The sequence below is a fragment of the Semicossyphus pulcher genome, unplaced genomic scaffold (assembly GCF_022749685.1).
Source record: "Semicossyphus pulcher isolate SPU_LCO1_2020_fin unplaced genomic scaffold, fSemPul1.0.p SCAF_24, whole genome shotgun sequence".
Classification (NCBI taxonomy): Eukaryota; Metazoa; Chordata; class Actinopteri; order Labriformes; family Labridae; genus Semicossyphus; species Semicossyphus pulcher.
In genome coordinates this window covers 5,586,151-5,654,981 of record NW_027211698.1, presented here as the reverse complement: position 1 = coordinate 5,654,981, position 68,831 = coordinate 5,586,151, and the positions used below count along the sequence as shown (strand labels likewise).

Genomic DNA, 68,831 nt, shown 5'->3' with positions numbered 1-68,831 from the left:
GACGGTGCTAACGCGACTTTTTTGTTGTTGTTTTTGCTGGATTCATCACAGCATCATGGTGTAACTCTCTGAATGTTTTAGCCATTAAACATGGTGGAAGAATTTTATATTTATGCAGTTGTACATTTTGTTTCTTTGCAGAATATTGTAATGTATAAATGCAAAACCAAAGCTGAAGAGAGCGGTTATCAGAAGCAATGCAGTACTTTGTTTTTAGGATCTCATCATGTTAAGTGCTAAAGTCCGTGTCTTGCCTTGCAACCTCTCGTTGGTTAACTCTTGATTTGTGTCCTGGCCATGAATGTAGTGTAGGTGTAAATGAGCAGGTAACATGCCACCTGATGTTCATGCATTAAAAATAAAAGATGCGAGTTCTTACGGAGCTCGGAGGCTTTAGATGAAATACGATGTTGGCTTTAAAATCCATCAAACCTCATGTTGATGTTCGACCTGAACTCCTCCATCAGTTCACCCACCTTTGTCATTTAATCAATGATAGAAACAAATAAAATCATAATGGACCTTTTCTCTTGTGTGTTCCTTCTGTGTCTTATTAACCAAGGCCATTTCCCAGCATGCACCAGGCTTCCAGGGTAGTTCAGAGATAAGATACCTTTTGTTCAGTGCAATAAAATGTCAACTGGAGTCTGTAAATGTTCAAACCTTTTTACTTATAAAGCACCGTTTTACACAAAAAGTGCTTCACATGGGAACAAACTGACGGAAAATAAGGACAAAAAGTGCTATAAGATCAAATATACACAAGGCATGCAGCTATTTTACAAAATAAAAGCATTACTCCAAAGTAAAAGCCTTGATACAGTGACTGCCACACGCTCACTCGCTGGTACTTTTGTGGGACACGTGAGGAACATTTAAACCAGCAGCTCAAGATTTAAACATGTAAAGTGTCTTTGAGTACCTTTTAAAGCACTATATAAATATAATGTATTATAATTATTATTAAACACTATCACAACGACTTCTGGAGAAGAAAACCCCCGCAGCAGATAGAACGAAAAGCCAATAGTGCAACTGTATCATTAAAGATATAATAAGTCGGATTTTCCTATAAATAAAATAGAATATAGTCTTTTACAAATATAATATAAATCATCACTTATGGTCCTCTATACATGTGTGTTGGTGAGTGTGTATGCAGACCCTTCCCTCTGCATCTGCTTAGCACGGACGTTTTCAGGAGGGGCGCTGTTGTGGTTCCCTGAGCCAACCACAGTGTATAGGTGAGCGTGGGAGCGGTTCAAATTAGCAACTGGGCCCCATTCAGACCGGCGAACATGGCGAAAGAGCGATGCAGAGTTGGCCTTCTTTCTGTTGCACAGGTAGGTGCCTCAAACTGGGTAGGACAAGCTAACCGGCGATTAGCATGCTAGCGTAACGGTAACCGTGATGCTGTCCGTGTTTGCTCGGCGGGGTGGGCGTGTTCTCGCGCGAAAGAGTGAGGGTGAGCTTCCGGTGACGAAAAGCCCAATTTGAATGTGTTGTTGACAAAATGCAAGGAAAAATCCTGTTTATTATACGGGTAAATTTAATCAGGGTAAGAATACAGTGATGGAGAATTACCTGGTATGGCACAATCATTCTTCAGACCCTCGCCCCAATCATGGAAGCATCTGGAACATGTAGAGGATCTTGCAGGTCCAAAACAAAAGTCAAAGTATCGTCTGTATTTGCAGAGACATTAAGCTTCAAAGTAGCCCACTACCAAACACTGAAGAGCATAAGACACAATAACAAGAGTCTTTTAGGTTTACAGAGGGTTACAAAGGTGAATGTACCCTGTCTTTCAAAATAAAATAAGACTAAACAGGAGGGATCTTTTGTGGCATCATTGATTTCAGTATTTTGCTGGAGTAGAGATACAAGGACCAACTTTAAAGCTACTTCAAGATTTACAGATACAATCCAGAGAAACTCCAAAAGTCAATCCAGTCCAATAAACATAAATATCTCCTGTCCTACTTTCCGGTCCGTGCATCAGACCTGTTTGACCTCCCTGTTGGATGAATGAGCCGTTGTTGTCTGAGGACGACTTCTGTTACCTCTCCGTCATTCGGCTCTCAGTTTGCAGACACGTTTCTGTAATTACAGCAGGAGGCCGACGTGTGTGAGCGAACAGATGGGGTGTTGTTCCTCGGGCAGAGAGGAGGTATAAAGTCACCAGAGCGGGAGAAACAGAGACCAACAGAGGCAGCGGCGCAGACGGATCAGCTGCTGCTCTAAAACTGCTTAAACATGCAGCTTTAGGCCACATTTTAATCTGCACATAAAGTTTAAATGAATAAGAATTAGGTGAGTTTCAGGACCCTAATATAAATGACTTTTGTAACCTGCCAAAGGATGAGGGATGAATTTTAACTCCTGAAGTGGCAAATTTAAACTTAAATGTTGATTATTTCTTTAAAAAACTGCACAAAAACAATATTTTTGACAGGTACAGAGAGGAAAAGGGAGGTTATATTTCGTCTGTCTTTATTTTTTTAATCTATTTTATTTGCTAATAACACTTGCTGGTGTTTATTTAGATATTTCAATTTTAAAATCAGCTGTAAATGTCTTTAAAATATGCGTACGGGACAGTTAAAAGTAGAGTTATTTGAGTGAGAAGAAGAAGACTGTAAAGAAGGAGCACAGAGAGAAGAAGAGAGTGTGTTCTCCGGGAGTCAGATAACAGTAATGGAGCGGAGAGATAGCATCACACTGTCAGGACACGGTGACTCTGCTGAACACTGAGGAACAACGTGAAGAGGAACGTCTTCATCACACTGAAGGCTGGGTCTGATACGAGGAAAACCTGCCATGTGCGGTAACCCCAGGGCCCAAAGCACTCTGACCGGATTGGATCAAAGTAGATCGGGTAATCCAGTTTGGTTTCTGTCTGGATCAAAGTCTTTTCATGGTCAGATCAGAGTCTTTTTGGTGCAACACAGCGTCAAGAACTTCCCACACGAGACAATAAAACGTATGAAAAACTCAAGAAGAAGACCAGGAAGTGACGGCATTTAACAACATCTATCATCGCCGCTAAACAGAGCTGGAAAGAAAGAAAGCAAGAAAGAGAAGTTAATAACATATTTCTATTTGTAGAGAGTAAATTTATCAGGAGATTAAACCTGTTCGACCTGACTGAGCTCTCTAACGATGACACCCTCGGGAAAAACATATCATTTGAGCTCCTCCAAGGCTCAAAGAGAATCCTGTTTGCTCTCAGGAACAAAATGAGGACAGAAATACATGTAAAACCTTTAATTCTATCCCAGAATAATCTTGTTTGTGTGCATCTTTACTGTAAAGATCTCTTTACCTCTTCATAAATCTCATCAGAGTCAGAGTCTGAGTGCCGCAGAGGAGGTTGTTCATCTTTGTTTCTGTGCTCCAGCTTGTTTACAGCGCGTTATCTTCTGTTCTTAAGGTCTGCGTCACTGCTGTTTTATATTATCATGTATAAGAGTGGCTCTACTGCCGGTTTAATCCTGACAGCAAGACGGACGCAGGGATAAGAGGGGAGATTGTCACCATCATCAGTAATCGACAAAGGCTCCTATTGTTCCATTTGCACTGTGAAATATTCACAGCACCCATAATAAAGTTACTACAAATGCACCGAACAGATTCTGAACTGTGTGAAACCACTTTACGACGCTTAATCTGTACATACTGCATGGATAAATACCACTTTTATTGTCTACTAAACAGTGCAACTGGAGGTTAAACATAGCTCTAAAGCGCTCTTAAATGTGTCGAAACTTTAGCGTTACTGCCGGAGATAAATCCTCCCCGTTCTTCCTGTTATGATATATCCAATTTAAGAAACTATTTTAAATTTAAAACCAACCATGAATATTTCTTTAATATGCTGCATTGTTACAGAAAGACAAACCGTTCTCTTGTGATTCACTTGTTATTAACAGGTCTTACCATTGCCCAAATTTCAACATCAGGATGCAGATTTGTAAGAAGTAAAAATTCAAGCTTTGTCAGGTCTGTCCTCAAGAGGAGAAGAAAACTTTTAAAATGCTCGTTTTTTGAACGGAGGTCGGATCGATCTGATGCATTCGAGGGAGTCGGGAAATCTGAATGCTGAACGGCTTTCGTGACACAGCGTCAAGGGAATTCATCTCAAGTAAAATTTTTGATTTGGAACAGATTGTTAGCTGTTAGCATGCAGATGTTTATAGAGATTAATAAGAAGATAAATCATCGTCAGATCACGCTGATGGGAGATAACGTTCCGCATGCTTTTGCTCTTCTCACGGACTGTTTTTCCTGCATATGCCACAGCCTGCTGATATGTCATTGGTCAATATTACTCCGACTACAAGCTTAGTTCAAACTGAAACCAGATCACTCGCCTTCCCGGATATCCACATCCCTGCCTAAATAGACATTAGTCCCCACCAAACCTCATGTCAAAAAGCCTGACTTTACAGCAGAAATAAACATGTTTACAGCCTGGTACAAAAAACACTTTGGGTCTCTAGCTCATTTCTTTCTTCATGACAACTGTACTGGAATTGGACTGAATTTTTATAGAACTCACCAGTTTACATTATATTAAGGCTTAAAGTGATGCAGCATTAGGGGCGTGGCCTCTTTGAGTGACAGCTGGGAGCTGCTAGCTGTCTGCTAGGTGTCACCTCAGCTAATTCAGTCCATGAACTTAACCTCTGGGCTGTTGGAGCCTTTCGGAGATTTGTTCATGTAATTATCAGACAAATAAGCTGTCACACTGTTTTTTATTTTATTTGTATGTTTCCCACATGAATGTGTTGAAGCTTTTTTATCCATATCAGGATAAAGTCAGCAGTCGCTCTATAATCTATTGAGAAGTCTGACCCTTATCTCTCTCACACTCTGTCGACCATCGCAAGGTCATCTGAATGATTACACCTTATCATGTGACTCACAGACGGGGAGGGCAGGCAGGTGGGGGAGGAGAAACGAGCAGAGCGAATAACTTTGTTCCCGTCCTGCACATGATGAGCTGCAGCCTGCAGGAACAAAACTCCGATGAATCAGTGTCACGCTCTGTTTTAGTGACGGACAGAGACAGTTCAACATTTATTTAAAGGAACAGTGACGTGCACACTGCACAGATCCTTCATATCATCAAGTAAAAGTCACTCAATGCACCTCGTCAGTTTATGAGGCCTTCAGTCATAATGGTCCTATCGTTGGCTTTGTTGGCATGAAAGATTTACAGTTTTGTCAAAGCTTCAAAGCACATCTTTTTATTATTTAATGAGCTAAGTTACTCTGACTTTTAACTTGACATTATGTAGGATTTAGTGATATCTAGTGGTGAGACTGCAGACTGCAACCAGCCAGTGGTAGACATACTGTATAGATCTTTGAATGGAGCTGGATCTTATGGCTCTGGTCCCTTCTAAGTGCCTTTATGCTTTTCCTTTTATTGTTTAGGTCTGCACCAGTTTGTTGGTATGAGTCAGTGTTTGGTATGTCCCTTCTGGGCTGCTGTAGAAACATAGCAGACTCCTTAGAAGAGGACCCACTCCCTCTGTGGATATGAAAGAGCGTATGCTAAGGTACCAAAATAAAACATGCATGAGCTCTCGTCTACATGTGAGTTACTCTACAGGTGAACATAATAGATAACCAGGGGATTGATTGAACTCATGTGAAGCCAGCAGGTCAATCAAATGTAAAACAAAAAATCTAATGTGGCTTCAAATATTACAAAAATAATAAGCATCCCACTTTCTAAATCAATGCCATCAGTGTATCCAAGCTCTCACCCGAGATGCAGGTGATTAAATACATACTGAATATTTGTATGACTTCTAAACACACCTGAACACCAGAGGGCAGCAGTGTTGCATCAGCGTGTAGAAAGGCTGTATCTCTGCAGCTGGGTGAGTTTTTAAACCTATGAATAAGACACATAATCCGTCATTGACATGCTGTCAGGTCTGCTGAGATGTTTCGTTTAAATTTGCAGTCACGACAAATATGTCCTGCTGCGTATTTAGCAAGTATTGGTATAAAATGTACATCAAAAACAGCTAGGAAGATCTCTCGACCACATTAAAAAGATAAAATAGGTGGTAAAAACATCAAATGTCCGAACAAGAACCCATAGGCTACAGCAGATCTACAACCGCCATATTGTTTCCTGTTATTGTAAATAACCTTTTTATATTCAGTTTCTTCTCCTGAAAGAATTAATAAAACTGTTTTTGAAAATAAATAAAACATGAAAAAGTCTGACAGAGTCGAAAGGTTTTCTGTACCGTTTTGCTGTTCATTTTAATGTCAGTACAAGTTTGACACTTAAATTAACAGACATTAGATGTTTATAGATAACAATCTCGTGCGTATAGGGTGCTTAACAACCGTGAATAAAGCTCACTTCACGATAAAAGAAAAATGGCAGGATTCCTTTTAATTGTTCTTACTTTTTATGTCTAACATTTCAAAGCAAATACGAAGCATACAGGGCAATCTAAAACAGAGGTAGCCTAACTGAAGGAAGCGGAAGTGCCGCCTGACAACTTTCGTAACCTAGCAACAGTGACGCCGATGAGAAGCGCTCTGAAATTGAGGTTGTGGATGGGCGCGAACACTTCCATGTAAGGTATACGAACACATCCTACACAGATAGCCTACTCGGTATCAATATTTACGTTGTTACGTTGTTACGTTGCAGCTTGGTGTAGAAATTGAAGCTCTTGCGGGCTCTGTCCGTGGAGGCGTTCGTCTTCACCATATTGAGTGGTGAACGCAACGCTGCGTTCATATTTATCAAACCGATGTGCAGTCAGATAAATTGTTACAAGAACGGTGAAAATATAAACTAAGAACGATTATGGCAAAAAAACAAAAAAAAGTCAAAAATTGTCATTGTTGTTTTTTAAAAGCACAATGACGTCACAGTCTTTTAAAAAAACGCACAATGACGTCACAGTCCTTTGATCTGTGTGTTCTATATGTCTGGGCGAGAAGGCTATAATAGTTATTTGGAAACTGCTCTTCCACATTTGTGCCGTTCACAAAACTTCTCAACCGTCATTGGATTTCACTTGAAATTCTTTTGAACCGACATGTCATTCTTCACGTCCATCCGAACAGCTGTTAGTGGCCTCATCGGGTCTGGTCTGGGACTTAATCGCCCCAGTTCACCTCAGCTTAACACAGCAGAAGTCAGGCCCCCTGAATTTGTCAGTACTAAAGTACCTACCCATCCAAAGATAGACTTGACAGCAGTCAGGACTGTGGGTCTTGGGTTGCTGCAACAGGATGCTCTCCACCGCAGAGGCTTGGACTGTCTCAGCAGGCAGAGACAAAGTAGCTGGAGGCATGAGCTTCATCCTCTCACTCCCTGGTTGTCTGACCAGCGTCCTTCTATACCTGTGAATGAGCCAGACACATCGCAGGCTGCTGGCAGCAGATATGGGGGGCTCGCAACATTTCTTTCTACAGCCAGGGACAGAGCGTGCATGACCAGAGCAGGAACTCTGACACGGAACATCAGACTCAGCGATAGTGACCTCTTAGTTTTTTCCAATGCCCTAACAAGGATAGCAGCTTTTTTTTACATGGGCCGAGCAACAATTGCAACATATTTTTCTGTGGCCATAGCAAGAATTCTTTATATTGTATCCCGAAGAGGACTCACAGGACATATATTAATAGCCAGAGCACTAATTACAATCTATTCACTTTTAGCCCCGCCAGAAAATGTGGAACATTTTGTCAGAACTTCAAACATTTTAGCAACTTTTTATGACTTCTTTGCGACCTTGTTTGCGTAACAGGCAGTCAGAAGAGGCGGAACAAGAGTTTGCAAGAGGAGGAGGAGGAATATCATCTCCCTGTAGAGAAAGGGCAGATGAATTCTCCACAGCCAAACAAACTCTTAAGAGTAGTGGTTATTGGGTTTACTGGGTTTACTCCGGGTGCTCCGGTTTCCTCCCACATTTTTAATACAACAAGGAAAGTTGAAATAAATTTGAAGAAAAAAAACTAAATAAAAGGCCTGAAAAAAGTAATTATTTGCATGTGATCTTGTAGGTTGACTCAGTGCAGTTAGGATCATTGATTCACTTTGTTTCCGTTGTTTTCACAAAACAGGACATTGTCAGGTTTTTGTTGCCAACATAGTCTCAACACTTGTCCTCTTTTATTCATTTTGATCGACTCTATCTTGTTGCTTTCATGGCGTTAAGCTGTTGGTAACCAAACTAAAATCATGAGGCTATTGTTACTAATGTTTAAAAGTGTCTTGCCCTCCCTGCCTCTCTTTTCTCCTCAGATCTTTCAGTCAGTGACTTCCCCTCTGTTGCGGCCATCTCTGCCCCCGCTTCTGCTCAGCAGTTCTACACACTCAAGCTGTGTACCAATTCAGGGGCTGCGTCCTTCAAAGGACGTAACTGAAGGCCAATAGCGTCACAGCGGCGCGTCGAAGGCTTTCCAATTTCCGAGGCTCCTTCAGATGCAGCTGATAAATGCGTCCTCCTTTTCCCAGGCCACGAAGGATCCATCAGGTGCGTCCTTCGCTGCTCAACGTATCCCGAGAATCATTGCACCCCAATTCAAAGAACATGGCGGACCGAGGAATACAAATCTCCCTTTGTCCTGTGCCAGTTCGAACTTGTCTCATGTCAGTCGACCCAGCATTTGCCTTATCCATGTTCCATGTTCCAGTTCCTGTTCCAAGCAAGGTCTGTGAGAGTTCTGGCCAAGATAGACTATTTTAGTTCTTTATTTGAAATATGTATTTGGTTTAATAGTAGTCAGGGTAAGTTCAGGTTTTCATTATATTTTCTTTGTCTTTTGTTTCTGTGATTTAATTATAAATAAATATTTTATATTTACCTCGATTTTCTAGTCTGGTGTTGTGCATTTGGGTTCTTATCTGTCTAGGCAGATCGTTACATCGTCCTTCATAGCCTGTGTCCTTCGAAGGATGCAGCCCCTGATTTGAGTATATTGAGGATATTGTTAGAATACGTTTAGACTTCCTGAAGGCATAAACAGCCGCCTTGAAACAGAAAGTATCAGTGCACGGGCAAGTTGGCAGCCAATCAGGACGTCTCTCGGGTCTTGTGAGGATTGTGTCCTCAAACAGGGTCGACTGGACCCGATGACGAAAGCACTGTCAGTACGCTTCAGCCCCCTGTGAAAGTGTCTAAAAGTGTCTTTGTGTCTTCAATTTACATTGAAATGTTCAATAATAGAACTGTAAAATATCTCTATATAATAATGAAATGAATAAGATTAAGACAGGGAAAATAAAACATTGGCCTGGCAGTGACCGGCTCTGGACTTCCTGTGTCTTTGGTACCGGTATGACCCAGGCCACAGCACCCGTCGGAGGAGGAGGAGGAGGACTTGCGTGGCGCAGGAGGAGTCGCCATGACACAGAGCTCCTGTGGGGAGCTGCAGATCACCGCTGAGGCTGTAATGAATTTAATTGGCCGAGTTCAGGCTGTCAGCAGCTTGTTAGCACGTCAGCAGCTCTGGGAATCATCTCACACTGATGGCACAGTTTGATCCAACTGACATGAAGCTCCTTTAATCCTCCACCAAAGAAAACATGATGATTTCAGTCAGAGGCATGTGTGTCAGGGTGAAAGCTTCCTGATTCACTGAGCTGTGAGTCATGGAGAGCTGCTCAGTGATTATAAATGCACAGGGGGACAGAGATTATTTACAGGAGACGTCCAGCGTCATGACATGAGTGATGTGATGCTAGGGAGAAAACAGGTTGATCTGTACTTTTCAGCGCAGTTTAAAAAGGAACTAAACATTTGTATTTCGTAAATTGATCACTTTCTTTCACTTCCTAATGATCCTGGTGTCGCTTTTAAGTTTTTAAAGTTATTTTAATCTTAAATCCACTTATTCTTTTCTCTAGATGCCCAAAAACAACCTATAACACAAAAAAGATCAAAGCTCAGATGTTCTTAAGATACCAAAAGTAGCACTTAAGGTATTACTGAAATGAAATGAATATCTCTATTGATTAGAAATAAATGTTAAGTTTATTAACTTTGCACCTTTCAGTCATTAACAAATATTTTCATTTATTTACAAGACATCCACAAACACATGAAACCAAGCGAACAGTTCAAGTTTGAGCATAAGTTAGATTATAATAAAAAGGCTCTAAGCTCAAAATAAGTATGTTGTTTATTATTATTATTTATTTGAGTTATCTATCACTTCTTGAACCGTCACATTTAGTCTTAAACTCAGGCTGTAAGTCCTGGAAGTGGCATCACCCACTGGTTACTGGCCTTACTGACAATATTTGGATGAGAGAGTGGAGCTGTTGAAAGCGAGGTCTAACCAACATTATCTGCTAACACTAGCTCTTCCTTTGCTAGCACAATGCACCCATAATCAGTGTTGGGGGTAACGCGTTACAAAGTAATCCGTTTAAATACTCGGATTGCTTTTTTGTTGTAACAAGTAACGTGATGCGTAGTTCTGAAATTCAACCTGTGTCAGTGCGCATGTGTAGCTAGCTAACTCAGCTAGCCAGATACCAGAGAGGACAGTGTTTACTTTGTGGAAACATTCACATTATTCTGAATGTTTGGGTGAAAGGGACGAGAACAACATGACGGTGAAATGTAAGCTGTGTCTGGAGGATAAGTGCTCGTCAGCTGTGAAGAGCCCGACTTCAAACGTGAAGAAGCATCTGCAGCTAAACACAGCTCCACAACACTGGTGGGACTAAGAGCCCGTGTTGTGTTGTTGTCATCTCTACACCTACACGGGCATTTTTCAAAACATAGCTTTTTCTCTGTGTTTTGACCTTTCGTCCACACAAACACCGTTTTAGGTCTCTGAAAACGAATATTTTGTAAAACTCCGGCCAGGGTGAAGACTTTTAGCAACTGTGTTTCCACGGAGACGTGTAGGCTGTGCGTCGTTATCTCCATGGTGACACGTCACATATGATGCATAACAGGACTTTTTACATGTTTACACATATGTACAGTTACTCGTCGACCGGGTTATATCGCCGCCTGTTGGTGTGGCGTTCTCGTGACAGCGTTTCTGTTGTGTTTTTGCGTCTTCGTTTTGACGGGGAGTTTTTTATAACCGTGCTCGTGTTGAAAGGATTTTTTTTTTAAACGAAGGAGGGAAAAACTCAGTTTTCAATAATACCTGTGTACGTGTAGACATGGACTAATACTGTCTGCCTCTGCCCTGTTCACTGTAAGACTGTTAGCATAATAAAGAGCTGTAAAGGTTATACTGCGTCTGTCATTCCTGTTGCTGCAGAGTTACAGATTAAGTGAGTGCCGTAAACGAGTCTCTGCAATGACGTTTGAGTCGATACATTCAAAGGTAGACGTACAGCAGGCTACACGCCGTCCTTTAACGAGTCACAAAGAGGGTTTAATTTTTGGTAACGCAAAAGTAATCTAACGCTTTATTTTTCTCAGGAGGTAATGCAGCAACGTTACCTTAATTTAAGCTAACAAAACTAGCTTTAAGCAAAATGGACCTACTGAAAAAATAAACATTCAACTCTTCTAAGTGTCTTTTTATACAATCAATAGGCCGCTTTCTGGTCTGTGTGACTCTAAATGGGAGCATCACTGACTAAATGAACATCATGCTGCGTTGAAGAAGACTTGAAACTAGAGATTGAGACCATAAACTCATAGGAACATGTTTACTGAGGGAATAAATCAGGAGAGGAGGAGGACCATTTTAGTGTCTCTGAAATGATATTTTCTCTGACCGGACTGTTATCAGCGTGAACTGTGATCTACACCTTCTCTGTCTGCTCAACAAGAAGCAGCTTAACTGTAATCTCATTTTCAGCAGCTAATCTGACTCTGCAGTTTAACCTGCACACACTCAACGTGGAGACACACACACACACACGCACACAGGTTTTGACTACTCCGGGTTCAGGAGGTGTCTCTTTATTTTCAGGCTCTGCGTTTATTTTGGGGACACATTACATCTTGGCTCAAACAGACAAACAGTGTCCAAACCAACCACACTGGCTTTAAAAGGCTTTTCTCACCTGCACAGGTGTTTCCAGTCCTGCTGATTGATCGGGTATCAGCTGTGTGGGGAACTGATAACAGCTGCCACTTAATTAACAGGACAGGACCCTTCTTTGTGCAATAGCAGGGGTGTGCAGGTTTTTAAATTGAACACAAGTTAGCGAAGAGACGAGAAATATTCCAGGTTTAATTTTTATAAATAAAAACAGCGATAAACATGTTTGTTTAAGGAGGGTACCAACATAAAGGAACAACCTAGATAACGTTTGCATGGAGAGCTGCGTTATAAAGACCTTTAAAATAATTAAAAATATATTTATTTGCTAAACTTCTAGATTTGATTTTTGATTTTTAAACGTAAAATTTAGATTTGTTTTCAGCTCTATTATAACATTTTGACATAAATCTCACATGCAAATGAATAAATGTCCTTTTGTTCTCTTACATGTACAGAAACATCTGCTCTACAGGCCCCTAAAAAAGTGCAGATCCACTTTAAATGTCTCCAGAACTAACAGAAGCACAGCTGCAGATCTGTTAACAGATTGCACCTGTTTGCACCTGCTGAGCTGCTCTCACTTTCACAGAGGTGAGGTTTTTCCCAGCTGTCTCTCACCGAGGAGGAGGAGGACAGATCGGAGATTATCTGAGGCTGCTGCTCTCTGAGGGAGGAGTCTGATGTCTCCCTTTAGCTTCACCGCACTAAGAGGATTATTCAGGGTGGAAGGGATATAAATAAAGAGGCTCCTGTTTACCTGCACAGATACTTAAATAACAAGAGAAGAGGTATATTTATCAATGCAGGAACTTCATCATTAAATCACATTTAATTTAGCTGTTGAGGATTCAAAATGTAATCTTTAAAGCTTTATGAAGTGCATCATGACACCCTGCGTCTTCTGTCGCCTTTGCATTGGAAGAATTCCCAGAAGAACCTGCTTAAAGGGAAATTTTGCCAATTTTCGGCCTAATCTCTATCCTTTAATTATAAGGCATACAGTGTAAAACACCTGGAGGTGTAGGCGATGTCGTCTCTGTCAAAATCTTTTGTTCTTCTTGCACAAGCACCATCATTTGACGTAGTTGCTAACCTGAAAAAGCTACAGACGTTAGCTGTGTCTCATTTCAGGGGCTGCATCCTTCAAAGGACGCGGTCTACTGAGGATGCATCACTCGTAGCCTGCGTAGACGCTAAGGCCGAGCTGAAATGAGACGCTCTGGTCAACAGAGGATTTCCTGTTTGCGTCACCAGCTGTTCCTGCCCTTACCCTTTCATCCCCAAACGCTGCTCGGGTCACCTAGCAACACGTAGCTAGCGGGATAAGTAGCAAACATAACTTCACGTAACTTAACCGATTATTTTAATGTTTCAAGGCCCACTTCGTTTTTTAACATTTTTATCTCTAGATATTCGAGTGATTTGAGAATATACTTTTACATATAAAGTATTCCTCGGCCGTTTAAGAGTCCGCCTTCTCGTTTGAAGTAGCACGCAATGTATCTCGGGATACGTTGGGCCACGAAGGACGCACCTGATGGATCCCCAGGACAGCCTTCGACGTGCTGCTGTGACACAATCGTTCTTCAAAGACGTCCTTTGAAGGATGCAGGCCCTGAAATCGACACAGCTTATTTCAGCTTCTGGTCTCCATCTTTAATCACAAGCTAGCAACCAAGCTACAAACAGAGAAAATGTCATCTGAAAATATGTAAGCAGAAGGTGTAAAAGGTTTGCCGAGTGAGGCTGATTTTTTACCAAACTACCTGTACATTACCAGCAAAATAATGATCAATAAAACGCCTCTTGATAGTTGAAAAACTTTAGCTTCAGGTACTCGTACCTGTAACAAGCCTCTCTTTGATCCTATCAAGCATTGCTCCATTCCTTACAAGAAGAATCTCCCTGACATTAAAAACAGGTCTTAGATTTAGATGTTCTGTCCTTATAGCCATCTTGTTCTATGCATTTCAAGAATATCAACTTGCATACAATCGAAACCTGTGCATAACTGCATGGATACTATGCATCGTTTCTTGTAACAGAGACAGAAAGGGCAGCAGAAATAGCGAGGTTTGGTCTGTTCAAATATGTTAGATATTGAGGTGTTGCTAGCTTTCTATGCCGTGTAAAAAAAAGTGTTTTTAGCTCTAAAATAAGCTCAGAAATCATAAAGCAACATTTATATTTAAAACATCTCAACTATGTCATGGTTTCATATCTAAAATGGGGGATAAGAATCTTGTTGTGTGTCATCTGTAAGATCGGTTTCCCGGAGTCTGCTCGGCTGGCTGATTCTAGAAACTCTCCTCCTCCCCCTGCTCCCCCTCCTCCTCCTCCCTTCGTCCTCTGCTGGGAGGTACTGCAGGCTGGTGAACACACAGAGAAAGATCTTGTCTTTAGAAAAGCATGTTTGCTTTTTGAAGACATTAAACTCTCCTCAGCAGGATCTATACGTCTGATGTTTCTCCTCTCAGTGGTCTCATGTTTGACGAGAAGGGTGAAGAACAACCAAAGGAGTAAAAATGGGATTAATTCAGACTGACTGAACTCCTCTTCATCATCACTTACACAGCAGGTAAACTTACACAGCAGATAGTGATTGTTGTTTGTAAAGCTGCAGAGTGAATTTTATTCTGAATTTCTTGAGTTTTAAAGTCACGGCGAGCAGAAAATCTAAATTTAGCCGGTGTAATCTGGAGAGGATTTGAGTTAACGGTGCTAAAGCAGAAACATGCTGAGCTAATAGGACTAAGAAGCTGTTTGACTGCCTGTCACTGCATCACAGTCTGCTGTATGCTGAATAATAAACCTCAGGCCTTTTTAAACTCTGTCAAATGGGCATTCATGTGAGTATTGAGATGTAATTTACACAGGCCACATCAAGAAGCGTTTGAATGTAGTTTCAGACAGGACAGAAGGTGTGTGTTGTTGGAAAAACCATAAACTGTATATATATACAGTCATTGTTCAGAACTGGTATGTGTTCACTGAAGAATGTACAGAAGGACAAATAAATTTGATCTAAATGCTTTTCTTTCCTCTGTTTATGATTTTAGATAATTAAAAATAGATGTTTGAGTTTTATTTTTATATGCGTCTTGCTTTGATTGTCACCTGTGTGCCAGCACCTGGCTCAATAATGACAAAAAAACATATTGTAGGAATTATTACTGATGTTTTACAGTTTTTAATTTCCTAATTTCCATAAAGCAAAGTCGACGACTCATCCTGGACTAATTTTAAGTCCAATGAAAAGCTTTCTCGAGCATTAAACGACCCGAGCGCAGGACATAAGAGCTAGCTAGTGAGTTAGCATCCACAAGTTATCTTGTGCGCATAAGTTAATTATCTTGTGGGAACAAGTTAATATCTTGTGTGCACAAGTTATTATCTTGTGGGAACAAGTTAATATCTTGTGCACAGGAGGAGCCAGAAGAGCCGGCAGAGGAGGTGGACGATGAATCTGAAGATAAAGAGGAAGTAGTAGATCTTGTGGGAACAACTTATTATCTTGTGGGAACAAGTTATCTTGTGCACACAAGTTAATATCTTGTGGGAACAAGTTAATTATCTTGTGGGAACAACTTATTATCTTGTGAGAACAAGTTATCTTGTGCACACAAGTTAATATCTTGTGAGAACAACTTATTATCTTGTGGGAACAACTTATCTTGTGCACACAAGTTAATATCTTGTAGGAACAAGTTAATATCTCGTGGGAACAAGTTTATATCTTGTGAGCACAAGTTAATTATCTTGTGGGAACAACTTATTATCTTGTGAGAACAAGTTATCTTGTGCACACAAGTTAATATCTTGTGGGAACAAGTTAATTATCTTGTGGGAACAACTTATCTTGTGGGAACAACTTATCTTGTGCGCACAAGTTAATATCTTGTGGGAACAAGTTAATTATCTTGTGGGAACAACTTATTATCTTGTGAGAACAAGTTATCTTGTGCACACAAGTTAATATCTTGTGGGAACAACTTATTATCTTGTGGGAACAACTTATCTTGTGCACACAAGTTAATATCTTGTGGGAACAAGTTAATATCTTGTGCGTACAAGTTAATATCTTGTGGGAACAAGTTAATTATCTTGTGGGAACAACTTATTATCTTGTGGGAATAAGTTATCTTGTGCACACAAGTTAATATCTTGTGGGAACAAGTTAATATTTTGTGCACACAAGTTAATTATCTTGTTCCCACAAGATAATTTTTTTTTCACCCTTTGAGACTTCAAAATCAGTTCAAAATCATCCCATGCACTATACTTATGAGAAACAATATTGCCCTGTCTGTGACTGATTGTGTTTTGAAATAACCTCCATGTATTTGTGTTGCTGTGTCTGGAGAAAGTGGGAGACAGACAGCTCGATTAGAGGAAAGGACAGTGTAATCACTTGTTGGGTGGGACATTTCTTTGCGATTCAGTGAGCAGTAGGGGAGGTCAGGGGGGTGTTAATGCCACTAATATCTCAGGCAGTTCCTCCCTATCGTTCTGTTTTCACAGGAAACGCAGAAATATGCAGAATCAAACTTCTTTACTCGTGATTTCACAGAGGATGTGAAGCCAGATCTCGAACACGTTCTGGGTGTTTCCACAGAAAAAGAGTCCAGACTAGACACGTTCAAAACCATGAGCTGCTGATGTGACCCTCTGGGGGCAGGATGATTGTGACTGACCAGAATGTTGAGACCACCATTTTTAAAACCCAGAGCTTTTTAGACTACAATCAGAAGAGTTGCGTTTGTATGCTAATGTAGGGCTGCAGGCCAGAGAGGAGTGATGATGTAGCCTGCCATTGTTGTTGCTATGAAACTGGGTTTCATAACCAGCACTGGCTGGGAATCAGAGCAAGGACTGAGCTGGTTAGAAGGGAATATTAGAAGACTGGGAGGACTTGTCATAAACAGGTGTCATTAAAATCATTATGAATCACTGCATTGTATTCCGTTCATTGCAGGAATCATTCATCATTAGAAATCCATAATTTAAAACACTTGTTCGTCTAAAGAAAAGGATAATCACTATGAACATTTGTAATAAATACACCTGGGAAAATCCTTCTGAGAAAGGTGGAATTCTGCATCATTTCTGTAAACGAAGTAGACATTGTTTCCTCTAAATAAAAACCAGAAACACACACCTGATCATCACTAGACCAACACTTAACTCTCTTAATCGCTCCATGTCTGCAGGCAAATGGACACCCAGGATCAGATATCATCTGTGGGGACAGGACTGCTGTCCAGGTGAGTCTGGCTGGAGTCTGCAGAAACTGTACACAGTGCTGGAACCTATCGAGTCCATCTTTTCCTACATGTATCTGCTGTTAAAGGTCACTGTGATTGTTTTCTCAGGCTGTCAAACATGAGGCAGTTTGGAAGAAGCAGTGTCGACCCTGCAGTGTCCAGCAGCCAGGCAAGGTGAGGTCTACACCTGCAGCCACATCAGCTCATCTCGGAGGACCTTCAGTCCAATCTTAGACACAAAACCCTCCTAATAATAACCAAAATGGTTACAACTGCAAATATAGAAAAGTTGTGACGCTTACAACCCCCCATCTGACATCAGAAATATGAAATATTTTACTCATTTAATCTTCAATCTTCCAGGGATGTTCGGTGGTCGAACGCTGCACACAACATGAACAACAGCAACAACAAAGACGGGTAAGATTTGCATTAAATTATATATCGCCTTTTCTTTTGATTCTAAACTACAGCAGTGATGATGCAGTGCTCTGAGCTCTTAGTCTCTCAATTTAACACCTGCTGTACACAGAGGCACGACTGTACTGTGTCACAGCGCCCCCCTCAGGCTCCCTGACACTCCTGCATGATAACAAGGTAACACAGGCTTCTGTTTTTGGATGTTTATAGAAAGAAAGATGAGAAGAAAGATGAAAAGAAGGACGACAAAAAAGACGACAAGAAAGATGCCAAGAAAGATGACAAGAAGGACGATAAGAAGGAAGAGCCGTGAGTACCGCCACCTTTTCCTTTAAATGGGAATATTCTACCTTATTACACACTTTGGTATCTATTCCAATTATAAATAAAGCTCTGATGGTTTGAACAAAGTTTGTCTATACATGGATTTTCCCAATGGGAAGCAGAGATAAAGAGAGGAAATGAAGCTTGTTCAAAAAACATTGTGCAAAATTAGAGATCCCATGTTCACACTGAAACGCATCCGAAAACCTAGGCTAGGTTTTAGGCTACAATATCATGTTTATTGGCATTAATGTAGATTTTTAAAAGCTTTATCATTTTGTTACTTAGCTGTGACAAAACAGTGACTGTAAAGAATAGAAAAGTTTTCAATATGGCCATAGAAACTTGGCTTATAAGTATATTCAAACATAAATATCCACCAAACTGCACCTGTCAGAGATGGCAGATCCATCCATCCATTTTCTTCCGCTTATCCGGGGTTGGGTTCTGGTGGCAGCAGGCTAAGTTTGCCCAGACGTCCGTCTCTCTAGCAACATTTTCCAGCTCCCCCTGGGGGATCCCAAGGCGTTCCCAGGCCAGACGGGATACACAATCCCTCCAGCGAGCTCTGGGTCTACCCAGGGGTCTCCTCCCAGTTGGACTGGCGCCTAGGAGGCATCCTATTCAGATGCCCGAACCACCTCAACTGGCTCTAACCTGGGCCTAATTGTAATGTTTTAGTATTAACTAACGTTATAATATTAACACAGAAGTAGAGTGGTATTTCCCAGTTTTAGAACATTTACGATCAGATGTTGAGGGATTCTTTTGGCAGTTGTATCCAGTCTTGTTGCGAATCATTGATCCGAACTGGCCTTTAAAGAGATATTCCATCTCGCAACTGCCTGAATGCACTTGAATCTTAGTGCTGATACCCTTAACCTTTGATTCCCTTTCAGAAAGGAGGTTTGGATCATGGACCCCTCCACAGATATGTACTACTACTGGCTGTGCACCATTTCCATCCCGGTGTTCTACAACATGATGTTCCTGGTAGCCAGGTCTGTTCTTATATCAGCTTATTTCCTCTGTATTATATTGTAGTTTCAGAGGTATTTGACTGTTTCTCTTCCATGCAGGGCTTGTTTTAACGAACTTCAATATAAAAATACAAGAACTTGGATTATTTTAGACTACTCGTCAGATTTCCTCTACCTCGTTGACACCTTCGTGAGAGCCAGGACAGGTCAGTGTAATAAAGTTTGTGATTATATATATCAGTATATGATGATGCTATATGCTGATGATGTTCTCATGTTTTACAGGTTTTCTGGAGCAAGGACTGCTTATAAAGGATGAGAAGATCCTAAAAGAAAAGTACATGAAGACACGTCAGTTCAAATTAGACATCATGTCAGTTTTTCCCACTGATATCATCTTCCTCCAAATTGGAATCGATAACCCAGAGTGGAGGTTCAACCGTCTCTTTAGGTCAGCCCGACTCTTTGAGTTCTTTGACCGGACTGAAACGCGAACCAATTTCCCCAACATCTTCCGAATTGGAAATCTTGTCCTTTACATTATCATTATTATCCACTGGAATGCTTGCCTCTTCTTTGCAATCTCCAAGGTGCTCGGCTTTGGCTCGGACACCTGGGTATACCCAAGCATGAAGAATCCAGAGTTTGCCCAACTGGCCAGGCAGTACATCTACTGCTTTTATTGGTCCACGCTTACCCTGACCACAATCGGAGAAACACCACCTCCAGTCCGAGACATTGAATACTTCTTTGTGGTGATTGACTTCCTCACTGGGGTTCTGATCTTTGCTACGATTGTCGGTAACGTTGGTGCCATGATTTCCAACATGAATGCGGCACGTGTAGAGTTCCAGGCTAAGATCGACTCTATCAAGCAGTACATGCAGTTTCGCAAGGTCACCAAAGACTTGGAGGTGAGGGTGGTGAAGTGGTTCGACTACCTGTGGACGGAGGAGAAAACCTGTGACGAGAAGATGGTGCTGAAGAATCTTCCGGACAAGCTGAAAGCTGAGATAGCCATCAACGTACATCTGGAGACCCTGAGTAAAGTGCGCATCTTTCAAGACTGTGAAGCTGGTTTGCTTATTGAGTTGGTCCTGAAGCTTCAGCCTCAAGTTTTCAGTCCAGGCGACTACATCTGTAAGAAGGGGGACATTGGCAGGGAGATGTATATCATCAAAGAAGGAAAGCTGGCTGTTGTAGCAGATGATGGAGTTACCCAGTTCGTGGTTCTCAGCGATGGGGCATACTTTGGAGAAATCAGCATCCTCGGGATCAAAGGCAGCAAGGCAGGAAACCGGAGAACAGCAAACATCCGAAGCGTCGGCTACTCTGACCTGTTTGCCCTGTCCAAAGATGATCTCATGGAGGCACTCGTTGAGTATCCAGATGCTAAAACAATACTGGAAGAGAAGGGAAAGGCCATCCTCATGAAAGATAATCTCATAGACATGTCGCTGGCTACTGCTACAGACGCTAAAGACTTGGAGAACAAAGTCAACCAGATCGAAGCAAGTTTGGAGATTATGACGACCAAATTTCGAAAGATGACGGCCCAGTATGATTCCTACCAACGGAAACTCAAACAACGGCTCGTTAACATGTCGAACCAGGTCCGAACCCTCAGGGTAGACGATGAGTAAGAGCTTGGCTTGGCACTACTACAGCCAGGCTTAGAGACTCTTCCACATTCTGAGTCCACAGTAGGAATCTTTGTACACACCAAATGGCAAATGACCAATTGGACAATGGGTGTATGCATAGGTCTGAGTTCCTTGATACTTTTGAGACTTCCAACTGCATATATTGAAGAGCTGTCGGTGCAGCTATAGTGTGACGGACTCTAGAGATTATCAGTCCTGTTTACTCCTCCTTTAACCAGATTGTCTGTTTTACACCATCGTTTCTTTATTTTGTACTGATATTATAGCTGTTTGATTGAATTGAGGTATGCAGCTTATGTTGTAACAACAAAATAAAATGTTTGCACTGGGTAACAAAAAGCGTCAAAAAAAGGGAATCATTTTGGTTTCAGATGCAACTTTTTTGCCATATTTGCAACTTTTGTAAAATGCAGTCTCCCCTATACACCCACCAAAATTTAATAATTATATGTATGTGTTATCAAATAAAAGTATTCTTCTTTTTGATTTTAATTTGTGATATTTGTTGAGTGGTTTTAAAAGCAACACTTAAAAACGGAAGTTATATTTCTTCGGGCAGTTTTCTTTTTCTCAACTTGCATTTAGACTTAAGACTAGCGTGCCCAAAGATATCTTACAACATCGATAAGATCTGGTTGAACTTAATTAAATCTAAGGAACGCTTCCATTTCATACCCATTTTGGCACAGGATACACCGGACAACCCTCCATGAAAGGCAATATGGGAGTGGCGTTCTACAGTTCCTTGTGAAAACAAGATTTGAAGTCAAAATCTGCTCTACCCTGTATGATCTTTGGTATAGTCTCAACACCTCAAATCATGACAACAATCAACAACTAAAAATGGTCCAGAAAGGTTGAAACCTCTTGGCATGACATACCTAAAATGTTCCTGGTGTAAATATTGTTAATTTGGCGTTGACAGTGCCAAAGTAAAATTGACAGCTGAACATGGGTGAGATGTTTGGGAATGAAATCAGGATTATCAGGCAGTACAAGTTGGAAAAAAGCAGTCATCTTTATTGAGCATGTTTTCACAACACTGAATACTTTAGCCTTTCATCAGTTTGTATCTTTTAGAGTGTAACCGCGGAGTCAAACAAATCGATGAAAACTGCTTCCCTTTCCATATCAGGTCGACCGTTTACCTTCACTGGGCTCTAGAGCCCGTTCACATGTCCAGGTGAGCAGCATCTTCAGCATTACAAAACAGAGGTACAGAGAAACAGCTGACACCAAACCTAGGCTCAATAACATTTGCAAGTAGTCCTTTAACTTTTGTTTTAACCTACATAAAAGTTCCCCAACACAGTCCTTTGTTCATCCACATTTCCAGGCACTCTTTGCACTGTCCAAAGTGACTCCAATGAAGGTTAAAACATCGAATGAAAGGGATTCTCCAACATTATGTAGGCCAGGTCTGGTTGAAACCATAAAGATGAAAACGTAAGAGCAATGAAACCGAAAAAAAATGGCTCAGGGTTGTTGTGTATTACCGTAGTCTGAGAACCGTGGTTAACTAAGTGGCATTTTGTGGGTACCAACAGGCTGAGCAGATTATCAAAAAATCAGAAACTCCCCTTCAAGGATTTTTAATTATCTGGGTTCGACGTCCACTTTGTAGTTTTCTGGAGCTCAAAACCACATCTCTTGGTTTTTAACAATGGATTCATTTCAGATGCTATGGAGCTGGCACAGGTATAATCACATTACCAGAGGACATAGCCATAGACTGTATGGAAGAAGTGGGCCCAGCCTTCGGGTCCAAAACAGTGGAGCTAATGCAGAGGTGCTTCTATGCACCTTGCTAACCATGCTAGCTGATGACTCAGCGTTTGCTAACCCCCTCACTACTCTCAAACTGAACCCTCTTTTCTTGCTCCAAAAAAGCAAGATGGCGACAGCCAAACTCAAGGCTTCAAAAGGGGCAGTTTGTAAACCAATGGGTGTGACGTAACTGTGGCGACATCCCTTTCTTATATACAGTGTATGACAATATATGGTAACCACTGTCTCTGTTCAAAGATGTCTCTGATAGCAGATGTCTTCCTTGGCTGTCCCCTGAATCCTTGTCCATGACCTTTGCCCTTTGGACAGAGTTCATTAACAGCTGATGTTAGCTGTGTCCCAATCCAGGGGCTGCAGCCTTCGAAGGAGGCGGTCCACGGAGGATGCGTCATTCTTAGCCTGCGTAGACACTAAGGCCAAACTGAAATGAGACGGTCTGGTCTACCCTTGCGTCACCAAGCGCTGCTCCTGTCGCCTTGCAACAGGCTAACAAACGTCGAGTAAGTTAATCTATCATTTTAAAGATAATTTGTTTCAAGGGCCCTTTCGTTTTTTAAAACATGTGTAACACTAGCTATTCGATTGAGCTGAAACCAAAAACGTTTACATTTAAACGCTTAAAAGTCAGCCATTTCGGGATACGTTGGGCAAGGATCCATCGGGTGTATCCTTCGCGTGCCGGGAAACGGAGGACGCATTTGTCGGCCTTCAAATACGCCCACCGAAGGCTGCAGCCGCTGGATTGGGACACAGCTGTTGTCAGTTTCGGTTAATCGTGAGGTCCTTTAAAAGTCCTTGATATTAATCACAAGACGAAGATCTTCAAATTCAAAGCTGAATACCATCTTTGAACGGAGACAGACCATGTACTAAAGTTCCTTGCATATGACGACGTCTGAGCCAGCTCCATTCTCTGACTGGGACTATTAGATGTGGTAGAAAGCTTAAAAAAAAAGCTGATACTCTGATGACAATTTAGAGAGTAAAGTGTCCTCAGTTTACCCAAATTACCTAAACCACTTCAGAGGTACAATAACTTCAAGTCTGAAGAAACCAATATCTAAACACGGCACATGATTTGCAAAAGAGCTGGCTGTAATATAAGTGTATGCATGATAACTAACTTTCGCAGAGGTCCTTCTATGACACTTCTCAGGTGAGTATAAGTGGTTTAAATCATTTGGTTAGACTGTCACAGGTGGAAGGTGTCTGATCATTTGTGCTGCTCGCCCTCTATTCACGGTGCAGAAAGAATCAAACCGCTGAGAGAGAAAATAAAAACAAATCATGGCCAAAACTGAAAAACATGACCCAGGTTGTTCACAAAAAAAAAAAAATCCTTTAAACCAGTGAATTGAGTCTGTGCAAGAACATCATGCAGGTATCACTCCAGTCCTTTACAATTACAGAAAAAAACAAAACGATTAAAACAATACAAAATCATCTGCCTGTTCTGTGGGGACATGATTTCACAGCTGATCCAATTAATGTTGTTAAAACAGAAAAAGTGCTTTTTAACACGTATGTGAGATTTTTCTATAGACAGTGGTTACATCAGTTTCATTGAATGATTGAATGATATCATGATCAGTTTGTAGGTACAGGATGTGTTAAGTTAACCTCACCTTTTTACATATATTAAAGGTGAATCGTTGTATTTGTAAACCTCAGCTTCATTTTTTAGATATTTTAGGGTCTAAATGACAAAAAGACATAAATGTGTTGGAATTGCTCCAGCAGATTTCTTCATCCTACAGCTGTGAAACAGGCTGTAATGGCTAAACATAATACGTAATGGATCAAAGTGCGTCTACTGACAGGCTCGGAACAGATCCCTACAGAGATAGATCTTTTTGTTTCAAAGGAACATGATTTTTTTTTACCACAAACAGACGTTACGTCGCTCTCTGCAAACACACCAGACTCCATTCACAAAAACACTAATTTTACGTTCATCTACAGCTGCCTCAGTCGGTCGTTTTGATAGTTATTCTTCAACTTTGGTGTTTTAACTCGCTAGTTCAGATCCAACACAATATTTATGCGACACAAAAAAACAAACTCTTCTGTGAAGCGATAGACCGACAACTCCTGTTTTCTGCAAGTTAAAATCACTGTTTTTATGAATGGAGTCTGGTGTGTTTGCAGAGAGCGATGTAACAGCTGTTTGTGGTTAAAATAAATCATCTTCCTCTGTAACAAAAAGGTCTATCTTTGTGGGGATCCTTTCTGTAATGTTGTCACACACTTCGGAGCCTGTCAGAGGAAACAACAAGAACTTACAGACATTACAGCCTGTTTCACTCCTGCAGGATGAACACATCTGCTGGAGACATTCTGAACCTTGTTGTTATTTTTAGTTGTTTACGCCCAAAATATTTCCAGAAAATAGCGCCCAGGTTTAAAAACAGAGGAATTCCCCTTTAACATGACGGGTGCAGCTACAGTTTGTCAGTGACATGAAAAAAAACCGCCTGTGGAAACTTTCTTTCTTCCTTTCTGGACGTTCCACATAAACTGCGCTTATATTGAACAGAGACTCTGCAGACGACACAAAGTGCTTACTGGGGTTTCACCTATCCACTGACTGTATTGGTTGGCACAAGAAGAGCTCTAAGTCTGAGAACATCAGCAGTGACTGGTCTACAAGTGTACATCCTCCGACACGTGCACAACACGGTACCGCAGCTCCAACCGCACTGATTATATAAATACTGTTTTTTATTTATTTAGAATCGTCAACACAGGAAGACATGGAAATAAAATGCTTCAAACAATCATGGCAACCTGTGGCCAAAAAACAAACATTCTGAAAATGTCTAAGTGCACTTACACAGCTCTGACATGATTTGAGTCTAACCTGCGGCGTGTGTGTCCCCCCCCCCCCCCCCTCCCAAAAAAAGGCCTGAAATAAAAGCTTTTTGATAATGTGCCATTTTGGACCGAATGACAGGAACGTTCCGGATGCTTACCATGATTATTAAAGGTGGGAACAATAAGCGATGCGTGTGAGTGGAATGGAGCTCTTTCTTCAGCGGGGACTACTCTACGACTAGATGTTCTCAGTGATAGTCTGAAGAAGCGTTCAGGGCTACTTTAACATGATTTGTTCAATAAACGGGATTATATCGACTTCTTCAATTCGGCTTTATCAAATTTACATAGTTTAATATTAACCCTCCCCCTCTCCCTGAAGCAGGGAAGCTATCACAACAGGCAGGCATGAAAAATAACCCATTTTAACCTTAAAATAAATAATAAGGAAAATGATCCTCTCTATACATAGAAAAAAAAAGAGACGGGGGTTTTGCGGCACATTCACGTAAAAGTGGATGCGTGGGTTTGATCAGGAGGTCTCTGTGCTTACTGACTGATGCATGATGATGCAGGCACAGTAGAAGAACTACTCGAGCGCTCTATTGGAACCATTTCTCCTCTTTCATGATTGACTCTTTCCTGGAAACGTACTCTGGTTTGTCACCTGTTAGATTGTGTCTGATAAAGGAAGGGCGGGGCAGGGTGTCATGGGCTTTCTGAGAAGAAGGAGTCCGTTTGCTGTGTGTTTGGAGCAGGGGCTCAGAGCATGCCAAACCCTTTGGCATAGGTGATGGCTTTCAGCAGTCTCTCCCTCAGCTTCTCCTTGCTGCCGTACTCTGGCAGCAGCAGCACGTTAAAGCAAGTGTGAGACGTCGGTAACCTGCGGGGACCAAAAAACACACAGCTGCTGAGTTTGCCTCGGACACACCAGCGTCAAACAGGAGACATGCGGACAAACAAGTGTTCCATAACTTGTTAAAGCTGGGGTAGGAAACCTGCAACAGGAAGCTACAAGTATCACACTGACAAAAGCCAAAGACACCTCGGCCTCACGTAAGATTTCAAACTCTTTTTTTGTGCGATAAAATGATCACTTTTTTCTAGGGATGCACGATATTATCGGCACGTTATCGGTATCGGCCGATATTGGCTTAAAAATGAACTATTGGATATCGGCCAACACGCCGATATCCGCCGAAATAATTAACCGATTAAATAATGGGCTGCTGCATACTTGATTAAATGCCCGACCTCAGCGCAAAGAAGACCTGCGCGGCGCAGCGTGATGACATCACGTGTGTCTACCTGCAGCATGAGAGAGTTAGAAGCCAAAATGTCCGTGGTGTGGAAGTTTTTCAAAGTGTCCGAAATAGATAGCAAAGCTGCTATTTGCAATGACAGCTCAGCTTCGGTGATGCGAGGAGGAGCCAAGGCAAAGTCTTTCAACACTACAAACTTCATTAACCATCTCAAGACCCGTCTCCCCGACCGTTGTAACAAATGTGATAAGAGTATCACCATTACACTGTACGCTAATTCCAATACAGAAGAGAGCTGATGATCTCTGCAATTAGGTGTGCGGGAAAAAAATATCGGTAATCGGCTAAATCAGTTGTAAAATATCGGCATATCGGATATCGGCAAAAAATCCAATATTGTGCATCCCATCTTTTTTCCAAAGCTCAAGATCAATTGCCTGATTTTTCGCCACAGACCGAAGATTCACTTTAGAGTCAAAGAGGAGGAAAGAAAGCAGAAAATATTCACATTTTATTAAAAAATACTCAAATAGTTAAACAAATCAATAATTCACAACTAGGGATTAGAGATTATAATAGTCAATAAGTCATAAAAAAGTTCTCTCATCTTAAAATTTCTTCCATTGTTACCGGCTTCTGGGTGTAATTTGGCACTACCGCCAGACGGTGGCTGTAGCGCATCTAAAAGCTGTTTGCTAACCACCATTAAATAACAAGAGAAGAAGAAAGCATTAGCTCCAGGTGTCGGTAAAACGTGTGTTGCACTGTGAGATTCAGAACTGGAGAAAAATGCAGAGCCTTCTGCAGCCGTCATAAGCCCCTTTTCCCCTGCCAGTTCAAGGCGGGATTATTACGCCTTTATTAGGCGATGTAAAACGCACAGAGGCTGACGGTGCCGACACACTGCACGCAGCCACTTGGCCCACACTCGCTTCCGCCCAGCCACGCTGGTCACTTATTGGGGTAAATTGAGGAGTTTTTTCAATCAAACGAAACCTCATGAGGTTTATTTACTGAGTAATATACTATTGTTTTCTTAAAATGCATGATAATGACATAATTAGGGATAATGAGGCTTTGCAGCGAATCGGCCGCTTGCAATACACAATAAATGGGGGGACATTTTTTGGCCGTGTGAGTGCACGTTCACACAGTGAATGATGGGGCAAGTCGCTTCCCCTCTGAGTCGGCATCAGAGGTTGTAACAGCGTCTGTGCAAACAGCAGAGCCGGCAGGGCGGGACAGCGGTGTGTGTGTTTGTTAGTTTGCATGGTGCATGCATTTTGATGCCAGAGCGCTGTAAAAACACACACTGGGGCGGCTTTACGCCGGCGTTGCTTAGTCCAATGTTAAATGGCAAAAGCGGCGTGACGTCGGATCTTTGTTACGGCGCTGAGGCGGAACCGCTGTGTAAAAAGGGCCGAAGAGTTTTGTGTGGAACTCCTTCAAAATATAATCTGTCAAGTGCAAACTTTGAAAGGTAAAAGAAAGAGTGAATATCAAAGCTAGGGTTGCATGATGATGTGGGCGTGTCACCGCGATTGGCTGATTAAGCTTGGAAATTAAATGTCTGCCCCAAATGAAAACTCTGCCAAGACGAGGAAATTTAAGAAACTGGAATCAGAGCATTTTGACTTTTTATTACTTAAACTAATCTATGAACAAAAGTGTTGGTAATTAATTGAGTAATTGCTGCAGCTCTGGGCTCTTTCATAGCATGTGGAGTTCACTGTTCAATCAATCACGTCGGGCACAGAGAGCCATGAAATCTTCAGGAAACAACAACACCGTCTCTCTGTTTTAGACGGACTTTTGAAACATCACACGAACACATCGCAGGCAGAGCCGAGGAGCAGCGTTACGGACGGAGGAGACTCACCTGTCCGTGTCAGGGCCGTTCTTGGCAATGATCATCTTCAGCTTGCCCAGCCCCCCCACAGGTGCTCTGTCAGTGCCAGTGGTGAACTGCAGGAAGAGGCGCTTCTGCTCCTCCCCGAACGAGTGCAACGTCTCCCAAAACTCCCTACGATGCAAACACACACACGAAAGTCAGAATGTGTGCAGATGTAAGCCTGTCTTGCACATTCGGTAGCTACAAACACAAACATTTTCTTACTTGATAATTCGAGAATCTCTGTTGTAACCGCCGTCATATTCTGTCGTTTCTTCAAGTGCTAAAAAGTCCAGGTTCTGCAGGATGTGAGGAACACAAATTAAACACTGACGTTGTTCAAATGGCTTCCTAACACGTTCTCATGTGTGGTTAACAGATCTCACCCTGCTGCCACAGATCAGGAGCTCGATCTCCTCCGGTCTGAACAGGTATTTGAGCGGCGACTCGTTGGTGACCATGTGGAAGCCTCTCCTGAACGCTTTGAACTGCTTCTCCACGCTTTTGTTGAGCATGTACTCCGCGTACTGGGCCACAAACTCCTGCACAAACACACGGGGACTATTTAACGTCTACATCTTAATAAATACACTTTTAAAAGCTAGTTCTCTTCTGACTAAACGTCCAGAAACAGGAAGTCTGCTGGAAGTGTACCTCACCTTTCTGTTCTCGTTTGTGACTGGAATCTTGTCCCCGTTTTCCCTTAAATCGTACATGAGTGGATTCCCGAACAGGTCCGTCTGGGAAATCTGGAACGTGATCATCATGTCCTCCTCCACGCTTCCCTCATACTCCAGCAGCTCGTTCAGACTCTGGTACAAAACCTGTCGGGACATATGCGTTAGCTCAGCGAGAGACAGTCACTAGAAACTATTTGCTGCGGCGGTTCTCACCGGGTTAGCATCCGCCAGGTCCCTGAAGGTTCCTTTCTTGCCCATGAGCTTCCTGTACACCACCATGGGGAAGTGGACGTCCAGGATGCAGTTGTTGTAGATGGCAAGGCCGAGCACGATGCCGATCAGAGTGTACTGGCCATCGTTCTCAAACGATGACGCGTTGAACCAAAACAGTTTGGTGCGCTCGTCGTACGTGAACATGCCTGCAGGAGGAAAAGGACATGAAGTCATGATGTTTAACGCAACCCACATAAAACAGGAGCTACTCTAAGGTCTTAAAAGTATGATCCCAGTGTCTTTCAAACTGTGATTAATACAGCTTGTTAAAAAACGCTATATCAGTCGGTTGCCAATGCCCGGGTATCGGTATAAAGTAAGGACAGAACGAGTCGGATGAGTCGAAAAAGGGTTTCACAGGTCAGATGTGACATTAAGGCTTTAAGAAGGAGTTAAAATTATGGAAGCAGCTTTTTGAAAAACAAAAAAACCCTAAAAGTAAGAAAAAAAAAATCAAATAGACAAACTACGGAAGCCCCAAGCGGACATGCATCCATACATTTGATTTACTGTTTTTCCGTGATAACGAGTCATTTCAGTTTGCTTGAGAACTCGACTTATTTATCTCGTTATCTCGACATAATAAAGCCGGGTTTCCCGTTATAACAGATTAATTTATCTCGTTATTGAAATAATAAAGCTGGTTTTCTCGTGATGACGGGATAATTTCCTGTCGATGTATAAAACAGAACAACAGGCGGCTCTCTGTGATGTTACAGAGCAGGACACGCCGTGCTGCCATCGGCCACACTGGTGAGGTACCGTAACATTCAGAATATAAGACGCAGTCTTTTCTTGGGAGAGGTAAAAAGGTTCTCCATAGCTATTCATTAATAAAAATGTGTATACAAGTTATTTCAACAATATTTCAGTTTATTTTCATTTGATTTCATTCAAAAACGCTCAATTTACAGCCCACCATCTGTGTTCTCCATGTCGAGTATGTAACCCTGGTGCGATAGCTGAGCTCAGCCCACGGTAACGTTGATTGTTGTAAGGATGGCGGCCGCACTAGCGATCATGACACAGCATGTCTGTGACGAAGCTTTAGCTGGAGTATAGCGCCATCGTGTGGGTAAAATACCGTAACACAATACAATACCTTTCTCTGCATTTTATACCGGTATATTGGTTGCATCGGTGTGTAGGACGCAGCCAACTTTTGAGATGAATAAATGTATTAAAAGTGCTTTTTATACTCCAAATTTTACAGTAAAGCCATTTTCCCACTGGTCAAAACACTAGCTAACACCCGCTAACACCCCACTGTTTTGCTTAGAGGCAAAGGTTACAATTGCCATTCAGACCCGGGTCACATGACTCTGCAGGAGACCCGGGTAATTATCGCCTCGGCTCCGATCGGCATTGATGGGAACACAAAATGCGCGTCAACACGCTAATCTCCGCCCCCTTTCCGATGCAATGCTCGGCTCCGTCTGTAACTTCTGCGACTCCTCGTCATCTCAGCTACAAATTCCGCCCGTCTCCGTCCGAGCAGCGCTCGAACATCGCTCCAGATTTGTCGAGTTTGATAAACAGACTGAATGAGTAGTAGATACAATAAAGACCTAACCACTGTAACATCTTCACTGACTTTACTTTACTAACCCTGTCTCTGGCACGTTTGTGACGTCAGACGGTGACTCAGCAGAAAAGAGAGGATGATACTTCACTGGCAATGGGAAAAGAGACAATCTGCATCTATACGCGGGTCTAAAAAACCTGCGTATACGCACTAAATTTAGATGGAAAAGGGATATAAGTTCAGCCTATATCTGTGTTTGTTTTGTGCTTTTGAAACTCTCTGGCAAACAGAGTTAATAAAAGGTATGGATGCATGTCCGCTTAGGGCTTCCGTAGGAGACAGTGACAAGGAGGAAATAACAGTATTTGATGATGAGCATAAAACAGACTATTATTAAGACAAAGTAGAATATAAAAAAGCATAACAGAGCTGATAACAGACTGCACTATTCATGCAAGATGCTTTACTCTCCTCTGTTGTCTTACCCGCACATGACTCACCCTGACAGCTACTGGAGGCTCACACGTCTATAGCATTTAAGACAAATATCTTATGTTGATTTGGGATGTTTGTGGTCATGTTTGTTGACACTCAGAAATTCAAGATAACTTTGAGCTTCCATTTAGGATCTTAACAGAACGTTCCTTAAAACCCGCCTGCTTCTACTTCCAGCAATCAACATCGCACACAATCACGTCCCACTTAAAGCGAAAGCAAAAGTACATGTTCAAGGTCTGTCGTTTATTAACTCAAGCTGTGCCCACACACACACACACAGACTTACGGCGCGGTGGAAATAATTATTCAGCTCACTTCGGGGGAAATCAGCTTCGTGTTGGTTCTCGGTAAAGAGGCTTTTGATTAAAGCAGCCTTGCAGTGCCACACAGAATCTGCTGAACAGAAAACAGTGTCCTTGCTGCCCCCACGTCTCGGGAATTAAGCTGGCTGCTGAAACTTTGTCCCACTGATAGGGTGAAAACGAGGAAATAAAACCCACCTGCAGAATCAGTGCAGCTTTCTAAGATACGCCAGCAGTGTGTGCACTACAGCAGCCTTATGTAGGCCGTTCCAAATAACACAAACAAAACTACAATGTGGTGCAAATTTTCTTCCACTTCTTGGCATTTTTGCACACTAAGTGTTTTTTATTACATTAAGATTCAAACCTATTTGCCCTGATGTCTGTTTCCGCTCTTAGACGAAGACTAGCTCTTAGCCAGGCTCTTTTTCTGTACACAGGGACTGACATTAAACATTTCAGGCAAACAAACAGTCCATCAGGACCGCAGAATTATTAGCTTCTTATTTTCAAAATCACCCAGGACTAACATATGGGTGTTAAAATCTTATTTTTAGGGCAGGTCAACTATTTATTTATATTTGTGATAATCCAAGTGAACGCAGCAACATGTGTCCGATGTAATCGCTTTTTATTCTATATAATTCATAACACCCAGCAGTGTTGTGACCAAGTCATCTTTGCTCAAGTCTCAAGTAAGTCTCAAGTCATTTGGTCCAAGTCTCGAGTCATTTTTTCTTGGGTCACAGGTCAAGTCAAGTCAAAGTTTATGTCAAGTCAAGTCCTGAGTCAAGTCACTTTTTTTCCACCCAATATCCAGCACCCTTACCTCTAGTATCCAGTCTTTATAAAGAGAGTTAGCAGCTCGTCTAATAATGATATTATTGGCCAGTTTATATAACCTGTTCAAAAAGTATGACAGTGAATTGTATCTGTATTATCTTGGCACAGACGCAGCCATGATGATGGTCTGCTCCAATGACCGTCTCCATCTGCTCTCATTACGTACGTAATTGATGCCAAAATAGCCCCTGTGACAGGCGCTGCCATCTTGCGATGGTGACGTCATATGGAGCCAGAGACTGCGCAGTAGAGATCGCCGAGTGAAGCGGCCGTAGCCACTTCCGCTAACCCAAACACACACTTAACGTACCGAAACAACAGCAAGGATCCCGCACACCGGCGTGTTTAACAGCAGCGTCTCTGTGTTGGTTAACCGTCTGAGGTTAAAGTTCACAGGTATGGAAAGTTCAATGACTGTAGTGATTGTTTTAGTTACGTTTCCACTCACGGATCGTCCTCCTCTCTGCTCACCCGGAACTGATCGGCTGCGGGAGCCGTATTTGTCAACAGAGCTGTCAATCATCGTTTTGACAGCATCAAATAACTAATTAAAAATAAACTTGACAGAAAAATGAACACTTGGACATAAATCAGCATGATAAGAACTAACTGTAATGACAGAAACCATGTTGGAGAAAAATGTATTGGGCTCGTATTTTGATTTTATAGTTTGACTCATGTCCCATCTGTTAACATGAGGGAGGCGGGCTTTATGACCTATACTGCAGCCAGTCAGCAGGGGGCGCCCGAAATGTTTTGGCTTCACTTTTAGGGAGCTGTCATGTCGTCCATCTTTTTATACAGTCTATGGTCTGCTCTGACACCGTATTGAGTAGTAACGAGTACGACTGATGAGGATTCTCTTTGGGGGCTTTGATGTTGCGTGTTGCCATAGCGAGGAGTTTGACTGACAGCCATCCAATCCAATCATGACAGTCACATACCGGGGAGCTTTTTGAGTTGTCCAATCATGATTCCCAGTTTGCGCTACATACTTGATACATTGACAACAATGAATTATATCACTTTATCACAGCTAACATTCAAACTTGACACGCAGAGTCATCATGCCTCAAGTCCAAGTCGAGTCTCAAGTCATTTATTTTTGTCAAAACACAAGTCGTCAAAACAGTGCCTCGAGTCGAAACCAAAATCGCACCAAAGCAGCACACAGCTGAGAGTTAATACAACACCAGAGAGGAGGGGAAAGGTGGAGACCTCTGTGTATAACCCAGTCCCTGTAGAAACCTTGTGAGTGATGAACACTGATGAACCCTTTCCTTAAGACAAGCCGAGCTGCAGCTCAGCATGCAGCCCTTTCTAACATCTTGTGTACGCCGAAAGACTCAATTTTTATTATCAGGTAAAAACGTGCAACAAACAACTTTAGCGCGCAGCCGACACACACGCACCCCATCGCTGGTCTTAGTGCTTGTCCTCCATTTCCCCACAACCTGCCACATTAGACAGCCAATTACCAGCATGATTAGAACTTGATACAAGCATGCTGCATGTATTCATTCTTATATTTGGCTTTATTAGATTCTGTCGGTCTCATTGGTACCCAAAACCTCATCGTATATCCAAGATGCTGTGTTAACAACTTGTCCCAAATGAGGCCAATGGCACGTGCAGCATTAATGTGACTTGTTTTCTTACCGATATCTGGGTTGAAAATCTCCTCCACCACCAGCTGAAAGAACTCTTTGGAAACGCCTCCTTCATCTACACCTTGTTCTCCTTCAAACTCCACGTACAGCTGCTTCTTCAAGTCTGCAGGATTCTCCATCGCTATCATTTCCAGCTGCAGAGACACGAGAGAAAATGAGTCCCAAACTAACCACAATGTATTTTAAGAAAGGCATAAATCGTATCGTAGATCTGGCACACTCTTACCCTGACCAGAGCGTCGTCTATGATGTGGTCTCGCCGCACTTTGAGCCTCAGGTAAGGGTTGAGCTGCTGACCCTGCACCAGGCTGTAGAGCACAGTAATACGCCGCTCGCTGTACATGCGGATGCGGTTGTCGTAGTACAGACCCAGGTTCTTGGTGACGGCGTTCAGGATAAAGGGGCAGGTCATAAAGGAGAACTTGTTTTCAGTCTCAACCTTAAAGAAAGTGTAGTCCTTGTCCATCTCCAGGACCTCGTTCAGAGGCTCGTTCACAAACTCCTCGAAGAGAATGAGCGGCCGCCGGCAGTCGTTGGTGCGGATCCCTAACTCCGTCTCCAGCGGGTCCACCCGAGGGCCCTTCTTGTTCCGCCGCTCCTCGCCCAGCAGCTCCTGCAGCGTGAGCTCGCTCGACTCTGGAATGGGCTCCTCGTCCTCTTCCTCGTTGTGCTCGACGTCCAGGTCGCCGCCCAGCACGTTTGCATAGTAGACGATCTTCAAGCACTTTGTTGCCGCCACCACTGCGTCGTCGTCGTTGACGAGGTTGCGGCTGTTGAACTCGTTGCTGATAACCTTGTATGTGATGAGCTGCTGGAAGGTCTCCACCATGCGTCGGATCTGCTCGGCGCCGTAATGCGACCACAGGCGCGCTAGCTTGGCCTGAGCCGCCAGCGGGAGTTTGCTCATGGCCTTGCAGAACTGCGGCAGCGCGATCTCCAGGTACTCCGGGCTGTGGAGGTTGTTGTTCTCCATCACTATGACAAACAGGTTCAGGTAGTTCGGGTCTCGTGAATACACGTTGTGGTACGTCAGGTCGCACTCTACGTTTGGCGAGAGGTAGACCAATGCATTCAGGAAGGCTGCTTCTATCTTCTCATTGGACAGGAGGCGCTCGTAGACCCGCCGCACGGCTTCGATGTCCACAGACACCTCATCAGGAGCCAGCTTCTGGACATCGTTGTCCCCCGAGGAGCCCTCACCGAGCCGTGACGATGAAGAGGAGGCAGGGGAGTCCTCCTCCATCGCTGTAGCAGAGCAGGCGGCGGCCTCCTTCTCATCCTCGTCCTTGTCCTCGTCTTTACCTTGAAGGGACTTGAGCTCCTCCTTGGTGTGAGGTTTGGACCTCCTGAAGCTCTGCACGAGGCCCTCAGCGCTGGAGAACACTCGCCCTATTACCCTGATCAGAGGCGAGTAGTCTTCCTTCTCGCCGCAGATGTCCAAAATCTCGTAGACTTTTTCCTCTGTCAGGTAATTTACATCTACAAACACAATCAAACATTGGATGATTAAAAATTAAAGAAAACATTAACGAGAATGAGCAGCCGTTCACACGGCAGAAAGAGCACCTCACCTTTAAAATTGTCCCGTACAGAGTGGACGTCTTTATGGTTCATCTTCCTGTTGCTGCACGCTGAGTTACTGTGCGCGCTGCTGCTCTCCAGGTACGCCGAGGCGGTGCCTTTCTTCGAGGGGTGGGGGTCACATAGCTTAGCGTTCACCTTGTAGAGCTCCAAGGCTTTGACCGCCGCCGCGTTGTTATCCATGCGGTTGAAGCCGACGGACGAGGCACACCATGAGTTGGAGCATGACTCGTTCCCACAGCCCTCCGTTAACTGGTGGTAATAGCGCTCTATTAGATGTTTGGCAGCTGCTCGCTTCCTGTGATCAGAGGTAAGGCACGACAAGTTATAAGTACGTTGGAGCAGAATGGGATTAGTAGTAGTGTTTACAACTTAGGAATTATTGAGTGGTTAATTGATTAGAGGACTGCAGACTGTTGTGTGACTGCATGTGCGTCTTATGAGTGCACGCTCTTAAAAAAGAGACGCTGGACCCTGCTTCAGAGCTTGAGCTTGTACGGGCAGAAACAGAGACGGTTTGAAACCTGTTTGGGTCTTAAGTCGAGACCTCTCCCTCCCTGTTTCATCACGCCCCGATCACATGACCCCTCATATAGTAATACAACCTACATGTGCAGGAGGGAGGCTACTGTTGTTGCTGATGTTATCAGCCCTACAAGGGGTGCTGCAAGAGAACCAGCGCCTTTTTTACAAGCACACGCATGCCTTGTGCACAAATATTATCATATATAGTTTTAGTTTTAAATCGCTGCTTTAAACAAAAATGCAATGTGCAGTAGTCTCAGACCCTTCCATACTGTCAAGATCCAATTCAGATGCATTGGAGCTTTCTAAAGCTCTAAAAACATCGATATGACTCTCTTAAATTTAAGTTTATTCTTGTCCTTGTAAATACTAATTTAACAAGAAATTTTATCTAGAAGTTTTCCGCGTTCAGCCATACCCATCAGTCCTCACTGCTTGTTTCTTTTAACAGAAACTGAACTACCTGTGCCTAAATTATTCAAAGAATACTATGCCCACTTGTGCTACTTAGTTCTCACCACTGCAACGCAACCAACTCGCAACATACCAGCATGTTAGTGTTACTTAAATCCAACAACATATTACACACACAACAGGAGAGGTCTCAGTTACTGTTGTAGAGGAGCAGTATTAAATACATGCACTGATGCTCACACCGGTGCGCAAGTATAAAAAGAATATGACTTACATTCGGCTTGCTTCTGGGTTTTCTATTTCAGGCTCCTCGTATTCTCTGATTGAACAACAAACAATAACAGTAAGAAATGCACCAAAGGTCACACTGTGCTGCATTGACATGACCACTACAACATAAACTGTTAGCTCTCTTTTAGCTGCATTAAGGACTTTCAACAATAATTGCACATACTTTGAAATTGCATGTTCTTTAGGGAGGACAAAAATGTCCTGCTAGCTACAGAGCAACATTAGAGTCATTTCCTAGCTGGAGGCAGATCATCATTGCAGTGACGGGGTCACAGTCAGGTTATGTTAGACTGTTGATTATGTAGCCATGCATCATAAACATAAACTGTTATTAATTATTAAACACAATCATACACCCCAATTTCAGAGGAGCAATAGTGAAGCAGGAGAAATGTCAAAGATCTGCACATTCTGACGCTGACATAGCAAGCTAATGTAGCAAATACTAGCTAGCTAGGTCGCTGGCCTTTTTATTTCTACTATTATTAAAGCAGAACTGACATTAAGGAAGTAATAACATTTAAAATGTTTTAATCGGCCCATCTTTGGTGTTAACTCTGGCGGAATATTCTCATAAAAACAGCAGAGCAATAGCATCCACACAGCTAGCAGCAACGGCTAGCTAGCTAGCTTCCCCGGCATCCCCGGCTCTTTCCTCCGGTCGTCCCCACCTATGTGTTCCTCCTGCGGGGCTGGTCTCGGCCTGTGGTGGCGCACACTCACAGTCCTCCTTCTCGTCGGAATTCATACGAGACTTTATCCTCAGTTGTTTGTTATCCTGTTGCTGTTTGTGAACGTACTAAGTCCTCCACAGGTTGATTATAACTTCGACAGCACGATGGTTTCAGTGTAGACGAGCAGCGATGAAGGATTTTCTACACAAAACTTCATTCACGGCCTTCCTGCTGCAGGCTCTCTCCTCTGCCGGAGTTTCTCTGCCATCTTGACTTCACCATTAGCCCGAATCCCACAATGCACTGCGTGTTAGCTGCAAGACCTGCTGGAATGGATCATTATGCTACAAGGAACTGGATTCATCATATTCAGCAAAAAACATAGATTTAGTGTTTATGTGATTTGCTTCATTATCCCAAAACATAATATTACTATACTGAAGTGTATTCATATTTTATTACATCCACGATGATATAGTATTATTATATTACAGCTCCTGTGAGAAGTTTTTCACTGGTTATAAAACAGACTGAAATTTATTCTGATGACTCTATATGACCTAGAAAAGCAAACCAAACCATCAGCGACAAGATTGATTATTTCTATGTAGTTATTTTTAATGCCTGAAACTGCTGGCAGGGGGGTAGGTGTTAGACGAAGCAATGCACGCTGCCTTTGTTTACATTTTCCAGGGCAAACATTGTAAAGTGAGTGATACATGTGACTGTTAAAGAAAGCAGGATGAGATTTTATGTTAAAAACACCACTTAAGCATGTCATGCAAATCAGCAAAGAGATAAGAGGAACAGCTTTGTCCACAGGGGGTGCCTAAATCAACACAAACTGAAAGTTCCCCAAAGCAGCTTTAAGATAAGATAAGATCATCTTTATTGATCCCCCATTGGGGTAATTAACTTGTTACAACAGCTCAGAAAAGAGTAATAAATAGAATATACAAACAATAATAGTATGATAGTAACAGCAACAACAAGGAATAAGGAAGTAATAATTAAAATAATAATAATATTAAAATAAATATCTACATTATTTACACCCTTTTACTTTTACATGTAGATATGGATGGAATGCACATAAAATTGTACAGGTAATTTCAATATACACATGGTGTGTAACATTTTTACATTGGAATTCAGTACAATAATTGCACCAATTACTATACATATATGCATATATACATACATATGCGTACTTATGAACACATACATATATATATGTAATGAGTGGGGGGGGGGGTAACTGACAGAAAGAGTTGAGATCACATAGTTATTGTGATGCTGGTGTTATAAAGTCTGACTGCAGATGGGAGGAAGGTCCTGCGGTAGCGCTCCTTCTTGTAAGTTGGGTGTCTCAGTCTGCTGCTGAAGGAGCTGCTTAAAGTCAAGGTGAAATAAAAAATGTCATTTTAATCCTTTTAGATCACATACTTGGTAATATTGTGCATCTATTTGATAATATAGGCGAAAAAAAATCAATTTCTTCGTATTCTTATATCAAAATCCGATCATTTTTTCTTCCTGTAAAACAAAATATCACATGTCCTTACTCAAGCTAGTACCAACCAATTTCAACCAATAATATCATGACATCCACCTGTCAATCAATCTGCAACATTTAGCCGCAGCGCACCAAGAACGCTCGGTCAGTTAGCTAGCTACTGCGCTGTAGAGGACGTCTGTCTACGCCCGCTTCTCAACGATCAAATCAAATCCCTCTAATGATATGTCCCGCCTGCACGTCCTGTTTCACTCGGATACGGAAGCTAGATACTCTCCAAATGCCGTTTCAGCTCGACTTTAAGGCCCCCACAGTCTCATACAGGGGGAGAGAGGGGTTGTCCATGATGGATGTCAGCTTGGCTAACATCCTCCTCTTACCCACCTCCTCTATGAAGTCCAGAAGACAGTCCAGGACAGAACCGGCCCTCCTGACCGGTCTCTTCCTGTCCGTCTCTGTGCTCCCTCCTCCCCAGCAGACCACTACATAGAGTGCAGACGCCACCACAGTGTCGTAAAATGTCTGTCTGTCATGTTACTGAGGTGAACACCCAAGTATTTAGGTCTCCACCCTCTTGATTATCCAATCCCTGGATGTTCACCGGTGCAGTCTGGGGTGTCTTCCTGCAGAAGTCAATCACCATCTCCTTCGTCTTGCTGGCGTTGAGCTAAAGATGTTTGAGCTCACACCAGTTGACAAAGTCGGTGATGACCTCCCTGCACTCCTGTTTGTTCCCCTCAGATACACACCCGACGATGGCTGTATTATCGGAGAACTTCTGGAGGTGACAGCTCCCAGAGTTGTAGCTGCGTCCGATGTGTACAGCATACATTACCACCTCAATAAGACACAAAAAGTAGAACTGTCACCAAAAACAAAACTGAATAATATTAAACTTCCTAAAACTCTTAATGCAGTGAGTTGAGTTCAGCTTTTATTGTGTGTGCATTCCCACCTTTAGGGTGAAAATCCAGAAGCAGCACTGAGAACATGCAGGAGTTCTGCTCTCTGAAGGTGTATTCAGACTGAACTCCAAGTCTATTTTTATCGCTTAAAAGATGGTTAAAATGACAGCATATAAGTGGAGGCTTTGTTCCCTACTAGTTAAATTAAATTATGGCTCATTTGGTTGAATTTGGGGCTTTACTTGCTTTTATTTCCCTTTATGAGTCATGCACACGTCACTGTTTCTGGTTGACATGCACACAAACACGAGGCAGGAGAATGTTCAACTTTCCAGCCATTTTTCTGCCACCAGTGAAATACCGCATGGACCGTAAACAAATCTGTGCTGGATCATATTCTTTGCAGCCTTTTATTGTCCACCAGTTTCTCTGTCTCCTTCCATTAGCATCTCTCTGTCCTGCCCTATATTTGGTGTTTAAATCAAGTGTATCCAGCTACAGGCAAAGACAGGTTATAGTAATTCACCACATAGTAAGTACCACTTTTTACACACATTTCAAATACGTTCCTTTTTCCATGCCTCTGTCCAACTGTAGCCTATTACCTGCCTCACAAGTGTAGCACAACTATAGTAGCCTACCCTGTGTCACATCAGACCTCAGAAATGGTTGAGCCAAATTTATGATGTTCTCCATTTATGATGTTCTCCATTTATTATTATCATTATCAATATTGCTAAACTGGCCCTCTGTAACTGTTCCACGTGCATCAATCAGCACGAACATCTACATTTGCTTATTTGCACACCAATTTTATTGCATAAGGTCAAAAGTACATTTGAGGTCATTCATACAAAGTGTTGTTACAGAGTTTTTCCAGCAGAGGGCGCTGCAGTTGAGCAGCTACTTCAGTATTTAATGGGCCTATATCTTGATTCCCTATAGATATATTATAAACATAATAAGGCAGTAAATCAATATTAGTATTAAGGTTAACAGTACTGTTTGGAAAACTTAAGAAAAACACGTCCTTCTTTTAAAGTATTTGAATAAAATAGATCATTAAAAAATAGGAAAAGGAACAGCTTTATAAACTGATAGCATGCAAAGACAGAACATCTGACTACGTCTAAAGGATATATTACTCATTAAAATAAAGCATATAAAAATTTTCGATTGGGAAGGCAGGAGACAAATGCTCAAGGTATTTGCTGTCATTTTGTGAGGAGACCAAATGGCACCAGAGCTGCACGTAAACTTGATTAATTAATAACAGGACTGACATGTCATTTATGACGGCAAATTAATCATATCTGGGTTTGGAATATTGGTTGGTCACAACAAGCAATAAAACTCCATTTGGTCTGTGGGAAACAGTGATAGAGATAGTACTGAACTAAGCGATCAATCGTGACAATGATTTGCAGATTAATCAATGATGAAAATACTCGTTTTTTGCAGCCCTTCAATGGAACAAAAGTCTTTAAAAGCATTCAACCCATCCCAATCACCTGTGTGCAACATTTGAACGATATTTAATAACAATTTAATCACATACAATAGTACAGTTAATTTTTATTCACATTAAACCTAAATTTGCTGTGTTTTTAAAGTAGTCCAAGAGGGCGGGAAAGCAGCGGAACTGGCATCACAGCGAGCTGTTCGGTACGGTATGCAGAATGCGCACGAGCCCTTGACCACGAGCACTGCACTGAGGAGAGCAGCAGCGCCACGAGGGAGAAAACCACCGACTTCTACATATCACAAAGTATGGTTGTGCATTTTAGCGAGTTAGTCTTTACTTTCGGCGACATTTCTTTAACAGTTTAAAAGAATCATAATTTATGTTTTAGTAATATTTCGTGTTTTTCTACTTTAATGATGCCGAATTAAGCTAGGCTGTGCTCGCTAACGTTGGCCTGCTTCTCACATGAACAGGTGTCAAGTTAAGTACCTGGCTTTCACCTTCAAAATCCAGGTTTTATTATTTTATCAAACGCTAATTTTACTTTAAAAAAATGTATCGAATTTACCTGCGTGTTTGTAAGGTAGTGTTGCCAATTGCGGTAGTAGTCTATTGTAACATTTGGCCTAGTAGAATGTGCATTTTAGCCGGAAGTAGCGCAAAGCGGCTAATTTTACACAAGCCGCTAGCAAAGGAGTGGTTACGTTAGCTTAGCAATGATGTTAACAACAAGTACAAGTACTTTGCCTCGATAAAATCAACTTTTCATTCGGTCAAATAAGTAATATAAGTTCACATAGTCATCTGGGTGCGTAATAGTAAGGGTTTGATAATATTTTGTTGCTTCGCGCACATTTTAATTGCGACTTATGACTCAAATTAGCTTAACATTAGCTTAAATTGCAGAAGCACGAGGTCGGTGGTCTAGGTTTTACGCGGTGTGAGGCCACAACGTGCTCTGACTAAATCTTCTTAAAGATTTTCTTATTTTTAATTGGGAATAAAATGAGATTATGTTGCTTTAACAAACACGCAGCTATCTCACTTCAAATTAGATACTATTAATGATAAACGATTTGCCCTGCCCAGATCTTGAAAAATGTATGTAATTTGCTGTAACAAGTCTTCAGCAATTTCGAAAGTGGCGCAGTTCTAGGAATGTAAACTATATTTCTAAATATTCTAGGTTGAACAAAATGGACGACTGGGAAGAACAGGTAAGCTACTTTAAAGTGCCAACAGGATAATTTAGTGCAGCTTTGTTGTACCTGACATAGAGCCAGAGAGTTAACACCTGATGTGAATTCTCTACAGGGACCTACTAGCACTATTTCACCAACAAGCCACGCTCAGAATGAAGGTACGCATATATACGCAAGTATATGCAATACTTTAGAGTTTATTTTATATTAACAGATAGCCACCGGATGTTATACATACAGTTTATGTTGCTTTCAACGTCAATGAAAAGGGGAGCATAACAAGAACTTTAAGGATGATTTTCTAATAATAGTCAGGAAATACACATTCATACCAGGTTAAACCATATAAGCAAATATAGGGGGGAAAGGTGTGCTAAAAGTTTACATGCAGCCCCTGGATTGGGACACAGCTACAGACTCTGATGCACTGAAGGGCTGCACATTATTATATTTTAGGGCTTTTTACTCCTCTACTCAGCTACAGACGCAAAAGAGGTGAAGTCGAACAAGAGAAGCCAATTGCAGATAGCGCCCTCTGATGCTTAAAAAATAGTATTGCGATTCATCTCTTCATGTTATCGATTCAACTCGTCACTTATATGTATCAATTTTAACTGCATTGCAAGGTATCGTTATATCCCTACACACAGGTAAAGTTAAAGGAGAGGAAAGAAGGCAATACAGACACTGTCCATATTCATGCGTGATACTGATTCACATTTTAAGCTTTAACAGCACTTGTCCATCAATGTTTGCCATGTAACATTGATTATCCTGTCCTTATAACAGCCCCAAAAATCATTTATAAGTGTAATAAATGCACTGGCAATTAAAATGGGTTGGTAACAACTCAAGTAAAGATGATTGATTATTTGATTGAACATTTTTATAGGCTCACAAGGAAGCTCCTGGAACACAGATGGAGGTAAATATGGAGTTGATTAGTGAAGAAAGGATGATTAATGAGCGTGTTTGACCTGGGGGATATTGATAAAGTATGTTGTTCTGTTTCTTTCCAGGTTATGGAGGAAGAGGCCGAGGCAGAGGAGGAGGATTTAAAAGCTCATTCTCCTCAGGTGCGCATTCAGCTCATATTATTGAATTGGTAGAAAAATGGTTATAATCTGAGTAGCTGAAGGGTTATCAATGACGAGATTTATTCTTGTTCTGTAACAGTGCAAATTATAGCCTCATGAAGTTGGGTAGAGCTAATCGATTTGTGTGTTTTAAGGGAGCAGGTAAACATTCTTATAAAAGCTTCTGTAATGCTAAAATTTCCTTCTAACTCTAAACTACATATATTCAGTTTATGAACAAAACATTTGAGGACCCGATCTTTTGCTCTGGGGAACACTAAACCATATAGGAACACGACATTATAGAGACTAAAAAGCGAAAGATTAATAAACGCTTGATATACATTTGTAGTAGCTGCAGAAGCAATGTACTTAGGCCACGTATAGATGCATCAGAAGGCACATTAAGTGTTCACAATGTGTGGGAGTGACAGAGACTAGGATTTCTGTCACTCTTTGGCGCGAGGCTGCCCGCGTCTACGCAGTATACCGCACTTGAGGACACTTGCACTGAACTTGCAGTTAATGCCATGGGCGTCATCGACATCCAGGGTAAACCACTCTCCTAGTGGATGGGAACAAGACGTTTAAAATACAAGAGGCCCTCCGGCGACCTCTTACAGAAAAGCTTAAAGCTGCCTTTTTGGTCAAGGTGAGGGTTTCAGGGGGAAAGTAAAGGAGGCAGAGGCCGCTGAGATAGGGGAATCAATTTCTTTTTATATGAATACTTTAATGCCACCCTCAGCAAATGTTTCGTTTTTCATGGTGGCTGTGTATTCATGTTATATTGTTCTTGTGTGGCAAATACATGGGCGAGATGTGGCCCTGTGTCTGTTAATTTGTATGATATTTACATATAAAGTTTTTGTTACTAGTTGTGTTAATAACCTACAATAATTTCATAACTGCTATAATACATTTTTAATTTAATAAAGGAGGCAGAGACCGCTGGGAAAAGAAATGTACAAAAGAATTTAGCCCACATTTTAGTGACTTTATTTTTGTTTTGCAGGCGGTGACGAGAACGGGAATGGTAAGCAGCGACCGTTTACGTTTACTTATGTCAGTTACCGGTTGTTCAGTCTTTGTCCAACAAGCCCAAATTTCTTCTCCATAGATGAGGACACCTGGAACAATGCAGGCGGAGACAGAGGAGGCTTCAGAGGGAGAGGAGGGAGAGGAGGGAGAGGTGAGAAGCTCCCAACTCCACTTTGTGTTCTGCTTCAGATATCAGTCTGTGTTTCAGTTCTGATCGTAAACAGAGATAAGTCTGCAAATTATAAATAGAAAATGCACGTGTAATAGGAAAAGATCAGCCATCAGCTACAACAGACAGACATTTATCAGTTTATTAAAGGCCTTAGACATGAGGCAATACACTGCTTTTGATTAGTTAGGACGCAGTCGCACCTAAAGTCTGTTTGATCCAAATCACAGACCAAATTATTTAAGTTGCATTTTGCCTCTAGTTTGGTTTGTGTTCACACGGCAGCTTTTAGCAGAGGACCAACATTTTTGATGCACAGGGAAACTGCTCTCTGATTGGTCAGAATTTCCACGTGGTAAAACTCCCTGAAGTAAACAAAGGGGGAGAGCACACTGAACAATCATACTCAACACGATTGCAGACTTTAATGTTTTGTTGTCGGAGTTTTTGTACTTTTAACCGACATTGTTCCACAGTTCAATTCTCCTTTTAGTTTTTCTCTGAACAGTTGGAACACCTCTGTGTTCTCGTGCGTTTCCACAAGCATTTGTGAAATAGTTTGGTCGCCCATATTTCAATTTCCTCATCGCTCCCCCACGTCTGTCCTCTACTCATCTCGCTGCGTGTCTCTGCAAATGTCAGCACCCGTTAACAAACTACGATGCACAGTTTTATGGTTTGTTTCCTTTTTAAGTCTTTTTACGTTCTCACCACAATCAAACCGGACCGTGGTTCGTTTGGAAACGGACCGAGACCTGTCTTTTCTAGCGGGCCACGGTCCGGTTGTTTGTTCGGCACCAGAGTTTCATTCCGGCGTTCACACCACCTAAACAAACCTCACTGAGGCGACAAACGCTCCAGGGTTCGGTTCATTCAGACTAAACAAGGCTGGTGTGAACACGCTTGTCAAACAATGAACATCATAGGACTCATCCGGAGACGGGGTTAAATAAAGGCTCATTAAACCCTCTGAATTATGTGAAAAACGCCCTCGTTTTAGCAGATAATGCCGGGTTAGATGGTTTAACGAGGCTTTAAACTCTGTTCTGAAACTGTTTTTGTTTTATCAGGGCGCGGCAGAGGATTCGGCAGAACGGATTGTAACGAGTCCAACGGTAAAAGTTAAATGTTTGATTCAGAGACCTTTTTGAATAAGCTCAATTTGAAGACTTGACTTTGCATGAACTGATTTGTGTTTACAGGAGACGACGACGGAGTGTGTGAAAATGGTAAGCGCTCAGTTTTAATTAGTTTTACAGCCCAGTTTTAAATTAGACTCAGGAACAATTTTAACTGCTGAATGTGACTTTTTAAAAGGGTTTAGAGGAGGAAGCCGAGGAGGAAGAGGCGGCCGAGGAGGGAGAGGAGGCGGATTCAGAGGTAAGGTGTTCTTTTCATCAGACCTGTTGTTCAGAAGCTTTTTGGTGGAAAGCAGTGTTTCTATTTGCCGAGCTGTTGATTGATTAACTTGTGTGTTAAAGGTGGAGAGTCAGGAAGCAGAGGAGGCTTTGGAGGAGGTAAAAGAGAAACCATTTAACATTTTTAACAGTCATTATTGCAGTTGTTTAAATGTTGAGTGTCTTGGCGTTGCAGGCTACCGTGGAAAAGATGAGGAGATCTTTAATAAAAGTGACGACAAAGAGAACAAGGAAACAAATGAAGGTGAAAGTAAGTTAAACTGTTTGAGCCGTCCTGCAGCGTGATGGACCTTTTTCCCTTCTTTCGACCACATAAAGACTTGTTCCGACCCGCAGGACCGAGGGTGACGTATGTTCCCCCGACGCTCCCTGAAGACGAGGACTCTGTTTTTGCCCACTACGAGAAGGGCATTAACTTCGACAAGTACGATGACATCATGGTGGACGTCAGTGGAACAAACCCACCGCAGGCCATCATGGTGAGGAGGCGAAAATGTTTTATTTGAAGGAAATTGCAAGAGATTTGTGGCTTCAAAGGCATGTTAGTTTTCTAGACAGTTCAAAATAAGCAGAGATTAATGGTGATTGGTAAAACATTTCTGCTGTGTTGTGGCTGGAGAAGTCAGCCCACAAGATGCAAGATAACCCCGATGTCTTTACTCGCATTCAGCTCAAACCTCTTTATAGCAGCAGATGTGTCGTGTTAAAGCTGGTGCACGTCTGAGCTTAAACATAAACCTTTCTCCGTCAGACCTTCGAGGAGGCAGCGTTGTGCGAGTCCCTGAGCAAAAATGTCAGCAAGTCCGGCTATGTGAAGCCGACTCCTGTGCAGAAACACGGCATCCCGATCATCTCTGCCGGCAGAGACCTCATGGCCTGTGCACAGACCGGATCTGGGAAAACGGTAAGATAAGAGAAAAATCAATCGCTTCAGTTTGTAGGAGTTTTTTTTTACTTTTATACTCCCTCCTTTAGGCGGCGTTCTTGCTCCCGATTCTGCAGCAGCTGATGGCCGACGGCGTGGCAGCGAGCAAATTCAGTGAGCTGCAGGAGCCCGAGGCCATCATCGTGGCTCCGACCAGGGAGCTCATCAACCAGATTCACCTGGAGGCCAGGAAGTTTGCCTTTGGGTACGTTTAGACTTTTAAAGAATTTTAAATGATCGCTGGAGTTATATTCAAGACATTTGTACTGTAAAACACCAAAAACAAATGGCACTAAAAAGCTGTTTCCTAACCAAACAATTCTCTAAACAACTTTCAGTGTTCAAATTTCTTGAAAATGCAGTTACAAGACTGATACTAAGAAGAAGAAAGTATAAAATGAATGACTGAAAAAACACAAAACAATCGAGCTTCTTTCAATTTTTAAGAAGAATATTTGAACAACATTTTTCCTCGCTTGCTTCCAGCGTCTGACAACAAATAAAGCTGCTTCACTGGAAGCACTGGGTGTTGCAAAAATGTTGCTCATTCTCCTGTCGTTTCCTCTGTGTGTTTTAGGACGTGTGTGCGTCCAGTTGTGGTTTATGGAGGCGTCAGCACCGGACACCAAATCAGAGAGATCTGCAGGGGATGCAACGTGCTGTGTGGGACACCGGGGAGACTTTTGGACATGATCGGCAGAGGAAAGGTCGTCTGATTCTTAGTGAGTCTTTAGTTGAAGGTCTTAAAACATGAAACTAAACCTTTTATGTATTTCAGATTGGGCTGACTAAGCTGAGGTACTTGGTGCTGGATGAGGCCGACCGGATGTTGGATATGGGCTTTGAGCCCGACATGCGCCGCCTGGTGGGCTCCCCTGGAATGCCAGCGAAGGAGGACCGTCAGACTCTGATGTTCAGCGCCACCTACCCCGAGGACATCCAGAGGTCTGCCCCTTAATCAAACACAGCTTTAACTGTCCATGTAGACAAGGCGAGCCTCTCCTGTATGACTATGGAAGCTTGTTTCCACTACAGGATGGCGGCTGACTTCCTGAAGACGGACTATCTGTTCCTGGCTGTTGGAGTGGTGGGCGGAGCCTGCAGCGACGTGGAGCAGTTGTTTGTCCAGGTCACAAAGTTCTCCAAGAGGGAGCAGCTGCTCGACCTCCTGAAGGCTACAGGTATTTTTGCAGCCTGCAGATTACCTACAACACTGGAACTCTTTACTAAAAGAGCCTTTAGGTATAGAAGGAACAGTGATGTATTATTTAGTCCAAACTGAGAAAAAATGTAGGAAACGTTTGTAATGCAGAACTGAAAAATGGCTGCTGTTTGCAGGAACCGAGCGCACCATGGTGTTTGTGGAGACAAAGAGACAGGCTGATTTTATCGCCACTTACTTGTGCCAGGAGAAGGTTCCAACCACCAGCATCCATGGGTGAGTTTTGCCTCCGTGAATCTGTAAAATCCTCTGTTTAATTCAGAAAGCAATAAAATGTTTGTCTGTCAGTGACCGAGAGCAGCGGGAGCGAGAGCAGGCTCTGGCAGATTTCCGCTCCGGCAAATGTCCGGTCCTGGTGGCGACGTCTGTTGCCGCCCGCGGTCTGGATATTCCAGATGTGCAGCATGTGGTGAACTTTGACCTTCCCAACAACATTGACGAGTACGTCCACCGCATTGGGAGAACTGGCCGATGTGGGAACACTGGGAGGGCGATGTCTTTCTTTGACTCGGAAAGAGACGGCCCATTGTCTCGTTCCCTGGTCTCCATCCTGTCCAAGGTAAGAGAGCTACATGGTCAATGTGTGGTATTTTTAATGCTATTAACATGTTCTGGGGTCTAAATTGCTTATTCAAGTTCTTGTTTCCACTGACAGGCTCAGATTGTTATTCTAAGTGTGTGACAACATTACAGAAAGGATCCCTACAGAGATAGACCTTTTTGTTACAGAGGAAGATGATTTTTATAACCACAAACAGACGTTACATCGCTCTCTGCAAACACACCAGACTCCATTGACAAAAACACTAATTTGGTTGCAGCTGCTGTTTTAAGGTTGAAGCAACCTACTGGAGTAATTCTAAAGTTATTTTGTTTCGACATTTTAAACCCCAAAATCTGTAAAATAGGGCCCAGGTTTAACATAACTAGCATTTCCCTTTTAAAGCAGTCAGTTTTCTTTAATGTTAGCATGTCTACATTGATTGACAGGCCCAGCAGGAAGTTCCCTCATGGTTAGAGGAGTCTGCGTTCAGTGGCGGCGGCCCCACAGGCTTCAGCGACCAAAGGAAGACCTTTGCCTCCACAGACTCCAGGAAGGTAACTGCTTTTATTATATATTTTTAATTGTATAATGTGTTTCGGTGTCTTCACTCTGTCCTCACTATGTCCTCAGGGTCAACACGGAGGATCTTTCCAGGACAACAATGTGCAGAGCCAGCCAGCTTCTTCCGCTGCAGCTGATGATGAAGAATGGGAATAATGGGACTCTTGTAGCAGCACACCCCACACCGCACTGTTCTGAGTTACTTTTCTTTTCAGATAGACGTTCAGCTTGTTTAAGATTTATCTGTGTTTTTGTTTGACAGTTTTAACTTTGTCTGATGCTAATCAGGGAATCCAGGTGTTTTGTAGGATGTGACACCCTTATCAGTCTTCTCTGACCAGGCATGTTGTTTTAATTTTGTTTTATTTTATTTATTGATTTAAAAATGTTTAATAGGGAAAACAATGTGTCTGAAAAAATGTCAAAACTTGAGTGTCATATTCCAGCTATAATTTGTTTCCTCAAAGGATAAAGAGAACCAATAAATTACTATTTGTTCAAAGCAGAGCCTACATTGTCTGTTTTATATTAAGATGGTTCCATGTATGGGACTTAAGTGGGACCTCCATTAAAGACTATAAAGATGTTAAACTTGATTAATAATTGAAGGATAAATATAAATACAGAAACTGGCACAAGCTGCTCTAGAGACCTACATATGCAGGTGAATATTGTGAAAAAGTTCAATATTATAGACTCCTGCAAAGGTTTCCTGAGCCTTTAAAAGCTCTGTCTGGTTCAGGAGGCTACACAATCATGGGGAAGACTGCTGACTTGACAGTTATCCAGAAGACAGTCATCGACACTCTCCACAAGGAAGGTAAGCCACAAAAGGTCATTGCTAAAGAAGCTGGCTGTTCACAGAGTGCTCTATCCAAGCATATTCATAGAAAGTGTAAGGGAAAAAGTGTGGTAAGAATAGGTGCACAAGCAACAGGGATGACCGCAGCCTTGAGAGGATTGTCAAGCAAAGCAGATTCAAGAATGTGGGGGAGCTTCACAAGGAGTGGACTGAGGCTGGAGTCAGTGCATCAAGAGCCACCACACACAGACGTATTCAGGACATGGGCTACAACTGTCGCATTCCTCGTGTCAAGCCACTCCTGAACCAGGGACAACATCAGACGCGTCTTACCTGGGCTAAGGAGAAAAAGAACTGGACTGTTGCTTAGTGGTCCCCTTTCAGATGAAAGTAAGTTTTGCATTTGATTTGGAAATCAAGGTCCCAGAGTCTGGAGGAAGAGTGGAGAGGCACAGAATCCAAGTTGCTTGAAGTCCAGTGTGAAGTTTCCACAGTCAGTGATGATTTGGGGAGCAATGTCATCTGCCGGTGTTGGTCCACTGTGTTTTATCAAGACCACATTCAATGCAGCCGTCTACCAGGAAATGTTAGAGCACTTCATGCCTCCTTCTGCTGACAAGCTTTATGGAGATGTTGATTTCATTTTCCAGCAGGACTTGGCACCTGCCCACATTGCCAAAAGTACCAGTACTCCCCTGACCTGAACCCCATAGAGAATCTATGGGGTATTATCAAGAGGAAGATGAGAGACATCAGACCCAACAATGTAGACGAGCTGAAGGCCTCTATTAAAGCAGCCTGGGCTTCCATAACACCTCAGCAGTGCCACAGACTGATCGCCTTCATGCCACGCCGCATTGATGCATTAATTCATGCAAAAGGAGCCTCGACCAAGTATTGAGTTCATACATGAACATACTTTTCAGAAGGCTGACATTTCTGAATTAAAAATCCTTTTTTTAATTGGTTTTATGTAATATTCTAATTTTCTGAGATACTGAATTTTGGGTTTTCATTAGCTCTAAGCCATAATCATCAATATTAAAATAAATAAAGGCTTGAAATATTTTGTGTGTAATTAATCTATATAATATATGAGTTTCACATTTTGAATTGAATTACTGAAATTAATTAACTTTTCCACGATATTCTATTTTTTTGAGATTCCCGCCTTCGAGCTAACTGGCGTTGTCTCTATAGCAACGCTGAAAGAGGCACCATGGTTAATGTAGTAATTTGTAACGTTTGAACAAAGTAAAAGACGTAATGAGTTGATGAAGTTGAACTATTACTAATAAGTCTTAATAAGATGTGTCAAAATAATAAAACTAAACGTATCCTATGTCTTAGCTTAAATCTTAAATGTTTTACCTTTTATATAATTAAAGTTGAAGAAGTTTCCTTCCTTATGCGTAGGCATGACCCGCCCTACTTGCCCTCTGATTGGCTTGTAGTCGTTGCCTGTTTGGGATTGGTGAATTTTAGCTGTTTAGCGTTAAAGTACCAGAGTAAGCCAATTAGAGGCAGAGTAGGGCGGGTCATGCCTTCATTGCCATCTCTGATTGGTCAGCTAAATGTTTCCTGTTTCAAACTTGTGTTCCAACCGTATTATGTAGCCGTACATGGAGAAAACACTAAAAACAAACAACTCAAGCCCCCAAATTCTTCATAACATGTCAGACCTGTGACTTGAGCTGTCTTTAACCATGAAAGGAACAGCTAAAAGCAAGGTAAGACCGACAAAAGTCAAACTTCACACAGTTACTTACTTTAGCTAGCTGTTTTTAGCTACAACATCCACTGTTTTGAGTGTTGTTTGCACTCTGCTGTGAGCTATCAGTGGGTTTACTGAATCAGTCACATGAAGTCTCACATTAAAACTAGGTTATCTTAGATACATTCCAATGATATAACTTCTATATAGCTTTTAGCGACACAATGAATTGCAGGGCTGTACTAACATTTTGTGTTTACCATACAAAATGCATACTTCACTGCGTACTTGCATCAATCCACGTCACCTCTTTTAACCTTACCTGACAGTCTACAACAGGAACAAAGAAAGGCTCTCTGAACTTCATGCACATTATAAACATTATATTTGTTCCAAGAATATAAAGAATTGTTTTATTGCTAGTCCAGGAAGGTCACTAGCAGTGCATACCCTGCACAAGTTTTTATGAAGGTCTTAAAGACATTAAGGGATGTAGTATTCTTAAATAGGAGTGTGTTCATGCCACAGCACCTGTGTACAGGGGAAAGCTTGTGACTATATTGTGTTTCTGATGACTGGCAGGTGGTGACATCAGGGAGGCTGACCGGACGAGTCAAAGTGCAGCCGGCAAAGAGACGGTGAGCACACAGACCTGTATTTCATTGCCTATACTTCTTCTACACAGTCTATGTTTATCCTAGCTCTCCGCTGACTGTCCTCCAACTTTTGTTGACAGAGTTCCTCCAAATCCAGGACCAGCATCCTGCCCTGAGCCGGCCTACTCTCTGTACTCCACAGACTCTGAAGACCAGGTGATGAAGAGAGCTGAGTTAATCAGTTTGAACAGGACAATGAGGGCTTCAAACATTTGGTCTTCATTAAACAGCTGCTCTCTCCTCTCAGGTCACTTCCCTCCATAAAGGTCTGGACCGCTGTGCTGCCTTGCTCGGTGGCATCCTGCAGGCCGAGAGAGCAGGTCAGAGGAGCTCCTGAACATCTTCTCCATCAATAAAGCAGTTTGTCAATTAAACAAAAACACCAAGTAATCACTGGTTTCATCTCCTCTACTCTGACGATTGTCTGTTCCTTTTTTTACTGTACTTTATTTGTAGAAGCTTTGCCGAGCGTTCCCCGAGCACTGAAGGGTGCAGCTGCCAAATCGAGGCCGTCCACCTCACTGGGGAAGAAGACCATCAAGAAACCAGCTCCACAGACCGGTAGGGTTAAGACATTAGCTGTATATTACAAGTGGACGTTGGAGTGGATGATATTGTGATGTTTGTATCTCTATCTTCTCTTCTTCTTCACCTCCAGACCAGAGAAGATGTCCGCCAGTCCAGCATGGAGCCGGCAGCAAAACTCCAAGAAAGACTCATCAGTCTCCTGCAGCTGCACACTCAGGAGTGAAGCTGCATCCACCTCAGAGACCTCCTCACACACACAGCCCATCACTGCAGCGCCTTTTCACCTCCACTCCTCCACCAAAGACTCCGACCATCCCTCCTTCAGACCAGCTTCCTCCTCCTCAGACTGGCTGCTCGTCTACAAACTGTGAGGATGACTTAGTTCCTGTGAGGGACACGGACACACACCCCGCTAACGCACACACCTGCACTTTAAAGATGTCCGACATGCAGCTGGATCCTGCACAGGCTGATGAAGCCCCCCAGCAGGACTCAGCGAGCAATGGGGACAAAGTGAGGACGGCTCAGGATGTGCTGGGAGAACTCAGAGCTCTGATCGCCGGGCAAGGTGAGCCCAGTCTCTGTCCTGTGTCTGTTCTCTCAAGAGCTGCTGCTTTGGGCATGTGCTGTGATTTCTGTGTGTTTGTGTGTGCAGGCAGTGTAGCGGAGAGGCTGCTCACTCATCTGGAGCAGACTGTGTCCTCATCCTCTCTGATGAAGGCCGGCGGTCCAAACATCCAGCCTGAACCAGAGCTTTTATCACTGCAGAGCCAGAACGCACAGCTCAGCAGGTAAAATACACCAAACATTTGGCTACAATATAAAAACAGTGTTTGTTCATTTAATATCTTGTGATTTTGTGGTGTCTCAGGCGTGTGAGGACTCTGCAGCAGCAGCTGAAGCAGAGAGAAGAAGCAGAGAGACATCAGAACACAGAGACGCTCTGCGCCTCAGAAGGTGACACCTGTTTGATTCTGTGAACGATTCAGGTCTAAAACAGTGTGAGCATGTCGACTCTTTGTCTCTCCACAGTGATGATTCTGCAGGACGAGCTCACCGCCGCTCAGTCTCAGCTGCAGGAGCTCCAGTGTGACCTCGCAGAACTACGGAAAGCCCTGCAGGACACACAGAGCCAGCTGAGGGAGAGCGAGGCAAAGAACGCGCTCATACAGACAGGTGTGTACTCGCTGATGCTGTAACTTCTCCTCAAAGTCTGTGACGCACAGTTCTTCCACTGTACCTTAAATATACGACTGAAACTGAAGCGCTTACCTTTACCTTTGAGCTCCTGGAGGGTACTCATAACCGTCGTAAAGTTAGGTGTGGAACGCTGAACACTTGTCACCCTCAACGGCCGCCATCTTGGCAACGGACAGAAGGCTTGGGGTGCATCCCAGGTCTCTTATTGCTTCCCTCACTTGTGTCTTTTCCTTGCGTCACCCTCCTGGGGTGGGAGAGACGCGAGGAAACCATGCAGCAATTAACCGATTTTTAGTTTGATGGTGACTCCAAAAACAAAACAAATCGACAGCTATACTCTATTGTTTATTTTCTGACAAGGTATGCTTAATTTTATTGTTGTACATACTCATGTCCAACACGTTTCCCTCTAGGTTGTCACATACCAACTCTTAATACCAACGTTTTTTATAGTCTGTTTCAAGGCGCCCTTTAAAGTCTGTTTTGAGGTCTGCTTCTTCCTCTCTACACATCCGTCTGATTTGCTGCAGCGTGATATCTAATAAGGGGGGCGTGTTGGCCAGTAAAAGACTTCCGTGGAGGCTGCTCTCCTGTATCTGCGCTCCTCGATCCCCTCTTCTCAGAGCTGTATTAAGAGCTTCTGGACGATGGCGGGTCAGACAACACATCCGGTTATATGAGAGAGAATGCACCCTTGGACATGTCGTCATATTTCCATCCATCCAATATATATACCGCTTATCCTGCTCAGGGTCGTAGGAGGGCTGGAGCCTATCCCAGCTGTCATTGGGCGGGAGACTGCACAGAGTCACCAATGAAGCTAACGAGCATGTCTTTGGACTGTGGGAGGAAGCCGGAGTTCCCCGGAGGGAACCCACGCATGCACGGGGAGAACATGCAGACCCACTACGTCTGAACCGGGACTCGAAACAGGAACCTTCTAGATGTGAGGCGTTAAATCATGTTGGCGGTAACACTCCTCCCGGTTGCGATATGCCATAAATAAGAAGTTGAGTGTGCTTGGAAAACTTCTACAAAGCTGTGTAAAACCTGTAAAACATCAACTTTCTTAAATAGTATATATTAAATATGTTAATGAGTTTGAATGAATCGCAATATTCAGAATCATAACCTGGGCCTTGGTGTCACATTATGCGAATACACAGCCCTGATTGGTCGGCTAACTCCATCATACAGTATAAATGTGTTCAGCAGAGATGCTGAGCGTCTGTTTGTGTGTGTTCGTGCAGACTTGGACGCCACGAGAAGCAGGCTGCAGGTCAGCGAGCGAGAGAAGGCGGAGTTGTCCTCACTTGCACAGAAAAGACTGGAGGAGATACAGAACCTGAACAGGTGTGTGTGTGTGTGTGTGTCTGATGATTTTTAGAGAATAGGTGCTAAAGAAAAAGAACTGTAGCTGCTGAAAGCTCTTTGGCCACATGATCGCCCTCTACAGACGAAATCAGAGCGTGTCTTCTCCGTCTGTTTCAGGGTCCTTCAGAGTCGGGATTCCTCACATTGTCCTGCAGCTGTTGACCAAAACCAGCTCAGAAAGGATCCAGCAGCGCCCCCTACAGACCGCGTCACACAGTACCTGATGTCTCTGGGTCACCTGGAGCACACGCACACTGAGCAGGTGTGTGTGGCTGCAGAGAGAGAAGGAGACACATCCTCACATCCCGACGTCAGCGCTGCAGACGCCTCGCTCCGGTCCTGTGTGGGACGCTTAGAGAAGCACCGCAGGCAGCTGTTTAACTCCGCCCTGTCTCAGTGTGACAGAGTGTCCCTGGGCTCTGATTGGAGCGCGAGGTCCGGGTCGACCTTTGACACCAGAGACGAGGCTGCGTTCAGGGACGGTCTGGCGGCTCTGGATGCGAGCATCGCCAGTCTGCAGAAGACGATACAGCTCGACCTGAGGAGGTGATCCAAGATGCATAGAAGACTCTTTTGCCCTTTTCGTTGACTTAAAATTATATTTCAGATTTATAAATAAAGATTTTTTAAAATTTTGTTCTTGCTTTTGATTGCAACACGAGACAGGCAGCAGACAGGTTTGTTCCAGCTCTTCCTGGATCGTTTTTAAAGCCTATTTCTGAAGATTTCATCGTTACTCAGAGCTTCACTGAGAACATTCAACTGATTTTAAAATGCCAAATTTGATGGAAATCATTCTCGAGTCTGTCGGCCAAACACCGGGCTCATTATGAAGTGGTTTGTACAAAAATAAGGCAGCGAAACTTTCTAGAAATTCTTTTATTCTTGGAAACAAAATGTTAGTTGGTGTGAAAAACATATCGTCTGACTGCCCTGGTGACTCTAAATCGCCCATAGGTGTGAGTGTAAGCGTGAAAGGTTGTCTGTCTCTAAAGGTGTGTCCCCATTTAGAAGCTGCATCCTTCAGAGGACGTATTTGAAGGCTGATTGGCACGTCGAAGGCTGTCGCATTTTGAGGCTTCCTTCAGATGCAGCCAACAAATGCGTCCCGGGCCGCGAAGGATCCAACGGGAGCGTCCTTCTCGGCCCAATGCTGTCTGCCTGTTGCTAGGCGACAGGAGCGGTGCTTTGTGTGGCAAGAGTAAGGGCGGGAACAGCTGGTGACACTAACAGGAAATCCTCCGTAGACCAGACCGGCTCATTTCAGTTCGGTTGTTGGCACAGAAATAAGTGAATAAAATACAGAAATTGATCACTAGGTGTGATGTTATTGTATTAGTAATAGGGTAGTGTAATAATTATCATAAACATTATTTATAGTATAAGCTTTAAGCTAATGATAATTAATCAAAATGTTATATAGCAATGAGGGGCGAGGCTGGACCGGGGCATCGGAGAGGCGAGCAGGAGACCCCCGGCCCCTCGGGACACAACCTGAAGCCCCGACAGGAGAAAGGCAGGACAGGTCAGCGAAGGCCCCCCCACACCCAAACACACCCTTTATATATATATATATATATATATATGTATATATATATATATATATATGTATATATATATATATATATATTTCCTATTTTTTTCTGCGAGCCGTCCTGTACATGGGGCCGCAGACCCTTGGTGAGGGGGTCGGTCCAGTGAGGGGGCACATGTTTGTTTGTTTTGTTTGTTTTTTTTGTCTCCCTTTTTTCCAATCTTATTTTGAGCCGTACTGTACACGGGTCCTTAACCAGGCCCAGAGGTGAATACTGGCCCGCTACAGAGACAGCCCAGATCTCATGGCCCGTCCTGTACACAGACCACTCCCAGACCCTTTGGGAGGGAGTCCGTCCAGTGAGGGAGCACATGCCATTTTTATTTATTATTATTGTTTTTCTTTTAATTTATTTACCCCCCCTATTCAAAAGTGTTGGTGCAGAGGTAGGCCCCGCCAATCCTACTCTTGTGTGTAAATGTTTGTTGTTTTAACCTTTGTAGCCTCTAACTCTTCAAGCTTGAGTTTGAGACACAAAATGCGACTCAAATTCTTCTTTTAGCTCCTTTGAGTTTTGTCCGAATCTGTTCTTTTTTTACTCCTTTATTTACTCCATCATCAAATCTGGTGCACAACCTTTTGTGTTTATAAAACTGCATGCATTTTTTCAGCTTGCCCTCAAAGTTTGCTCAGATGTTTGGGCAGATATATCAAAAAGTTCTCCTCATTGAGTTCATGCTTGGCGGGTATATCGCTAAGGACAAAAGGGAGTGTAGTACTGAGGGGGAAGTTGATAGTATGAGTGGTTTGTGTGTTAGCAGAACTCCTGGGTGCCGAGTGATTGCACACGCTCAAAACAGGCATTTTACTAATAGAAGCGACGTCCCAACATAACATATAAACAGATAAAAAAAAGACTCAGCACTTCGTAGCATTTTTATAAAACTGCAAAACATGTTTTAATAGGAAAAGATACAAAAACCACAACAGGTATAAAAACAGTCGTCGTCAGCAGCAGCGCGGTGGTTGTTTTTGGCACACGGTGACGTCCTCGCGCGGCTGATTACAAAAAGAGGCCGCACGTCTGACTCTGCACCACACTGTTTATAAAGGTCACAATAATCCCCCTAAAAAAACGACTTAATGAAATGACAGTACAGCCCTGGATAGAAACATTCACCTGCTCTAAAACATAAATAACAGATTTCAAAATAAAAGTCAGTTAAATGTTCCCTTTGGTAGATCGAGGCTAACGAGGTGTTTTCAGCTCCTCTCTGTAACTACTGTACACACACACACACAAACAATGTAAAGTACACCCACAGCCTGACAGCCCTTTATCGTGCAAGAAAATGATGGCACTGTGAAATCCATCACATCCAAAGTCTGAGTCACAAATCTGAGCTTTTGTTTGACATCCAAAATAGTGCAGCTTCTACGGCAGAGGATTAGGGACAAATCTAAAAATATATATTTGTTTTCTCAGATTAAAGTCGGCTCATAATTTTAATGGAGGGAAATATAAAAGGCTTGTTTACAAAGTGAGGCCTCTCTATCGCCCCCTGCTGGCTGGCTGCAGTATCAGTGAGTACGAGGAGAGGAGGTGCGTCGTCCATCTTTATAAACTGATTCTACGTTAATTGATTGTTGCTAATTTAAGTTGTTTGGGGACGTATTACTTTCTCTCTTAATGAAGCTCGGTTCCATCTTCTAATAAAGATTGTGGATTTAGTTTCAGGAGTATCAAACCGTGTTAAACGCGTCCCTGATGTTTGTGTTTGTGGCAGCATATGTGTGTCTGGATTTCTGTCCTTTAAAGCAGGTTAAGAGAAGCTTATCAAACATGAATCCCTGCGTCTGTAAAGGTTAACTCTCCCTCTCTATGACCCGTGGTAGAGGTGGATGCTGCTGGCCACCGCCTGCTTGTATCTCTGCTCCGCCTTGACGCTGCTGCTGTGGTCCAGCCGGCTGCTGTCGCTCAGCTCCTCCGCCGTGTCCCCGAAGCCGTGGTAGTGTCCGTAATGCAGGTCCCCGCACTCCATCCCAAGAGGCCCCCACCAGGCCGGGCGGTGGGGCACGCAGCTGCTGGGACTGCTGGTGAGGTGAAGGGAGCCGCACATGTCGGAGAAAGAGTGACGAGCGGGCGGGGGATTGGCTGGAGGAGGGGACGGAGAGGCGGGGCTTCCTGCTGGATCAGAGTCCTGCTGGTTGGTGTAAGGCAGCGTGTGGTGATGGCCGTTGGTGATAGCTTTGGTGTTGTCATCTTTTTGTTCAGACACAAATGTCAATTAGATAGATCAATAGACAGAAACATTTTACTATTATTAGGTTAAAATCAAACACCTACCTGAGTCCATCTCCTCTGCAGACTCCGTGTTCATGCTCTCCAGCTCATCACCTCCTCCATTCTGCATCTGCACCAACACGTCTGCAGCAAAAGAGAGAGAATGGTGACAATGACATACGCATGAAGCTAACTCTGCCAAACAGGAAGTGACTGGATAAAAAAACAACAGATGTTTGTGAGCCAGTGAGCCGAAGGATAAGAGTAATATTCCGAGAAAAAACGTCCCAGATTTAAGTCGTAAATTTGCCAGAACAAAATTAGCAAATTTATGCGCCTGAATCCTCTCTGGACGCCCACCCGAGCGCATAATGCACTTAGTACATCGTCAGCCACAACCTCGGGGTGGTTGTTTGTTGTCTAAGCCTCCATCCAAACAACAACACGACTGAAACGACTGATTAAAAGTAGTTTTGTTTCAGTATCCGCTGTGAGGTCGTAGGGTAACTGTCCTGTGTGGTGGTAACCCCTGGGGCAAACGGGGGGGAGGGTCGCTCAGTCTTTCTCCTCTATGAAGTCTGCTTCTTGTGTGCAGAGAAAACAGGCTGAATCTGCTCCGAGCTCCGTGCCATGCACGCCTGTGTGAGCAGCAGAGCCAACAGGGCAGAGAAGAGACACAGGTGAATCAGAGGGAGGGGGCCGGGAACACCAACATACTTTTAAGGGGGGTCGCAGCTCAGAAAGGTTCCTATAGTTTTTCTGCCTTTTTAAAGTTTTCTCTCGGAATATTTCTCTTCTCCTGTGGCTCTGTTTTTTTTTTTACAATAGCCCAAATACGCCGTCGTAGTACTTCTTCATGTGTTATAAAATATTGCAACCCCTTTAACTGTCAGCAGAAATAGCTTTGGTGTTTGTTAGAGTGTTCTGTCAGAAAGAGTGCACTTTCTTTCTCTTGTCTCTTCATGTCTCATTCTGCAAATTAAAAAAGTATTGTCCTTTGTTATATTGTTATATATCATCATTATTATTGCACACAAAGAAGAACCTGATGTCTTACTGTCAGCTCTCCTCGCTTTCTTCATGTGTCCCGTGTCTGCAGCGGTCAGCAGCCTCTTCCTGCTGAGCACCTCCTGACCACACGGGGCGCTGTTTCCATTCTGCTCTCCGTTCACGTGGACTCCACTGAGCTGCTGCAGGTGCTTCTGGGTTTTGGAGAGGAGGAGGAAACCTTCGTGGAAGCCGTGAGTGAGGGCGAGGTCTGCTGCCGTCTGTCCGCTGGCGTTCCTGAAACTGAAGAAGAAGAAAAGGTGAGGAATCTACTTCCTGTGTGACATCACTGACTGACTGAAAGATGAGGTTAAAAAGGTTTGCTTTCCAACACATCTTATGTTCTTCAATCACCACCCTTTAAACATGGAACATCACAACACTGCAGGCCTGCGACAAACTCTGTTTTAACGACCTTAAATGTCCGTCGTGATATTTACTTTAATTTTCTTTAAAGCACAGACTTTCTCCGCAGCTCCTTTCACTACAGAACAAAAGCCCTCCAGCTACAATGACTCCTTTGGGCGTTTCCATGACGCTCAAGGTTTGTTTGAACAGTATCTAAAAACAGTTAGCTGCAGCTAAGCACGCAGGTCTAGACATGACAATTATCATCAGCGAAACCAATTACTGCAGGAGATACCTCAGACTGTAGAAACTAAATGTAGTCTAATTATAAAGAAGACACTGTAACATACTGTACGTAAGGACCCAACTAGCTGTGTCAAATTAAAAGTAACAGGTACTGCAAGTTCCTACACCCTCTTCATTGTTCCTGACTGTAAAACACCCCGAGGCTGAAAAGTTCCACTTTAATGTTTACATATTTTGGCGTCTAAATGACTACAAAGGCACAAAACGTTTTGGTATCTGTCCAGTAGATTTGACAGCAGAGAAAACAGGCCGCAACCTAATCCTTGAGTGCACAAGCACCTGATTAAAGTATATCCACTAAAAATGCTTGTACTTGTGTCTGACAGGCTCAGTTTGTTATTCCAAGTGTCTGACAACATTATAGAAATGATCCCTACAGAGATAGACCTTTTTGTTACAGAGGAAGATGATTTTTGAAGCCAAAAACAGCTTCTAACCAAACTCCATTCACAAAAACAGTCATTTTACCTCAGAGGACATAGGACTTGTTTATCTACCGCTCCCACGATCACTCACACTCACTTATTTGAGTTGTTGTGTGCTACACAAATATTGTGTTGGATCAGAACTAACTGTTTCAAACACCAAAGTCACACAATAACATCAAAAACGCTGTCCGATTAAGATCTCTGTAGACAAGCAACTTCTACGCTCTGTGAGCTTAAATTTGTGTTTTTGTCAATGAAGTCTGGTGGCTTTGAAGAGAGCGATGTAACATCTGTTTCAGGTTTAAAAAAAGGATATTACCTTAACAAAAAAGCTGTATCTCTGTAATAATACTTGAGCTGCTTGGGAAATGTACAGCTGCTGCTGTGCGTCACACGCACATAGATCAGGCAGCAGGATACTCACTGTGGTTTAGCACCTGCTATCAGCAGGACCTGGATACATTCCAAGCTGCCAGACCGGGCCGCCTTGTGGACGGGTGTCTCACCTACAAAATCCTGTAGACACAATGTAATAAACATCTATGCCTCAATATTTTTAAATAAAAATCAGAGGTATGCTTTTTGTAAAGGTATTATTACATGAAAAATCCACGTCCTTTCTAGATGTGACACAATTTACTTGTAACTGTATAATGTATAAATCTGTTTGCTGTTGGAAGGTGTTGGAGGACTGACCTGCCTGTTGACGTCAGCTCCAGCTTGAGTCAGCCACACCACACACTGAGGATGTCCTCCAAACGCTGCAGTGTGTGTAGGAGTCTGGTTGAAGCGGCTGGTCACCGTGTTCACCTCACAGCCCATCTGCACCAGGCGCACCACGCACTCCAGCTGTGGGGTACAATAATAGGACTATTGAATGAAGTGAATCAGCACACAGCGGGGGGCTCATGTCAATGAACTGCTGAAGATTACAGACAGGAGCCTCCTGGTGTGCACTAATTGACTTTTATTGTAGGAAATCTCCCTCATTTGAATATCAATTGGACTCTGTTACACAGTTTAGTAAGGTCATTTTTAGGTGAAAGCTGTACGAAAGAAAACAAGTTAGGCCAACATAAGTGGAACCCTAAAGGAACAGTATCACATCATAAAATGATACTAAAGATTTCCTGTCTTCTATGTTATTAATATAGCAATTACATTATATTTACAGATAATGTAATTAATAAGGTTATACTCGTGGATGAGTTTTAATATCAGCTCCTTCATTTTGTTAGGAAAGACATGTTTATTTTTTAATATTTTGGTGGAAACACCAAAATGTGTTTATTCAAAGTGTCCTTTGGATCTTCAAACTTCATTTGGTAATTGAATTTAACTTGAAGTACATGGACTTTTAAATAAATCTAGCCTAAATATGCCTATAATAAGTATCCTAATTTATTTTAGCAACAGACAAAATGTGTCTAATCATTATTTAGCCAATTTATTTACGTAATTACCATCTCATAATGCATGTTAATAGGCAAATTTATTTTCAAGCATTCTTGAATTTAAGAAGTCTGTAACACTTTGCTGCAAACCTTTCAGTATTATGGCTGATTAAATGACCCTCTTTTGTCTGTGAAGCATGTTTGAATTGTTATAAACTAAATATTTTCACATGTTGTATTGTCCTTATGTTATAATCAAAAAACGTATTATGCATAAAATATCTTTCAATTCAAAAATATTAAATACAAAAGACGTATTTCCGGGTTTTTCTGGGGCTATTTTGGCGCCTGAACAGCCATTGGCTCTGCGGGAACCAATAAAAACGCCGAAATCGGCAACTTTATTTATTTATAATTTTTTTCACCTGACACAACTTTATTGTACAGTGACAGACAGACATAACTGTATCAGAGCAGCTATATTAGTCAAAAGAGAAAAAACGGCGGGTAGACTTTAATAACACAACATTTCCATTAAATATAAACCTTTTGAGATGTATATCTACTTTCCATCGCCATATTATGTCTAAAAGTATTTAGGAGAACATTTTGCGAAGCTGTGATTCCTGTCAAGTACAGTTAAATTAAGTACGTTGTAGTTACTGTAAGTTATGCAGGGCGTTTGTATTTCAAAATAAGAGTTTTCCTCTTAAAGACTGTCTTTCTATGCAGCTAAATCTCTTAATCTTACTCGTAGTTTACCTAATCCCTACCTGTCCATAGTGAGCAGCCCAGTGTAAGGGGGTCCATCCGTAGTTGGAGTCCTCAGCAGTCAGATGAGCCCGGTTTGAAAGGTGCTGTAAGAGTGAGACCAAAGCTCCAACATCTCCATCCCGGCAGGCGCGGTGGACGGGAAACTTGCTGCTAAACACCTCATCACTGGAGAAGTCCGGTTCTAGTCCCAGAGACATGAGTAAACTATGACAGGAACGGTTCTCTCCTGGTCTCTCCAGTGTTCCCGGTCTCAGAGACTAGACTGAAAACGGTTTAAACACAAAGGAAGAGGAGATAAGCTGCTCTGCCGGGCTGGAGGATCACAAAACCCGGACTGGATTATGGAAGCGGGGTGCTTGAGACTGAGAGCATAGCTGGGCATTTAATTTGTTTTAGAAGGTTTTCGCTGAAGACACAACCGGTCCGCCATTTTTGCTTTTTAAATTGGAGGAGAATTTTTCAAAATAATAGTCAAAAGTAAGGAAAATGACTCACCAAAAGTTATCTTTGAAAATAATCCAAACATAATTGTTTCCTGCGCTCATTTAGTGTGTTATAAATCTGTTTGACGAATATATAGGTAACGTAACTCGTTAATTTAAAGTTAATTTAACAATTTATTGATGCTAACAATCCTACAGGATAAGTGGAATCAACAGTAAAAGAAGACGACAACTAACACGACGACCACAAGATGGCGACGTTTTTAGGCGGGAAATCTCTGGCTCCGGGAGCAAAGGTAAAGGCAATAAAACAGGTACCCATAGTCATAAAGAAAGGCATATTCATTTTGTTGTTAGCCTATACTTACAAGGCTATCTTCATGAGTTATTTCTAAAGCAAAATATTACTTGGGCTGCAGATTTTCAGATGTTTTGACGAATCCAGTGCAACACAATACTGCTAGTTTTAACCAGCGTTCTAGGATGTTGACCTCCATTTAGTAACGTATAGGGGTTAAAAGCCCTCTTGAAATGGCCACAACTAATTCTATGACAGTGCAGCAAGAGTGAAAACATATGTCCAATATTAGCAAATAGCTCCATTGCAAAATAGTGGAATAATCCAGTCCAACAAACAGCTGAAAACCAGAAGGAGTACTGTTTTGTACAAAAAATTCGAGGCCTTGCAGACTTTTTTCTCGTAAAAACACAAAAGTTTACATTCATGTTTCTCATTAAAAGACTGGTACTTTTTCTTTTAGGGTGGTTTTGTCCGAGTGAGGAAAAGAGATTTAGACAAGTTGACCACAGAAGTGATGCAGCTGAGGGAGTTCCTTCCCAGAGTCCTGAACGGGGACCTGATTGAGATGCTGCACAAAGCTCGAGCAGCTAACACAAGTATGCTTCCAATAATCTTATCCCTGAGGCAGAAGATACTTTAATAAGGTGGATTTTTGTGCCTTTTATGGGCGGCTTTAAAGACATTTGAGGTTACATGCTCAGTAAGAAGGTAACCCATTTTGTAAACCAAAAGGCTGACAAGCTCTGTGATGGCAGGTATGGTTTAGCATCCAAAATGTTCAGGGTTACAGTTTATTTACAACAAAACAGATATCACATGACCCTTAAACCCTTAATGTGTGTGTTCAGTGAAGGAGAACTTTACACAGGAACAGGAGCAGCTGCGACAGGAGTGTCTGCACCTTCAGTCCCGACTGGACGCAGTGCAGACTGAATGTCAGAAAGAGAGAGAGGTGAGAGAGACACAATCTTAGATATAAAGAAAGTTACTCAGTGGCTTCATTGTGTTTTTTGACTTTACCTACTTTACTGCATCTTTCATATCCTGACACTAGTTTCTTGTGATCCCTTTGTGTGCATATGTGTGTGTTCAGGAGAAGCTGCTGTTGCGTGAGCAGCTGTGGCAGAGCGGAGCGGAGCTGCAGCAGCAGGCGGACTTCTGCTCCGGTCTGGGATCTGCAGCCTGCGGTCTGCTGTGGAGCTGCTCCTCCAGCGAGCACACGGTCACAGCCTGGCTGGCTGATGTGAGTCGACTCAAGTTTAATATCTGGCATCTGATTGGTGGAGTTGTATCATCTATTGTGTGTGTGTGTGTGTGTGTTAGGGGAAGCTGCAGTCATTCCTGATCGTTGCTGCTCAGACTCTGGAGAGCTTCGTCAGGTCTCTGGATGAGGAGGTGAAAATGGAGGACCACAACTCCCAGGAGCACCAGTTTGTGTTAGCTGTGGCTGGAACCATCACTAGTGAGTTCAATGCTTCTGTTGAGCAACACATTTGGTGTACTCACTCGCAGTGTAAGGTTTATAATCGGCCTAAATGCAACACAACCTTTCGAGACGTTCTAAAATCATCTGCCGAATCTTGTTTCCTGTCAATCAGACATAGCAGCAGTAACAAGTGGGCGGGACTTCCTGTCCAGCTCTGCTCACGTCCTGTTGGACACCCTGATGAAGCTTCTGGAGCTGATGAAGCCCGGAGTCTTTCCTAAACTGAAAGTGTACGAGGAGCTGTGGTAGAATACACAACACAAAACAGAGATGATCTGAATTAATCATTTGCTTTGGTTTGATACATTTTTAGATCTATTATGAGGGTAAGGGTGGGTGAGATATGTTGGTGTCTAAATGCGGGCAGCAGGTGTCAGTGCCGTTCTTCTTCTCTAATAAATCTGTTGTTTTCCTGCAGGTTGATGCTGATGGCTCTGTATAACGTCAGCATCAGTGTTAAAGGACTGAAGTACATCAGCGAGAACCCGGGACTCCTGCCTCTCATCTGGACCCTGCTGGACGGTGAGGAGTCTCATTCAGAACACAACTTCCAGCCTCCCTCAAATTATTGTTACACAGTTTTGTACCACATAATGAGCCTTCAGTGTGTTTCAGATGTTCGCCAAAGGTGGACGTTATAAAGGGGAAGCTAGTTAATGCAGTGTGCAGATGTTCATATGCGCTTGTAAATTATTATTTATGTCATGGCAGTTAAGGGAAGTCATTAAGTTCTGCAGCTGCTCTTTTACTGCGACAGAAAACGTACAGAACAAAAACAAAGTCTCGTCTCTTTTGTACGTTTTTTGTGGGTGTTCTTTAAATAGGACAAAATGTGATCACTTTATGATACATGTACAGCAACAAACACTTCTATATTTTACAAACTGGAGGACTGAAAAGATTATTTAATGTTTTACTTCTGATTCAGATTCTTATCTAAAATGACTTTTAATCCGATGTATTTTGCTTCCTTGCAGTGGTAATGATTCACTACAGTCGGTAACTTCTCTGTGCATGTCTTAAAAGTATGACGCCGTATTAGGAGCCAGAGGAGAAGAGAAATATTCCCAAAAAAAGCTTGAAAATTCTGGGATTTAAGTTGTAAATTTGCCTGAATAAAATGACAAATTTGTTAGAAAATGCTCTTCATAAAATAGTCGAATAGTTCCCAGTGAATACCGAGCATCGCTTGGAATGCCCATCCCTAGTAATTAAAGCCAAATTGATTTAAAGTAGTTTTGTATGTTTTTGTCTGTAATGCAGGTTTGTTTCCTTTCAGCGTCCGTCATGAGGTCGTAGGGTAACTCTCATGTGTGGTGGTAACCCCTGGGGCAAACGGGGAGCATAGAAACGTGTGTTTCTGCAGCAGAGGGTCGCTCAGTCTTTCTCCTCTGTGAAGTCTGCTTCTTGTGTGCAGAGGAAACAGGCTAAACATGCTCCGAGCTCCTCTGCACGCCTGTGTGAGCAGCAGAGCCAATTTGCCATTTTTTCTGGCAAATTTACAACTTTAATCTCAGAATTTTCAAGTTTTTTCTCTGCATATTTCTCTTCTCCTCCAGCTCTGTTTTTGTTTGTTTCTTTGTTTTTACAATGGCCTTAATACGCTGTATAATAGGGCTTAATTGGGAGCTCATTACAGATCTGAGAAAGTCCATTATAGATTTCCTTTAAAAAAACACTAAAAACAACAACAAAAGCAGTCAAATTGGACCATCTCCACTTCCTCTAAGCGGATAGTTTAAGGTCATTTTAAACCACTTTCTACTTTAGTAAAAGCAGGTTTGACTATTTCTTTGCTGTCCTCAAGCTTACACAACTCTACAATAGTAAAAGGGACTTCCTGGAGTCACCCCTAAACCTAAATCTTAGAGGCGACTCTTAAAGCCCTGAAAAAAAAAATCCTCGTCCAGGTATCTGACCTCTGTTTGTCTAACAGATGGAGACTGGGAGGTGTGTCTCCACTCCCTGCGTCTCCTGCAGTCGGTGTTGTTGGAGGAGGAGGTGCTGCTCCTGCTGGGCTCCTCTCTGCTGGATCCGGACCTCCAGGCCCGCATTGGCCGGCTTACCTCGAGCGTGCAGCCCAGCCTGCGACTCGCCGCCCAGCAGACCCTGGAGGACCTGCAGGCTCTGCAACAGGTACCACAGTCACAATGCAGCCCCTCAAAGACATGAGTGTAGAGAGAGTGTGAAAGTAGGAGTGCTTGTGTGTTTTCAGGGTCGGGGATGTAAACAGAGCGGCCTCTAAAGTGGACTCTTTGCCCTGTGTTTACTGCCTTTAATGTGCAGTAGACCTGTTGGTGTTCGTGCTGTGTTTCGCACCTAAGTTATCGGCAAAGTTATATCAAAGAAAACTTTTTTTACATGCACTGTTCACAGATTTGTTCCTCTAATTGTTCCAACTTCATGTGACTCTAATTTTGGTCTATAAAAGACACATTAAAGGTGATGTTTGCTCACCTTCAGAAAACTGTAT

The 68,831-nt window shown here is 42.7% G+C and overlaps 7 protein-coding genes across 7 annotated transcripts in view; 5 read left to right on the top strand and 2 right to left on the bottom strand.

Moving 5' to 3' along the window:
- The window catches only part of atp1b1b (ATPase Na+/K+ transporting subunit beta 1b), an 8,534-nt gene extending 8,008 nt beyond the window's left edge, over positions 1-526 (top strand). The window contains exon 6 of the mRNA XM_069675314.1: positions 1-526. This exon is cut by the window's left edge and continues 1,071 nt beyond it. The gene's annotated coding sequence lies outside the window, so the exon portion shown is untranslated.
- A 13,912-nt stretch (positions 527-14,438) lies between these two features.
- Positions 14,439-21,093, top strand: LOC138603532 (cyclic nucleotide-gated channel cone photoreceptor subunit alpha-like). Its single transcript, XM_069675361.1, has 8 exons — positions 14,439-14,593; positions 17,226-17,279; positions 17,388-17,453; positions 17,643-17,699; positions 17,910-18,008; positions 18,923-19,024; positions 19,103-19,209; positions 19,289-21,093. Exons 2-8 carry the CDS (start codon positions 17,230-17,232, stop codon positions 20,644-20,646), a joined length of 1,839 nt encoding a protein of 612 aa, XP_069531462.1. The 5' UTR covers positions 14,439-14,593; positions 17,226-17,229; the 3' UTR covers positions 20,647-21,093.
- Positions 21,094-25,364: 4,271 nt separating this feature from the next.
- Positions 25,365-37,972, bottom strand: LOC138603415 (ubiquitin-protein ligase E3A). The gene is made up of 11 exons (XM_069675177.1): positions 37,696-37,972; positions 37,008-37,052; positions 35,785-36,092; positions 34,440-35,692; positions 34,203-34,347; positions 29,316-29,521; positions 29,082-29,246; positions 28,809-28,964; positions 28,648-28,721; positions 28,411-28,554; positions 25,365-26,152 (listed from the first exon to the last, which is right to left on the bottom strand). The coding sequence occupies exons 1-11, from the start codon at positions 37,770-37,772 to the stop codon at positions 26,032-26,034; spliced, it is 2,694 nt and encodes an 897-aa protein (XP_069531278.1). The 5' UTR covers positions 37,773-37,972; the 3' UTR covers positions 25,365-26,031.
- A 4,808-nt stretch (positions 37,973-42,780) lies between these two features.
- Positions 42,781-49,895, top strand: ddx4 (DEAD (Asp-Glu-Ala-Asp) box polypeptide 4). Its single transcript, XM_069675190.1, has 20 exons — positions 42,781-42,801; positions 42,899-42,944; positions 43,806-43,862; positions 44,875-44,895; positions 44,980-45,051; positions 46,140-46,184; positions 46,272-46,298; positions 46,387-46,449; positions 46,551-46,586; positions 46,663-46,737; positions 46,824-46,966; positions 47,239-47,391; positions 47,463-47,617; positions 47,990-48,119; positions 48,191-48,357; positions 48,448-48,593; positions 48,751-48,850; positions 48,923-49,193; positions 49,625-49,732; positions 49,809-49,895. The coding sequence occupies exons 1-20, from the start codon at positions 42,781-42,783 to the stop codon at positions 49,893-49,895; spliced, it is 1,923 nt and encodes a 640-aa protein (XP_069531291.1).
- A 2,267-nt stretch (positions 49,896-52,162) lies between these two features.
- Positions 52,163-56,576, top strand: ccdc14 (coiled-coil domain containing 14). Its single transcript, XM_069675683.1, has 11 exons — positions 52,163-52,271; positions 52,838-52,893; positions 52,992-53,067; positions 53,159-53,231; positions 53,368-53,472; positions 53,570-54,007; positions 54,095-54,230; positions 54,311-54,396; positions 54,472-54,615; positions 55,890-55,992; positions 56,131-56,576. Exons 1-11 carry the CDS (start codon positions 52,248-52,250, stop codon positions 56,561-56,563), a joined length of 1,674 nt encoding a protein of 557 aa, XP_069531784.1. The 5' UTR covers positions 52,163-52,247; the 3' UTR covers positions 56,564-56,576.
- Positions 56,577-58,546: 1,970 nt separating this feature from the next.
- Positions 58,547-64,359, bottom strand: ankrd10a (ankyrin repeat domain 10a). Its single transcript, XM_069675538.1, has 6 exons — positions 64,128-64,359; positions 62,657-62,809; positions 62,385-62,476; positions 60,889-61,121; positions 59,895-59,975; positions 58,547-59,810 (listed from the first exon to the last, which is right to left on the bottom strand). The coding sequence occupies exons 1-6, from the start codon at positions 64,323-64,325 to the stop codon at positions 59,428-59,430; spliced, it is 1,140 nt and encodes a 379-aa protein (XP_069531639.1). The 5' UTR covers positions 64,326-64,359; the 3' UTR covers positions 58,547-59,427.
- Positions 64,360-64,822: 463 nt separating this feature from the next.
- hsf2bp (heat shock transcription factor 2 binding protein) lies at positions 64,823-68,530 on the top strand. Its single transcript, XM_069675682.1, has 8 exons — positions 64,823-64,867; positions 65,333-65,468; positions 65,721-65,824; positions 65,966-66,115; positions 66,196-66,334; positions 66,471-66,588; positions 66,777-66,880; positions 68,295-68,530. Exons 1-8 carry the CDS (start codon positions 64,823-64,825, stop codon positions 68,528-68,530), a joined length of 1,032 nt encoding a protein of 343 aa, XP_069531783.1.
- The last annotated feature ends 301 nt before the right edge of the window (positions 68,531-68,831 follow it).

What these genes read in the sequence shown, in the direction of transcription:
- LOC138603532 (XM_069675361.1), top strand. Translation starts at nt 17,230, where the DNA reads ATGGACACCCAGGATCAGATATCATCTGTGGGGACAGGACTGCTGTCC. An exon ending in GACGATAAGAAGGAAGAGCC is followed by an intron (nt 18,009 to 18,922) that starts GTGAGTACCGCC and finishes ATTCCCTTTCAG; the next exon opens with AAAGGAGGTTTGGATCATGG. An exon ending in CTTCGTGAGAGCCAGGACAG is followed by an intron (nt 19,210 to 19,288) that starts GTCAGTGTAATA and finishes CATGTTTTACAG; the next exon opens with GTTTTCTGGAGCAAGGACTG.
- ccdc14 (XM_069675683.1), top strand. Translation starts at nt 52,248, where the DNA reads ATGAAAGGAACAGCTAAAAGCAAG. An exon ending in CAGAACGCACAGCTCAGCAG is followed by an intron (nt 54,231 to 54,310) that starts GTAAAATACACC and finishes GTGGTGTCTCAG; the next exon opens with GCGTGTGAGGACTCTGCAGC. An exon ending in GAACGCGCTCATACAGACAG is followed by an intron (nt 54,616 to 55,889) that starts GTGTGTACTCGC and finishes GTGTTCGTGCAG; the next exon opens with ACTTGGACGCCACGAGAAGC.
- ddx4 (XM_069675190.1), top strand. Translation starts at nt 42,781, where the DNA reads ATGGACGACTGGGAAGAACAG. An exon ending in AAGCCACGCTCAGAATGAAG is followed by an intron (nt 42,945 to 43,805) that starts GTACGCATATAT and finishes GTTTCTTTCCAG; the next exon opens with GTTATGGAGGAAGAGGCCGA. An exon ending in GGAAACAAATGAAGGTGAAA is followed by an intron (nt 46,738 to 46,823) that starts GTAAGTTAAACT and finishes TCCGACCCGCAG; the next exon opens with GACCGAGGGTGACGTATGTT.
- ankrd10a (XM_069675538.1), bottom strand. Translation starts at nt 64,325, where the DNA reads ATGTCTCTGGGACTAGAACCGGACTTCTCCAGTGATGAGGTGTTTAGC. An exon ending in GAGCTGACGTCAACAGGCAG is followed by an intron (nt 62,477 to 62,656) that starts GTCAGTCCTCCA and finishes TTGTGTCTACAG; the next exon opens with GATTTTGTAGGTGAGACACC. An exon ending in GAAAGCGAGGAGAGCTGACA is followed by an intron (nt 59,976 to 60,888) that starts GTAAGACATCAG and finishes CTTTTGCTGCAG; the next exon opens with ACGTGTTGGTGCAGATGCAG.
- LOC138603415 (XM_069675177.1), bottom strand. Translation starts at nt 37,772, where the DNA reads ATGAATTCCGACGAGAAGGAGGACTGTGAGTGTGCGCCACCACAGGCC. An exon ending in CCCGCAGGAGGAACACATAG is followed by an intron (nt 37,053 to 37,695) that starts GTGGGGACGACC and finishes TTGTTCAATCAG; the next exon opens with AGAATACGAGGAGCCTGAAA. An exon ending in GATTTTCAACCCAGATATCG is followed by an intron (nt 29,522 to 34,202) that starts GTAAGAAAACAA and finishes TTCCTCCTGCAG; the next exon opens with GCATGTTCACGTACGACGAG.
- hsf2bp (XM_069675682.1), top strand. Translation starts at nt 64,823, where the DNA reads ATGGCGACGTTTTTAGGCGGGAAATCTCTGGCTCCGGGAGCAAAG. An exon ending in CTCTGGCTCCGGGAGCAAAG is followed by an intron (nt 64,868 to 65,332) that starts GTAAAGGCAATA and finishes TTTTTCTTTTAG; the next exon opens with GGTGGTTTTGTCCGAGTGAG. An exon ending in CATCTGGACCCTGCTGGACG is followed by an intron (nt 66,881 to 68,294) that starts GTGAGGAGTCTC and finishes TTTGTCTAACAG; the next exon opens with ATGGAGACTGGGAGGTGTGT.